The sequence below is a fragment of the Pristiophorus japonicus genome, chromosome 21 (assembly GCF_044704955.1).
Source record: "Pristiophorus japonicus isolate sPriJap1 chromosome 21, sPriJap1.hap1, whole genome shotgun sequence".
Classification (NCBI taxonomy): Eukaryota; Metazoa; Chordata; class Chondrichthyes; family Pristiophoridae; genus Pristiophorus; species Pristiophorus japonicus.
Window position 1 is genome coordinate 87,437,739 of NC_091997.1, and position 72,089 is coordinate 87,509,827.

A 72,089-nucleotide genomic window follows, 5' to 3' on the forward strand; every position below is an offset into this window, starting at 1 on the left:
AGAAATAGCAGCGAACCTGGGGACTGGGAGAAATTTAGAACTCAGCAGAGGAGGACAAAGGGTTTGATTAGGGCAGGGAAAATGGAGTATGAGAAGAAGCTTGCAGGGAACATTAAGACGGATTGCAAAAGTTTCTATAGATATGTAAAGAGAAAAAGGTTAGTAAAGACAAATGTAGGTCCCCTGCAGTCAGAATCAGGGGAAGTCATAACGGGGAACAAAGAAATGGCGGACCAATTGAACAAGTACTTTGGTTCGGTATTCACGAAGGAGGACACGAACAACCTTCCGGTTATAAAAGGGGTCGGGGGGTCTAGTAAGGAGGAGGAACTGAGGGAAATCCTTATTAGTCGGGAAATTGTGTTGGGGAAATTGATGGGATTGAAGGCCGATAAATCCCCAGGGCCTGATGGACTGCATCCCAGAGTACTTAAGGAGGTGGCCTTGGAAATAGTGGATGCGTTGACAGTCATTTTCCAACATTCCATTGACTCTGGATCAGTTCCTATGGAGTGGAGGGTAGCCAATGTAACCCCACTTTTTAAAAAAGGAGGGAGAGAGAAAACAGGGAATTATAGACCGGTCAGCCTGACATCGGTAGTGGGTAAAATGATGGAATCAATTATTAAGGATGTCATAGCAGTGCATTTGGAAAGAGGTGACATGATAGGTCCAAGTCAGCATGGATTTGTGAAAGGGAAATCATGCTTGACAAATCTTCTGGAATTTTTTGAGGATGTTTCCAGTAGAGTGGATAAGGGAGAACCAGTTGATGTGGTATATTTGGACTTTCAGAAGGCGTTCGACAAGGTCCCACACAAGAGATTGATGTGCAAAGTTAGAGCACATGGGATTGGGGGTAGTGTACTGACATGGATTGAGAACTGCTTGTCAGACAGGAAGCAAAGAGTAGGAGTAAATGGGTACTTTTCAGAATGGCAGGCAGTGACTAGTGGGGTACCGCAAGGTTCTGTGCTGGGGCCCCAGCTGTTTACACTGTACATTAATGATTTAGATGAGGGGATTAAATGTAGTATCTCCAAATTTGCGGATGACACTAAGTTGGGTGGCAGTGTGAGCTGCGAGGAGGATGCTGTGAGGCTGCAGAGCGACTTGGATAGGTTAGGTGAGTGGGCAAATGCATGGCAGATGAAGTATAATGTGGATAAATGTGAGGTTATCCACTTTGGTGGTAAAAACAGAGAGACAGACTATTATCTGAATGGTGACAGATTAGGAAAAGGGGAGGTGCAAAGAGACCTGGGTGTCATGGTACATCAGTCATTGAAGGTTGGCATGCAGGTGCAGCAGGCGGTTAAGAAAGCAAATGGCATGTTGGCCTTCATAGCAAGGGGATTTGAGTACAGGGGCAGGGAGGTGTTGCTACAGTTGTACAGGGCATTGGTGAGGCCACACCTGGAGTATTGTGTACAGTTTTGGTCTCCTAACCTGAGGAAGGACATTCTTGCTATTGAGGGAGTGCAGCGAAGGTTCACCAGACTGATTCCCGGGATGGCGGGACTGACCTATCAAGAAAGACTGGATCAACTGGGCTTGTATTCACTGGAGTTCAGAAGAATGAGAGGGGACCTCATAGAAACATATAAAATTCTGACGGGGTTAGACAGGTTAGATGCAGGAAGAATGTTCCCAATGTTGGGGAAGTCCAGAACCCAGGGGTCACAGTCTAAGGATAAGGGGTAAGCCATTTAGGACCGAGATGCGGAGGAACTTCTTCACCCAGAGAGTGGTGAACCTGTGGAATTCTCTACCACAGAAAGTTGTTGAGGCCAATTCACTAAATATATTCAAAAAGGAGTTAGATGAGGTCCTTACTGCTAGGGGGATCAAGGGGTATGGCGAGAAAGCAGGAATGGGGTACTGAAGTTGAATGTTCAGCCATGAACTCATTGAATGGCGGTGCAGGCTAGAAGGGCCGAATGGCCTACTCCTGCACCTATTTTCTATGTTTCTATGTTTCTATGCTTTCTGCAAATTTGTCCATTGTCTAGTTTGACTACAAACACCCGACTCCCTTCTTTAGCGATCACCGTGCCCGCGATCCACTTGGGACCATGTCCATAGTTTAGCACATACACAGGGTCATTCAGATCAATTTCCCGTGACACAGTGGCGCGACCATCGTTTACATTTTGTTGCTGCCGCCTGCTCTCTACCTGATCATGCAGGTTGGGGCGAACCAGCAAGAGTCTGGTTTTAAGTGTCCTTTTCATGAGTAGCTCAGCCGGGAGCACCCCTGTGAGCGAGTGGGGTCTCGTGCGGTAGCTGAGCAGTACTCGGGACAGGCGGGTTTGGAGTGAGCCTTCTGTGACTCGTTTAAGGCTCTGTTTGATGGTTTCTACTGCCCGCTCTGCCTGCCCATTGGAGGCTGGTTTAAACGGGGCCGAGGTGACATGTTTGATCCCATTGCGGGTCATGAATTCTTTAAATTCGGCACTGGTGAAACATGGCCCGTTGTCACTGACCAGTATGTCAGGCAGGCCATGGGTGGCAAACATGGCCCTCAGGCTTTCAATGGTGGTGGTGGCAGTGCTTCGCGACATTATTTCACGTTCAATCCATTTTGAAAAAGCATCCACCACCACCAGGAACATTTTACCGAGAAACGGGCCTGCATAGTCGACATGGATCCTCGACCATGGTCTGGAGGGCCAGGACCACAAACTTGATGGTGCCTCTCTGGGCGCGTTGCTCAACTGAGCACATAAGCTGCATTGCCGTACACAGGGCTCTAAGTCAGAGTCGATACCGGGCCACCACACGTGGGATCTGGCTATCGCTTTCATCATTACTATACCCAGGTGTGTGCTGTGGCGATCCGAGATGAACGTCTCCCTGTCCTTTTTTGGTAGCACTACGCGGTTACCCCACAACAGGCAGTCTGCCTGAATGGACAGCTCATCCTTTTGCCGCTGGAATGGCTTGATTAGCTCTTGCATTTCAACGGGAATGCTGGCCCAGCTCCCATGCAGTACACAGTTTTTTACTAGGGACAGCAGAGGATCTTGGCTGGTCCAAGTCCTAATCTGGCGGGCCGTGACAGGTGATTTATCATTTTCAAATGCTTCCATGACCATCAACAAGTCTGTGGGCTGCGCCACTATCAACAAGTTTGCAGGCTGCGCCATTTCCACTCCCGTGGTGGGCAATGGTAGCCGACTGAGAGCATCCGCACAGTTCTCGGTGCCTGGCGGATGGTGTACTTATACGCTGATAGCACGAGTGCCCACCTTTGTATGCGGGCTGAAGCATTAGTATTTATCCCCTTGTTTTCAGCGAACAGGGATGTGAGGGGCTTGTGATCGGTTTCCAGCTCAAATTTGAGGCCAAACAGGTACTGATGCAATTTCTTTACCCCGAACACAAACACTAATGCCTCTTTCTCAATCATGCTGTAGGGCCTCTCGGCCTTAGACAAGCTCCTGGAAGCATAGGGGACAGGTTGCAACTTCCCCGCAACGTTGGCTTGTTGTAACACACACCCGACTCCGTACGACAACGTGTCACATGCTAGCACAAGTTTTTTACACGGGTTATACAATACAAGTAGCTTGTTGGAGCATAAAATGTTTCTAGCTTTCTCAAAAGCAATTATTTGTTTTTTCCCCATACCCAGTTCTCACCTTAGCGCAATAACACATGTAGGGGCTCTAAGAGGGTGCTTAACCCCCGTAGGAAGTTACGAAAATAGTTGAGGAGTCCCAGGAACGACCGCAGCTCCGTGACGTTCTGTGGCCTGGTGCGTTGCTGATAGCCTCTGTCTTGGCGTCTGTGGGCCAAATGCCGCGATCTTTCTCCCCAAAAACTCCACTACTGTTGCCATGAAGATGCATTTCGACCTCTTCAGCCACAGCCCAACGCGATCCAATCGCTGGAGGACCTCCTCCAGGTTTTACAGGTGTTCGGCGGTGTCCCGACCCGTGACCAATATGTCATCCTGAAAGACCACCGTGTGTGGTACCGACTTGAGTAGGCTCTCCATGTTTTTCTGGAAGATCGCTGCAGCCGACCGAATTCCAAACGGGTATCTGTTGTAGATGAACAGTCCCTTGTGCGTGTTGATGCAGGTGAGGCCCTTTGAAGACTCCTCCAGCTCCTGCATCATGTAGGCCGAAGTCAGGTCAAACTTGGTGAACGTCTTGTCTCCTGCCAGCGTCGCAAATACGTCGTCTGCCTTAGCTAGCGGGTATTGGTCCTGTAGCGAGAAATGATTCATAGTTACTTTATAATCGCCGCAAATCCTGACCGTGCCATCACTTTTGAGTACTGGAACAATCGGGCTGACCCACTTGCTGAATTCCACTGGGGAGATGATGCCCTCACGTTGCAGCCTGTCCAGCTCGATTTCCACTCTCTCCCTCATCATGTGAGGTACCGCTCGCGCCTTGTGGTGAATGGGTCATGCCTCTGGGACCAAGTGGATCTGCACCTTCGCCCGGGAAAAGTTTCCAATGCCTGGCTCAAAAAGGGAAGGAAATTTGTTAAGAATCTGGGTACATGAGGCCTCATCGACATGTGATAGCGCTCGGATGTCATCCCAGTTCCAGTGGATTTTGCCCAGCCAGCTCCTTCCAAGCAGTGTGGGGCCATCACCCGGGACAATCCAGAATGGCAATTCGTGCACCGTGCCCTCGTAGGTGACCTTGACCATGGCGCTGCCCAGGACAGTGATAAGCTCTTTGGTGTACGTTCTCAGTTTCGTGTGCATGGGGCTCAGGGCTGGTCTGAGTGCCTTGTTGCACCACAGTCTCTCAAACATTTTTTACTCATGATGGATTGGCTAGCGTCAATGTCCAGTTCCATGGCTACGGGTAAGCCATTCAATTTTATGTTTAGCTTTATAGGTGGACATTTCGTCGAAAATGTATGTCAGCATCTGCCTCCTCTCTCTGAGGCTCAAAATTGCTTTGATCCACCATGGACCGATCTTCCTCTGCCACATGCTGGTTAGCAGGTTTGGCAGAGCTTGCAGCTCGTTTGCAAGCTCGTTGGAGGTGCACCATTGTTCCACAACTCTTGCAAACATACCCTTTGAAGCGGCATGAATAGGCTGAATGGAAGCATCCACAATGCCAACAAGGTGTGAATTGCCTTACATTCATCCTTTGTTGGGGACTCTGAGTCATCTGGGTCACCTGAGGCCTGCTGGCAGTTGCAGACTCATGGGTTCTGTCCTGTACATTTCTGCTCGCAAACACAGTTGCAGTTAATTTATGAACATTGCTAGCATTTGTGTGCTCAGAGATTTATTTGGTATTATCACTGGTGGACATAAATGCCTGTGCTATCGCAATGGCCTTACTGAGGGTCAGTATCTCTACAGTCAAAAGTTTTCGTAGGATGGTCTCGTGGCCAATGCCCAGTACAAAAAAGTCTCTGAGCATTTGTTCCAGGTAGCCATCAAACTCACATTGTCCTGCAAGTCACCTTAGCTCGACGATGTAGCTCACCACTTCCTGATCTTCAGATCACTGACATGTGTAGAACCAATACCTCGCCATCAGCACGCTCTCCCTCGGGTTAAGATGCTCCCGATCCAGTGTACACAGCTCCTCATATGACTTATCTGTGGGTTTCACCGGGACCAGAAGATTCTTCATGAGGCTGTAGGTCGATGCCCCGCAGACTGTGAGGAGGACCGCTCTCCTTTTTGCAGTGCTTCCTTCTCCGTCCAGCTCGTTGGCTACAAAGTACTGGTCTAGCCATTCGACATAGGCTTCCCAGTCTCCACCCTCCGAGAACTTCTCCAGGATGCCCACAGTTTGCTGCATCTTTGTGTTGGATTCATATTCTCGTCGCCAGTTATTGTGTTCCTAACACAGATGAGACTGCACACAGGGAGGTTAAAGTAACAGTGACCTCAGTCATTAATAAGGCACTCCAGAGTGAGGAACAGGCCTTAGTGGCCGGCTTATATACAGTGCTCCCAAGGGATGCTGGGATCCCTTGGGACTTCAGGGATGAGCTTCCTGGTGGCGGAACATGGGAGTGCATGCTTTACAGATACACAACAGTGGGCAGAGCCACAGGAGTGTGTGGCCTCCCTGTCCTCCTTTGAGGGCTGCGGTGTCTCCCTGCTGCCCTTCAGCGATAGTAGGAGCCTGGTCATCCCTCGTCCCGTTGGGAAAACTGGAGGGTGCTAGCCTCTTGCTCCCGGTACTGGCCCTGGTGGCCAGAGAGGTAGAGCCAATCATGGGCAGGGTACCGGTCGTGGTGTCTTTGCCGTCCTCTGATCGGTGGCCCTGCAGCTGGTCTGCTCCCTCTGAGTGTGACCACGCTCCCTGGGGCATCACATTGGTCCCGGAGGCACAGGCTACTTGGTCGGGTAGCCCGTTGGACCTGGATGCTTCTGACGGGAGGTTGCCCTTGGTTTTGTAGGCGTACATGTAGAACCCGGCATCGCACATCATTCCTTCATTTACTTTCACAATACATTGGTTTCAACCGTAATCGCCCAACTTAACATAGTTAGTTGCATTTACATACTTGAATTTGTCAATTACATCGCTTACATATGTATTTTTACAAATGTATATTTATACATGGCATCGCTGTATAAAGAGTGGAACTGTCCCTTTAATTGTGATGGGTTGCCGGTCTCCTTTAAAGGGCCTTGCAATCTTTACCCCAATCTGGTTCGCTGCTCGGCATCACATGTTGCTTCCTCGTGGTCCGGCCGCCGCCATCTTTACATCAGGCGCTTCACCTCGTGGTGCGGGCGCCATCTTCTTTCTCTCCACGAGGTAGGCTGCGGTGATCCTTTTCTCCCCAGGTTCTGCCACTGAAGCCGGGAAATTACCACCTGTGCCAATTTTCTTCCCCCGGAGTCCTGCCGCTGGAGCCTGGGAGGTGAGGTCGGGTCGTTATGGCTGGATCATCTCGCCGTTGGGTTGAGCGGTCTGAGTCATCTCCACGCAGTCGATTTGAGTGGCTGGTTTCTCAGGCGCTGTGCTGGATCTAAATTCGGGGCCGCGGAGGACACCGGAGGCTGGATGTTTTCGCAGCTCCAACGGATCTTTTTCATCCATCTTCTTCCTAGCAGCGTTGGACCATCAGAGCAATGATCCACAAAGGTAACTTGTGCATCGCGCCGCCATGGGACACCTGGACATCCACGCTGCCAACGACTGGGATGGTGTCGATTGTGTAGTTGAGCAGCTTCACTTGGATCGGGATCATTTTAGGTCATGTGACTGGATTCTCCCAGAGTTTCTCAAAGGCCGCCCGATTCATCAGTGATTGGCTCGTCCTTGTGTCCACCTCCATCGTGATTGGAACATCGTTGATTTCGACTTCCATTTTTAACGGGGAACTCTCGGTGGTGCAGGTAAACACTCCGTACACCTCATCGTGGGGCTGAGCTGCCTCATGGACTCTCCCTTCATCGATTCGGTGAGTACAATTTTTCTTGCATATTCGCTGGAGGTGGCCCTTCGTGTTACAGCCTTTATAGCGGCACTGGTGGGCCCTGTGATTTCCTCCATAGCGCCAGCATGGGGTTAGCTGGTTGGCCCCATGTGGCGGACTCAGGGTTGAGTCATCTGCTTAGGTTTGAGTTGTTCCTGTATCAGCGTTGCGAGCTCCTCATATATTTTGGTTGTTGTCTTTGTTGGGGTCAGCAAGTCCCTGACCAGGCCATAGATGGTGGGCCCACAACTGGTGAGCAGGATAGCTCTGTTTATCAGCCAGCGAGGTCAGGTTGTTTCCCGCTAGGTCGCTCGCAGTGAAGAAGTGTTCAAGCATTTCCACAAAGGTCTCCCAATCTTCCCCATCGGCTAATTGTTGAAACGTACCAAGGTTAGCCATTTTCGCGTGGAAATTCGTAATCTCGTCACCAGTTATTGTGTCTGTAAGCACTCTAGTAATGACTCCACGAGGTAAGGTATTGTACCTGAACTGTTGTGACCTTCGTCCATTTATTGCAGCTCCTGAGTGAGGGTACAGCATGGTGCGCTCCCTGGTTACCTGTCGTGTACCGGTGACCCCTCGGTCTCCACCAGTTGCACCCTCTGGTGGTACAAACATAGTGTATACAGTGTGAAGGTACATCCCCCAGTCGTCTTATGTAACTGTACATTGAGTGCACAGGGAGTATACTTATATTATACATACACAACACTTTCTACTTCCAGATGACCAGCCACAGGTGCAACATCCCTCAAGGGACCACTGCACGTCAGGCCTTAGTCTGGAGGGGGAGGAAGAGGAGGATACGGTTGAGCTGACTCCGGTACAGCACCAATCTACCCCTGTTCCACCATCAGCACTCAGCTCCTCTGAGGTCGACGACTCCGCTGCTCCTGGGACTAGTGGCATGCAGCAACGCAGTGCTGGGGTCGAATCCCGTATGCCATCTCTCTGGAGGGAGAGTCGGCAAAGTCAGTCTGCTGACAGACAGGCAGACATGGAACTGGACCTGGTGGAAATGTCCAGGGAGAGCATCCAGGTCAGCCGTCAGCTCCTAGATGTCTTGGGTGGGATTCCCGCAAGCATTGACAGTCTGAAAGCATAGAAACATAGAAACATAGAAAATAGGTGCAGGAGCAGGCCATTCAGCCCTTCTAGCCTGCACCACCATTCAATGAGTTCATGGCTGAACATGAAACTTCAGTACCCCCTTCCTGCTTTCTCGCCATAACCCTTGATCCCCCGAGTAGTAAGGACTTCATCTAACTCCCTTTTGGATATATTTAGTGAATTGGCCTCAACTACTTTCTGTGGTAGAGAATTCCACAGGTTCACCACTCTCTGGGTGAAGAGGTTTCTCCTCATCTCGGTCCTAAATGGCTTACCCCTTATCCTCAGACTGTGACCCCTGGTTCTGGACTTCCCCAACATTGGGAACATTCTTCCTGCATCTAACCTGTCTAAACCCGTCAGAATTTTAAACGTTTAAGCGACCATTATGGAGGTAGGGTCGCAGATTGTTGGTGCGAGCTGCGATACCTGCGAGGCAATCAGTGCCCACACGAGGCTGGTGGCCTGCAGCAGTGACAGTGGAGTCCGGGAGAGTGTGACGTAAACCCTTGCCGAATACGGCGCATCACGGGCACAGGCTCTTGCTTCAGCTTGGGCAGGTGACGCAGTCCATGCCTGCCACCATACTCTCTGCGTTCCCCACTGTCACACCCAAACCACCTGTGACTGGCGATGCGGATGCAGAGGCTTGCCAGTCCGAAGCCGGGCCTTCCACGCCACGAGCTGGTCCAGTGCGTCCCCAGACAGCAGCTCCATTGTCTCTCCCCTCGACACAGCAGGCACTCTGGCAGCCTTGCTGCACGCCATCTTGGTGTCACTTTGAGTAGGAGCAGCAGGCAAGGGAAGGAGATAAGGGGAAAGGAGGCAAAAGACGGTGGAAAAAAATAGTGGGGCAGGATATGATGTTGCTGCATTATGTTGGTGATGCTGGATACATGATATGTTTTATGTTACAGTATTATTATGTTACAGATTACGTTAAAGTTTCACACTGGATTATGTTGTTGATAATGTTGAATACTCACACTGCTGGATGCAGCTCATTTTATTTTATTAGTCTCACAATAAATGTTACAAAGTTTTCAATGTTACAACGTTTGATCATTCTTTTGTTCACCTTAACCATTCCTGCGTAGTAACTCATTTGCAGAATAAGAGTGGGAATAGTCAACATGGTAGGATAGAGTGGCCAGGCAACAGTCAAACCTGCCGTTCACGCTTCAAGCAAAGAATTGAATTGTGTGCTGCCGACGTAAGGCTTTTGCAGTGGCGGAATTTCCATGATGTCTCCCCTGTGGTGGTGGTGAGGGTGGTGGTGTCATGGGTTCCTCACCAGGTTCTTCATTCTCGTCGTCCTCATGCTCCTCCTCCCCTCTCTCCTCAGGTGGTCCTGCAGTCCCCAGTGGCAAATCCTGTCCCCTCATGATGGCTAAGCTGTGTAGCATGCAGCACAGCACAATGAACTCAGAGACCTGCTGAGGGGTGTATTGCAGGCAGCCTCCAGAGTGATCCAGGCATCGGAAGCACTGCTTGAGCATTCCAATTGTCTGTTCGACGATGTCGCGTGTGGCTATATGGCTCTCATTATAGCGATGCTTGGCTTGTGTCTGAGGGTTCCGGAGGGGGGGTCATGAGCCAGGTGGCAAGGCCGTAACCTTTGTCACCCAGCATCCAGCTTTGGCCTTGTAGTTGACGCTCGAACAGGCCTGAGACAGTGCATGATGGATGCTCCCTGGATATTGGGCATTCACTGCCATGATGCGCCGAGTATGGTCGCAAACCATCTGTACGTTTATGGAGTGGAATCCCTTTCAGTTTCAGAAAACCTCTGGGTTCTGTAAAGGTGCTCGCAGGGCGATCTGCATACAGTCAATGGCACCCTGAACCTTGGGGAAGCCAGCAATTTGTCCAAAACCTACAGCTCTCTCATTCTGTGCCTCCTTGGTTATTGGGAAGTTTATAAAGTCCATTCTGTGTGCGTACAGTGCAGTAGACACCTGGCGAATGCAGCAATGTGGAGCGTGCCGCAAGATGGAGCATATGTCCCCCGCTGATGCCTGAAAGGAGCCGGAGGCATAGAAGGCAAGTGCCACAGTCACCTTCACCTCGACAGGCAGTGCAGTCCTTTTGCCGCTGGTAGGCTGGAGGTCTGCTTGTAGGAGCTGGCATATCTCTGTTATCACCTCCTTTCGGAAGCACAACCTTCGAACGCACTGTGCCTCAGAGAGCAGAAGCTCTCTGAGCGATGTTCCCTGTAAATTCGTGGTGGGTAAGGCCTCGTCCCCATATGTCTGCAACCTCTTCGATTACGTTGAAAATGATCAACAATAAGCCTCCTTCCAGCTCGAAGTTGAATGAATGTAGCAGCTAGGATTACTGGCTCCCGACCTAACATGGCCCCCATCTTTTAAAATGTCCTTAAATGTCTTTTATAAAACAAACTAGAAACTCACATAAACTTCACAATCAAAAGTATGCAGTAACACAGCGCTCTTCTCCCAATGTTTTAAATCACTCACAACTCTGACTTTCTCCTCTGTTTCCAACATGGCGCTGTTAGTGCCCGGTGTGCCCTGGGTCCGTCTGGTTTTTCTGGGCGGCTTCTCGGGCGGACGCTAAATAGGGCGAAATGCTCAAACGTTCCACCCGGGACACTAGCGCAGTGATGCACGATGATGTACGTCATCCAAACGGTCAAAACAGTGGCGGGGCGCTAATTTTAATGCTGCCGCAAAACCATTGGCGAAAGTTCCGCCCGGGCAAAAATCTTGTGCGCCTCGTTTCAAACCCAAAAAATCATTTTTGCACCCCACCGAGGCGCTAAATGGGGCGCAAATCTGCCAAAAATCCAGCCCAATGGCTTTGGTCTTTTCAATATTTAATTGGAGAAAGTTTCTGCTCATCCAGTACTGGATGTCGGACAAGCAGTCTGACAATTTAGAGACCACAGAGGGGTCGAGAGAAGTGGTGGCGAGGTAGAGCTGGGTGTCGTCAGCGTACATGTGGAAACTGACGCTGTGTTTTCGGATGATGTCACCAAGGGGCAGCATATAGATGAGAAATAGGAGGGGGCCAAGGATAGATCTTTGGGGGACACCAGAGGTAACGATGCGGGAGTGGGAAGAGAAGCCATTGCAGTAGATTTTCTGGCTACGATTAGATAGATAAGAATGGAACCAGGCGAGTGTAGTCCCACCCAGCTGGACGATGGTGGAGAGGCGTTGGAGGAGGATAGAGTGGCCAACTGTGTCAAAGGCTACAGACACAGGAGGACAAGGAGGGATAGTTTCACTCAGTCACAAAGGATGTAATTTGTGACTTTGATGAGAGCTGTTTTGGTACTGTGGGAGGTGTGGAAACCAGATCGAAGGGATTCAAACATGGAGTTCCGGGAAAGATGGGGCACGGATTTTGGAGGCAACAACACGATCAAGGACTTTGGAGAGGAAAGGGAGGTTGGAGATGGGGCGATAGTTTGCAAAGACGGAAGGGGTCGAGGGATGCAGGAAAAGCGGGAAATTACAAAGGGGCATTGATGGATGAATTGAATGGGGCAGATAGAGCTCAACGTGGGGAAAGGTTAGTTCAGCTACTTTGGACATAAGCAAGATAAATCAGAAGATTTTCGACATGCTGAAGACTTGGGGACTCTGGAGGAACAAAGGGATCTGGAGGTCGAAGAACAAACAGGATTGATAGCTAGTAGATACAGAAAGCAACAATAAAGGCCGATGGAATGTTGGCATTTATCCCAAGGGGGCTGAGCGGCAAAGGGTCGGGTCGGGTCGGGGGTCGGGGGTCAAATTGGAGTCGGGCCAGGAGTGCGGGCTCGAGGCAGGGTTGGGGGGACAGGCTGGGATCAAACGGGTCAGAGAAGGGTAGGGGCAGGAGTGTGGGATTTAACTCCCAGGCCTGTTGCCACACTGACTCAAGGCTGAAACAGGCGTCCCTGGATGATGCAGCTGTGAACCCAAGTTAAAATCATCTCGGGGCCCGAATGATGTCATCAGACTCCAGCACTGACATATTAGTAAGTGGCGCAGTGGGTATTATTTTGCAATTGATACAGGGTTGTGGGGAGAGAGGGGGCAGTGGTATTAGTAGCAATTGATACAAAGCTATGAGAGAGTGGGGCAGTGGGAATAATTTGATACTGGGATATGGGGAGAGGGTAGGGCATTGGGAATATTTTGGGATTTATGGAGGGGTCAGGGAGAATGCGGAACAGTGGGAATAGTCTTGGATTGAAACAGTGCTATGGTGACAGGGGGTAGTGGGATTAGTTTGGGATTGATACAGGGCTATGCAGAGAGAGCGGGGCAATGAGATTAATTTGGAATTGATACAGGGCTATGCAGAGAGTGCGGGGCAGTGAGATTAATTTGGAATTGATACAGGGCTATGCAGAGAGAGTGGGGCAGTGAGATTAATTTGGAATTGATACAGGGCTATGCAGAGAGAGTGGGGCAGTGAGATTAATTTGGAATTGATACAGGGCTATGCAGAGAGAGTGGGGCAGTGAGATTAATTTGGAATTGATACAGGGCTATGCAGAGAGAGCGGGGCAGTGAGATTAGTTTGGGGTTGATATAGGGCTATGCAGAGAGAGCAGGGCAGTGGGATTAGTTTGGGATTGATACAGGGCTGTGGGGTGGGAGCGGGGCAGTGGGATTAGTTTGGGATTGATACAGGGCTGTGGGGAGCGAGCGGGGCAGTGGGATTAGTTTGGGGTTGATACAGGGCTGTGGGGTGGGAGCGGGGCAGTGGGATTAGTTTGGGATTGATACAGGGCTGTGGGGTGGGAGCAGGGCAGTGGGATTGGTTTGAGGTTGATGCAGGGCTGTGGGGTGGGAGCGGGGCAGTGGGATTAGTTTGGGGTTGATACAGGGCTGTGGGGAGCGAGCGGGGCAGTGGGATTTATTTGGTTGGGGTGTCGCAGTGGTTCAGGCACTGGACAAGCAACCAGAGGTTAAATCCCAGCAGGCATGTGTTCTGAAACTGAAGTCAACAAATCTTCGAATGTGGGCTTGGCTGGGAGACTGAAGCCTCCCTGGGTTGTTGTAAATACCCAAATGGGTGACTTCTGTCCTGCAGTGAGGGACCTGTCACCCCACCCATCCTGGTATTCCATGTGACTCCAGTCGCACACTGTGTGGGTGACTCTTGAATGCTCTGAGAGTGATGGGTGATTACAGCAATGTACTGCCTTCCAGCACCACCCATATTAACAAATAACATCAGTCTGAAGGGCTGATTCTTGACAAACAGGCTCCGGCCAATTTGTAAAGAAGGTCTGTGTACTGAAGCTGCATTGAAAGGGAAGACAGAATTTTAAAATCCAGACATAATTACTTTTGTTTTGGTGGGCAATTTACCAGATACGAATGACTTGAATTAGGTCCTGTTCTAAAGAGCAGTTTAGCAGCTTCTGAATCTGGCTGTCGATGTGTAGAAGCAAAGTTCTGTTTCTCCCTAATTTATTCCCCACTTCAGACAATCCACGGTGACAGGGTCTAAATGAAGTTTTATAATCTCATCGAAGTCTTACTTAGGAATGAAAAATGGCATTATTCAGAGTAATTTGACAATTTTAATCAGTTCATATATTATCCAAATGCTGGCTCTCTGTGAAGTGTGGCCGCACTAATCACCAGCAATTGGTGAAATGAGAGATGAAGCCTCCCATTGAATGTGTGTGGTAGCTAATTGAATGTGAACATGTGCCGAGCCAGGGTTAGAGGCACTGCCTGCGTTCAGCCTCAGCGTCTCTACAGGGTGTGATGCGGTCACAGTGAGTCACAGACCAGGTGTCAGCAGCGTTTGTGTATAAATCGAACACGGACAGAGTCAAAAACATGAAATAAAGAGAATATGCTCAGGTACTGCGTGTCTGTGCAGCTCCATCTGTGGATCCCACATGGATCACACTGACACTGACAATCCCAGGGAGGACCTGCACAGTCCGGTGATAGCCATCCGTCTCACAGTCAATCAATGGCTCATTTAAAGGTTACATGACAGGGGCATGAGTCAGTGAGGCATTAGTGGGGGATCAGTGGGGAGGGGTCAGGAGAGGTCAGTGGGGCTCAGGCTGGGGTCAGTGGGGGAGTCAGGCTGGGGTCAGTGGGGGTCAGACTGGGGTCAGGCTGGGGTCAGTGTGGGTCAGTGGGAGGTCAGTGGCAGGTCAGTGGGAGGTCAATGGGGGGGTCAGTGGGAGGTTCAGTGGAGGTCATTGGCAGGTCAGTGGGAGGTCACTGGGGGTCAGTGGGAGGTCATTGGGAGGTCAGTAGGAGGTCAGTGGGAGGTCAGTGGATGCAGAAACCCTCACCACTTTTAAAAGGTGGTTGGATGGGTTACAGACCTAGAGCTGTTAAGTGGGATTAGATTGGATAACATCTTGTTGACTGGTGCAGATATAATGGTAAGTACTGCAGGGAATCGAACGGCCAGGGTGATCTCCTGGACTAGTTTCAATGGGTCGGAAAGGAATTTTCCCAGATTTTTTTTCCCAATTGGCCTGGGATTTTATCTGTTTTTTGTCTCTCCCAGGAGATCACATGGCTCCAGTTGGGATGGAGTGTAGAATGTTTCAGTATAAGGGGTGTCGCAGTTGTGTGGGGCAGACTGGTTGGGCTGGGTGCTCTTTGCCTTTCCGTCATTGTTCATAGGTTTATATGTAACCTTCAGGGCTGCTGTCTGAGGGCCGTGAGGCTCTTTGTCGGCCGGCGCAGACACGATGGGCCGAAATGGCCTCCTTCTGCGCTGTAAATTTCTATGTTTCTTCTATATCAGTGGTGCATCAGTGGGGAGGTAGTGGGAGGTCAGTGGGAGGTCAGTGGGAGGTCAGTTGGAGGTCAGTGGGAGGTCAGTGGGAGGTCAGTGGGAGGCCAGTTGGAGGTCAGTGGGAGGTCAGTAGGGGTTCAGTGGGAGGTCAGTGGAGGGTCAGTGGAGGTCAGTGGGATATCAGTGGGGTTTCATGGGAGGTCAGTAAGTTGGTCAGTTGGGAGGCGGTGGGGAGGTCAAGGGAGATATGTGGGGAGTCAGTGCAGGCTCAGTTGTGGTCAGAGGGTTGTCAGTGAGTGGTCAGCGGGGTGTCAGCTGATGTTACTGGAGGTGTCAGTGGGGAGGGGGGAGGTGTTAGTTATTTTTTTTATTTATTCATACATTGGATGCGGGCATTGCTGGCAAGGCCAGCATTTATTTCCTCTTCCCTAATTGCCCTTGAGAATGTGATGGTGAGCCGCCTTCTTGAACCGCTGTAGTCTGTGTGGTGAAGGTGCTCCCACAATGCTGTTAGGGAGGGAGTTCCAGGATTTTTAACCAGTGACGATGAAGGAACGGCCAATATATTTCCAAGTCAGGATGGTGTGTGACTTGGAGGGGAACGTGGAGGTGGTGGTGTTCCCATGCGCCTGCTGCCCTTGTCCTTCTAGGTGGTAGAGGTCACGGGCTTGGGAGGTGCTGCCAAAGAAGCCTTGGCGAGTTGCTGCAGTGCATCTTGTAGATGGTGCACACTGCAGCCACGTGCGCCGGTGGTGGAGGGAGTGAATGTTTAAGGTGGTGGATGGGGTGCTGATCAAGCAGGTTGCTTTGTGCTGGATGGTGTCGAGCTTTTTCAGTATTGTTGGAGCTGCACTCATCCAGGCAAGTGGAGAGTATTCTATCACACTCCAGATTTGTGCCTTGTGGAAAGGATTTGAGAAGTCAGGAGGTGAGTCACTTGCCTCAGAATACCCAGAATCTGACCTGCTCTTGTTGCCATAGTATTTATGTGCCTGGTCCAGTTAAGTTTCTGATCAATGGTGAACCCCAGAATGTTGATAATGTCGTTGAATATCAAGGGGCGGTGGTTAGACTCTCGCTTGTTGGAGATAGTCATTGCCCGGCACTTGTGTGGTGAATGTTACTTGCCACTTATCAGCCCAAGCCTGAATGTCGTCCAGGTCTTGCTGCATGTGGGCATGGACTGCTTCATTTTCTGAGGAGTTGCAAATGTAACTGAGCACTGTGCAATCACCAGCGAACATCCCCACTTCTGACCTTATGATGGAGGGAAGATCATTGATGAAGCAGCTGAAGATGGTTGGGCATAGGACACTGCCCTGAGGAACTCCTGCAGCGATGTCCTGGGGCTGAGATGATTGGCCTCCAACAACCATCTTCCTTTGAGCTTGGTATGACTCCAGCCAGTGGAGAGTTTTCCCCCTGATTTCCATTGACTTCAATTTTACTAGGGCTCCTTGATGCCACACTCGGTCAAATGCTACCTTGATGTCAAGGGCAATCACTCTCACCTCACCTTTGAATTCAGCTCTTTTGTCCATGTTTGGACCAAGGCTGCAATGAGGTCTGGAGCCAAGTGGTCCTGGCGGAACCCAATAGAGTTCAGTGGCGAGTCAGTGGGAGATCAGTGGGGGGGATGGGTGGGGTCAGTAGGGGCTCAGCAGGGATCAGCGGGATACATTGGAGGGTAAGGCGAGGTCAGTCAGGAGTCAGTGAATGGTCAGAGGGAGTCTGCAGTGTGGTCATGAGAGTCATTGAGGGGAAAGCAGCAGAAAGTGGGGGGACTTTAATATGCATATAGATTGGGCTAACCAAACTGGAAGCAATACGGTGGAGGAGGATTTCCTGGAGTGCATAAGGGATGGTTTTCTAGACCAATATGTCGAGGAACCAACTAGGGGGGAGGCCATCTTAGACTGGGTGTTGTGTAATGAGAGAGGATTAATTAGCAATCTCGTTGTGCGAGGCCCCTTGGGGAAGAGTGACCATAATATGGTGGAATTCTGCATTAGGATGGAGAATGAAACAGTTAATTCAGAGACCATGGTCCAGAACTTAAAGAAAGGTAACTTTGAAGGTATGAGGCGTGAATTGGCTAGGATAGATTGGCAAATGATACTTAAGGGTTGACTGTGGATGGGCAATGGCAGACATTTAGAGACCGCATGGATGAACTACAACAATTGTACATTCCTGTCTGGCATAAAAATAAAAAAGGGAAGGTGGCTCAACCGTGGCTATCAAGGGAAATCAGGGATAGTATTCAAGCCAAGGAAGTGGCATAAAATTGGCCAGAAATAGCAGCAAACCCGGGGACTGGGAGGAATTTAGAACTCAGCAGAGGAGGACAAAGGGTTTGATTAGGGCAGGGAAAATGGAGTTCGAGAAGAAGCTTGCAGGGAACATTAAGACGGATTGCAAAAGTTTCTATCGATCTGTAAAGAGAAAAAGATTAGTAAAGACAAACGTAGGTCCCCTGCAGTCAGAATCAGGGGAAGTCATAACGAGGAACAAAGAAATGGCAGACCAATTGAACAAGTACTTTGGTTCGGTATTCACTAAGGAGGACACAAACAACCTTCCGGATATAAAAGGGGTCAGAGGGTCTAGTAAGGAGGAGGAACTGAGGGAAATCCTTATTAGTCGGGAAATTGTGTTGGGGAAATTGATGGGATTGAAGGCCGATAAATCCCCAGGGCCTGATGGACTGCATCCCAGAGTACTTAAGGAGGTGGCCTTGGAAATAGCGGATGCATTGACAGTCATTTTCCAACATTCCATAGACTCTGGATCAGTTCCTATCGAGTGGAAGGTAGCCAACGTAACCCCACTTTTTAAAAAAGGAGGGAGAGAGAAAACAGGGAATTATCGACCGGTCAGCCTGACCTCAGTAATGGGTAAAATGATGGAATCAATTGTTAAGGATGTCATAGCAGCGCATTTGGAAAGAGGTGACATGATAGGTCCAAGTCAGCATGGATTTGTGAAAGGGAAATCATGCTTGACAAATCTTCTGGAATTTTTTGAGGATGTTTCCAGCAGAGTGGATAAGGGAGAACCAGTTGATGTGGTATATTTGGACTTTCAGAAGGCTTTCGACAAAGTCCCACACAAGAGATTAATGTGCAAAGTTAAAGCACATGGGATTGGGGGTAGTGTGCTGACATGGATTGAGAACTGGTTGTCAGACAGGAAGCAAAGAGTAGGAGTAAATGGGGACTTTTCAGAATGGCAGGCAGTGACTAGTGGAGTACCGCAAGGTTCTGTGCTGGGATGCCAGCTGTTTACACTGTACATTAATGATTTAAACGAGGGGATTAAATGTAGTATCTCCAAATTTGCGGATGACACTAAGTTGGGTGGCAGTGTGAGCTGCGAGGAGGATGCTATGAGGCTGCAGAGCGACTTGGATAGGTTAGGTGAGTGGGCAAATGCATGGCAGATGAAATATAATGTGGATAAATGTGAGGTTATCCACTTTGGTGGTAAAAACAGAGAGACAGACTATTATCTGAATGGTAACAGATTAGGAAAAGGGGAGGTGCAACGAGACCTGGGTGTCATGGTACATCAGTCATTGAAGGTTGGCATGCAGGTACAGCAGGCGGTTAAGAAAGCAAATGGCATGTTGGCCTTCATAGCGAGGGGATTTGAGTACAGGGGCAGGGAGGTGTTGCTACAGTTGTACAGGGCCTTGGTGAGGCCACACCTGGAGTATTGTGTACAGTTTTGGTCTCCTAACCTGAGGAAGGACATTCTTGCTATTGAGGGAGTGCAGCGAAGGTTCACCAGACTGATTCCCGGGATGGCGGGACTGACCTATCAAGAAAGACTGGATCAACTGGGCTTGTATTCACTGGAGTTCAGAAGAATGAGAGGGGACCTCATAGAAACATTTAAAATTCTGACGGGTTTAGACAGGTTAGATGCAGGAAGAATGTTCCCAATGTTGGGGAAGTCCAGAACCAGGGGTCACAGTCTAAGGATAAGGGGTAAGCCATTTAGAACCGAGATGAGGAGAAACTTCTTCACCCAGAGAGTGGTGAACCTGTGGAATTCTCTACCCCAGAAAGTTATTGAGGCCAATTCACTAAATATATTCAAAAAGGAGTTGGATGAAGTCCTTACTACTAGAGGGATCAAGGGATATGGCGAGAAAGCAGGAATGGGGTGCTGAAGTTACATGTTCAGCCATGAACTCATTGAATGGCGGTGCAGGCTAGAAGGGCCGAATGGCCTACTCCTGCACCTATTTTCTATGTTTCTATGTTTCTATGAGTCAACAGTCGTATGGGTAAGTGAGGGGTTCAGTGAAAGGTCAGTGGGGGTCAGTGTGAGGTCAGTGGGGGAATGAGTGGGAGATCAGTGTGAGGTCATTGGGAGGTCATTGGGAGGTCAGTGGGCGTCAATGGGGGTCAGTGGGTGTCAATGGGGGGGGTCAGTGGGCTTCAGTGGGGTGAGATCACCGGGAGTGGAGAGTGATCACCAGGGCAGAGAGATAGCAGGGGAAGAGATCGTGGGAGAAGTGCTGGAGATCATGGCAGATTTGCTATAGGAGCAGGGGGGCAGCACTCCATCTCCACCTGGCCCACAAGCAGTGCCGGTAATGCACTTGCCTGCTGGATCTGGCCGTTCCTGCCTACCTTTAGCTGTTCTGCTTTCCGAGCCCTGGGAAACCCAGCCTGCGGACGTTAATCCCTATTGATGATAAAAATGGGGGCAGTCAACCTTATTTCAATAATATAACCACTAGCCCGTATCTCTCTCTCTCGGGAGTAAGTTAAGTATCCGACCACAAACGCATCATGGTTCCCGAGGGTGGTGGTTGCTCTCCCATTGTTAACAATTTAACCTCCCCCTCCACCCCCCCCCCCTCCCGACTCTGTGCCACCTGGACTGGGGGCATTAAAATTACCCCAATGTGTCTCTTCCAGGTACAATGTCCCAAATAAAACTACTGCACTGGTGGCTGAATACCCTCAATTGCAGAAGTTGAGTGTTTCTGAGCACAATTTGAACGAAGTTATACTGAACGTGATTTAAATAGTTTGTTATAAACTGGTTTAGTGACACTGTCACACTTTGTGATGTCTGGAACATTCAAATAATATCTCTTGAGCTTCCTATTCGCTGAGCTGGCAGACACAACTCTGTTTACCAAACAACAGTTACACTTGAATAGTTTTGCAAATTGATTTAATTAGATTAATTAAACCGGTGATTAACCAAATGAAGGCTGTTAGAGGAATGCGTGTGTTCGTTGTGTAAATCCGCTAATTGCTGCCGTGATTAGAACCAGCGCTCTGCAAACTGCTCAGCACTGGAGTTAATGCTGTGCGGCATTTGTCCTGATGCCGTTGTTCTGTCCTCTGTGCAGTAAGCGGGAGCGGGGGGGGGCGGGACAAGTGACTTGACAACCACGAGCAGCGCCACTAACGACACCCACTAAATTTAGTTACGGTGCTACGGCGTTGTGCCCCCAATCTCGTGCGCCCGGTGATCGTGATGTCATCGCCCGGTAATGCCCCGGACCCCAAATTGAGTTTCTCCCCCTGAAGCTGCGCCGGGCGATGAGAGCGACAGGTTCGAGGGGGCGCGTGCCAGGCGGGCTCCTGGGGCAGAAGTTAAAGGGGAGGGGGCCGGCTGCTGCTGCTGGAAAAAAAATCTCCGCTTTGACTTCCCGCTTTGGTCGCGGGGTCGATGCCGCGATCACTCGGCCCGGCACCCCTGCACTCCAGGGGTCCGGGTGGATGGGTTCGTCGTATGCAGCTTGGGCCCTCGCCCTTTAATTCAGGGAAGAGCCCCTCATACGCGGCAGCGTTTCGCAGCTCAGTGCGTAGCGCTGCCGAGACGTGCGCCCCACTCCCGCCCCAGGAAAGGCAGGGACCGCTTGATTTAGCGCTGCACCTCCATTCGGGAACGGCATCCCCGATTTGTCGCGAGTGTTACTGCCTCCACGGGGGTGGGATCCCATTTCTCGGCCATTGTGTCCCACGGAGCTCAGATCACTGCTCCCCAGCAGACATGGTGTAGATGGTGCCCTACGACCTCTCGGCTCATCTGCGCCCGATATTCAGCATTCTGATTGTTTGTGCTGGCTGTTCCCGTGAGGTTCCCGTGAGATTCCCAGTGACACTGGATTAAAGGACTCCAGTCACTGGTCTGCGGTCCAACAGGGGAGGGCTCTTGGACAATAAAAACATAAAAATTGAAGCCGGAGAAGGCCCTTTGAGCCTGCTCCACCCTTCAACAAAATCATGGCTGATGTAAGAAATCATAAATTGGAAGAAATAACGAGACCAAAGGTCTCCTCAGACTGGTGTTAGAATTGAAATATTCATTCCATGGTACAATAACTAAAGCGACTTGAGCATAAATCACAGGCAGCTCCAAACATCTGAAGGCCAAGAACGGCCTGTCTGACTCCAACCTCAGGAGGATGTGAAGAGGAGGATTTCACCCAAGAGTTGAGACAAAGGACCCGACATATCACAGGTTAAATGGTCCTGTCTATATCCTACACCAGGCCCACCCCTAAAAGGAGAATAAAAGAGAGACCGAGAAGGAATTTCAGGGCAGACGGTGAAGATAAGAAGAGTTCGTACCATCAGCCAGAAGTCCGATCAGGACTAGTACCAGCTACTTGTCATGGTCGTATGTCTACTATGCCTATCCTGATTGTGTGCTATGTTTGACGATATTTGAACTATTGCTCCTTTAATAAAATGCCTTAACTCCTAAGACACTTTGGGTATCCGTGTGTGACCTGTGATCCTAATCTTACACTGATCTTCTACCTCAACTCCATCTTCCCTATATCCTTTAATTCCCTTAGTTCCCAAAAATGTACCGACCTCTGTCTTAAATATACTCAACGGCTGAGCATCAACAGCCCTCTGGGGTAGAGAATTCCAAAGATTCACCAGCCTTTGTGAACAAATTTCTCCTCATCTCAATCCTAAATGACCAACCCCTGATTCTGAGACTGTGACCCCATGTTCTAAACTCCCCAGCCGCGGAAAACATTTTCTCAGCAGCTTCTCATTGGCTGAGCGACAGGTGCGGAGCAGGAAGTGATGGCATCCTGTGTCTCTGACACTGACGGGCTTTGTGGAGAGAGTCTTTGAGGGAGCAGAGGGAATGCTCAATGTAACATTCAAAGCGCCCAGCTCCAAAGTAAGCGCACTTGGAAGAGTCTGCCCAAGGAAATCGATGCCAGCAACTGCCTTATTATCTCTACCACAAATTGTTACCTCCTAACCTGTGACTCTTTTACACATTGTGTGGAAAATTTGAAGTAAACTTAGTTTTCATTCCCAACTATTACATTCAGAAAACCGAACCGCCCTTTGAACACTTATCGTGCAGCATCATACTCCAGCAGGGTACTATTTGCAACTGAAAACACAGTCCCATTAAAACCTTAAAGAGGCACCATGCATCAAATCCTTCGTGACACAGCCTCGCGATACATACCGATGCAGAAAGGAGACACGTTGCTGCTCCTAAAATTGCAACTCCTTCAAAATGGCTGTGTGCGCAGAGCTGGGAGTATCTGCTAAACAGCGTGGCGTGTAAACAGGAATGAAAACAGAAAATGCTGGAAATACTCAGCGGGTCAGGCAGCATCTGTGAAGAGAGAAACAGAGTTAGCGTTTCAGGTCTGTGACCCTTCGTCAGAACTGGGAAACGTTAGCGATGTAATGGGTTTTAAGCAGAGTGGCAGTGGGCATTCGGTGAGAGTGAGAAAGAGTGGGTAAATAGTGCAAATCATGGGCCGGATTTTCGATTGTCTAACGCCTCAGTTAGCAGCCAGAGGGGGAGTTAATAGGAGCGTAAGAGGTTACTGACCAGGAGCGCAGCTTTTAGCGCCCTGACGGGAAATTCATTAGCGGCTCACCGAGGGCGCAAACCATTAGCGCCCGGCTGCTGACGATCGCTTCAATCCTGACCTATTCCTGGTACAACGCCCACTTTTCCCCGGTCGGTAAATTCGGTGCAGCCACCTCATTGAGCGCCCGCCAAGAACAACGTCTGGAAAAACAGTGGGTCCAGGCTTGCAGAGTCATTAACTGGCGGCTACTTAAAGGGACGAGGAAGCGCTTCCCTCGGCGGTCACAGTCAGTGCAACGTTTACACACAGCACAGTGCAGGAGCCTCCCAGTTTGCAACGGCAGACAGACATACCAGTTGAGCTTGAGAAACGTTATTTGTAAAATTTTAATAGGGCATTACTAGTTTGCCAGCATTGCATTCTACATGCTCTAGCAAGGCGTCGTGAAGAGAGAAGGGCTGCTGGCCATGTCGGCGGCCGAAGGAGGAGAGCCCCTTGACGTCGGGGTAGGGGGCTTTACCCCCACAGCTTTACCAGTGGCAATGCTCATACCTGGACCTGTGCGAGGAGCAGTGTGTCAGAAGGCTGAGCTTCTGAAAGGAGGTCATTACAGATATATGCCATCTCCTGCAGGAAGACCTGCAGCCTCACATCGACACCAGGACTGCACTGCCTGTCTTAGTGAAGGTCACGGTGGCACTCACCTTCTTTGCCTCCGGCTCCTTCCAGGCTGCATCAGGGTACATATGCAGTGTCTCACACTTTGCAGCACATCGCTGAATCCGCAACGTCACACAGGCTCTCTACACCCGTCGAGTGGACTTCATTACCTTCCCGATGACCAGTGAGAAACAGGATGAGCGCACATGTGGATTTGCCAGAATAGCTGGTGATACGTCCTTTCTATACAGTATAAATGCACACGAGGCCCATACTTGAGAGAAGGTCGCTCTATGACCAGTTACCTTTATTACCAAGACCTCAAGTGACGAAGGTGGGTGGAGCTTCCCCTTTTATATCTAAAAGTCCAGGTTAGGAGTGTCTCCCACAAGTTCACCCCCTTGTGGTCAATGTTCTCAAGGTGTACAACTTAGGTCAGCTGAAACATGGGTTACACTAATAGTTGAATATATGACATCACCTCGCCCCCCCCCAAATTCTTATTGGGATCACAGGTTAAGTCTCTCTGGTGGTTTACGCTCCCTTGTAGAGCCCCTGAGTTGGGGCTCTGGTTGTTGGGCGCTGGCCTGAGTGTCTGCTGTTTGCGGTGCCTCAGGCCTGTCCGGACTGCCCACAGTGACTGGGCTCTCCTCCACTTGGTTCCGGTGTTCGGTCACCTGTGGTGGAGTGAACTCTATGTCGTGTTCTTCCTCTGCTTCTTCTATGGGGTTGCTGAACCGCCTTTTAGTTTGAACCACGTGTTTGCAGCAGATTTGTCCATTGGTAAGTTTAAGTACCAAAACCCTATTCCCCTCTTTGGCAATCACAGTGCCTGTAAGCCATTTGGACCCTGCAGCGTAATTAAGGACAAAAACAGGGTCATTGACATCAATACATCGTGCCCTCGCATTCCTGTTATGGTAGTCACATTGTGACTGACGCCTGCTCTCAACAATTTCTTTCATAGTAGGGTGTATAAGGGATAACCTAGTTTTGAAGCTCTGCGGGTGGAACCTCTGTGAGTGAGTGTGGTCGGGATCTATTGGCCAACAGGAGGCGTGATAAGCGGCTTTGTAGGGAACCCCCTTGGATTCTAAGCATCCCCTGTTTGATTATCTGCACTGCTCGTTCCGCCTGGCCGTTTGAGGCCGGCTTGAACGGTGCCGTTCTGACATGGCTGACTCCATTGCTGCCTGCCATGAAGTCCTGGAATTGAGTGCTTGTAAAGCACGGGCCATTGTCGCTGACCAAGACATCCGGTAGACCATGGACGGCGAACATTGCCCGTAGACTTTCTACCGTGGCAGAGGATGTGCTTGAATTTAAAATGGCATACTCAATCCATTTGGAGTAGGCGTCTACTACAACCAAAAACATTTTTCCCATGAAAGGACCTGCGAAGTCCACTTGGATGCGTGACCATGGTTTGGCGGGCCAGGACCAGGGGCTAAGGGGGGCTTCCCTGGGTGCATTGCCCAGCTGAGCACACATGTTGCACCTGCGAACACAAAGTTCCAGGTCTGCATCTATCCCTGGCCACCAAACGTGTGACCTGGCAATTGCCTTCATCATGACAATGCCTGTGTGCTCATTGTGAAGTTCTCTGCTAAACACCTCTCTGCCCATCTGGGGCATGACTACTCGGTTTCCCCACAGTAGGCAATCGGCCTGAATTGAGAGTTCATCCTTGCGCCTATGGAACGGTTTAAATTCCTCAGGGCATGGCCCTTACGTGGCTGCCCAGTCCCCATTCAGGACACATTTCTTAACTAAAGACAGTAGCGGGTCTTTATTTGTCCAGACTTTAATCTGACGGGCTGTCACAGGTGAGTCTTTGCTTTTGAAAGCTTCAACAGCCATGACCATCTCAGCATCATGCTCAGTTGCCCCCTCAGTGGTGGCTAGTGGGAGCCTGCTGAGTGCATCGGTGCATTTTCCGTGCCCGGTCTGTGCCGAATTGTGTAGTCATAGGCGGCTAACGTAAGTGCCCACCTCTGTATGCGGGCCAATGCATTCGCATTTATGACCTTGTTGTCGGCTAAAAAGGACGTTAGGGGTTTGTGATCTGTCTCCAGCTCAAATTTCCTGCCAAACAGGTACTGGTGCATTTTTCTAATGCAAATACACATGCTAGCGCTTCCTTTTCAACCATCCTGTAGCCTCTTTCTGCCTGGGACAGACTTCTGGAGGCATAAGCTACCGGCTGTAACTGACCATTGGCATTCACATGCTGCAACACACACCCGATCCCACAGGATGACACATCGCATGTTAAAACAAGTTTCTTACACGGGTCAGATAATGTTAACAGTTTTTTGGAGCAAAACAAATTGCGTGCTCTATCAAAAGCCCTTTCTTGGCTGTCTCCCCAGAACAATCGCGACCTTTGCGTAGGAGCACATGTAGCGGCTCTAACAGCGTGCTCAATTTGGGAAGAAAGTTCCAAAATAGTTCAGGAGCCCCAGAAACGAACACAGCTCCGTCGTGTTACGGGGTCTGGGTGCTCTCTGGATTGCTTCTGTTTTGGACGCAGTAGGTCTGATCCCATCTGCTGCTACCCTCCTCCCCAGGAATTCTACCTCTGGAGCTAAGAAGTCGCACTTCACCTTTTTCAGTCACAGCCCTACCCGGTCCAGTCTGCGTAACACCTCCTCCAGGTTGTGGAGGTATTCTTCAGTATCACGACACATGATGAGAATGTCGTCTTCAAAAACCACCGTCCTTGGAATCGACTTGAGGAGGCTTTCCATATTTCGCTGAAAGATCGCGGCGGCCCAACGAATCCCGAACGCACATCTCTTATACTCAAACAACCCCTTGTGTGTCGTGATGGTGGTCAGCTTCTTCGACTCACTCGCCAGCTCCTGGGTCATGTAAGCTGAGGTCAGGTCCAATTTTGAAAAAAGTTTGCCTCCGGGTAGCGTCGCAAAGAGGTCCTCTGCTCTTGGTAGCGGGTACTGGTCTTGAAGTGACACCCAATTGATGGTGGCCTTGTAATCGCCACATATCCTGACCGACCCATCCGCCTTGAGCACTGGCACGATCGGGCTCGCCCAGTAACTGAATTCGACTGGCGAGATGATGCCTTCCCTCAGCAGGCGGTCCAATTCGCATTCTATCTTTTCCCATATCACGTACGGCACCGCTCTGGCCTTGTGGTGTACTGGCCTGGTGTCCGGGTTTATGTGAATCACTACCTTGGCCCCCATGAAAGTGCCAATGCCGGGTTGAAATAATGAGTCAAATTTGTCCAGGACCTGTGAGCATGATACTCCCTCCACAGAAGGAATTGCATTGACATCGCCCCATTTCCAGTTCATGACAGCAAGCCAACCTCTCCCCAGTAGTGCAGGACCGTCCCCCGGGACAATCCAGAGTGGCAACCTGTTCTCCGAACCTTTGTGAGTCACAACTATCGTGGCGCTGCCTAGCACCGGAATGATTTCCTTTGTGTATGTCTGTAGCTGTGCGTCAATCAGCAATAATTTTGGCCTCCTGGTCTTGGACACCTACAACCTTTCGAACTGTTTGATACTCATCAGGGATTGGCTGGCCCCCGTGTCTAGCTCCATTAATACTGGTATGCCATTGAAGAGCACTTTCATCATTATCGGTGGCGTCCTAGTATATGAACTGTATATGTGCTCCACATGAACCGCTGAACTTCAGCTTCCAGCGATTTCCCCCAGTATTCATTTAGCCTCGTAGGGCTTACATCGGGCCCGTCCTCCTCGTACATCAACTTGGCTGCAGGCTTCCTGCACATACGCGCCAAGTGACCACTGACGTTGCAGTTTCTGCAGGTATATTGCTGATACCTGCAAGCTCTGGCTGGGTGTTTGCCTCCACACCTCCAGCATGAGCTGGAGGCCCCGTTGTTGGAAACAAAAGGTCCATTACCAGTCGATCATCTCTGACTGTGTCTGTAACTGTCCTTAAGCGCACCATGAACAGGTGTTGATGGCCCCATTACTGGCCGCATTGTCCATTGCGATGGCATGAATCGGCGTTCAGCTAGCCATTGTCTCTGTTGAATTCCCCCTTTGGGTTCGACTACATGCTCGGGCATGTCCGATTGCCCTTGTCTGCCTAGAGAATTGTGTGCCGCGTTAACAATGTTGACTCCCTGGTCGTTTGCCGCATTTGAGCCAAGATTTTTGTCGTACATCATTCTGGTCTCTTCCTCCCCTGTGATAAATGTCTGGGCTATCAGAGCCGCCACTTCCAAGGTAAAGTCTTTGGTCTCAATCAGTTTCCTGAAAACCCCAGCGTGCCCGATGCTCTCAATAAAAAAGTCTCGCAGCATCTCCGCCCTGCATGCATCTGTGAACTTACATAGGCTCGCCAGTCGCTGGAGATCTGCCACGAAGTCTGGAACGCTTTGCCCTTCTCGCCGCCGGTGCGTGTAAAATCGGTGCCTCACCATGTGCATGCTGCTAGCTGGTTTAAGTTGTTCCCCGATCAACTTACTGAGCTCTTCGAACGTCTTGTCCGCCGGCTTCTCTGGCGCTAGAAGATCTTTCATCAGGGAGTACGTTCTGGATCCATAAACCATCAGGAGATGAGCCCTGCGTTTGTCGGCCGAATCCTGTCCCAACCATTCCTTCATGACAAACCTTTGCTGTAGTCTCTCAATAAAGTCGTCCCAATCGTCACCAACACAGTACCTCTCTTCTGTGCTTCTAGTGGCCATGCTCGCGTGGTTTAAATCCCAGTTTCTCATTGCCAATGATTCTTCCTTACTATACAGTATAAATGCACACGAGGCCCATACTTAAGAGAAGGTCACTCTGTGACCAGTTACCTTTATTATCAAGACCTCAAGTGTTGAAGATGGGTGGAGCTTCCCCTTTTATACCTGAAAGTCTAGGTTAGGAGTGTCTCCCATAAGTTAACCCCGTTGTGGTCAACATTCTCAAGGTGTACAACTTAGGTCAGCTTATACATGGGTTACACTAATAGTTGACTACATGACAGCTGGCTTCCCGAAGGTGCAAGGAGCAATTGACTGCACGCACGTGGCCTTGCGAGCACCATTCCAGAATGCAGAGGTGTTCAGAAGCAGAAAGGGATACCACTCCCTAACTGTGCAGCTTGTGTGAGACCGCACAAAGTGCATCCTTACAATCAATGCTCGTTATCCTGGAAGCGCACATGATGCCTTGATCCTGCCAGAGAGCACTGTGTCTCGACTGTTTCAGTCACCACGGCAAGGCCGAGGCTGGCTGCTTGGGTACAAGGGATACGGCCTGGCCACTTGGCTACTGACCCCACCACAGAGCCGGAGGAACGCTACAATGAGAGCCATGCCGCCATCCGCAACATCATAGAGCAGACAATGGGGCTGCTGCAGCAGTGATTCTGATGCCTGGACTGCTCTGGAGGCAGCCTTCAATACTCCCCTCAAAAGGTTCCACTATTCATTGTGGTACGCTGCACGCTGCACAACTTGGCCACCATGAGGGCCCAGGCGTTGCCAGTGGGGATTGCAGGCCCACCTCAGGAGGATGAGGAGGAGGAGGAGGAGGGACAGGAGCCCGCCAATGCCCCGAATGTCCAGCAAGACGATGAGGACCAGCAGCAACCACGGAGGAGGCAGTGTGCCAGTGTTGGTGGTGGCAGGGCTATTTGGCGGCGGCTCATAAGGGAGCGCTTCGCTTAACTGGAGAGAGCTGAGGGATGCAGCTAATAAAGAGCATGTGTTAAGACACGATAATGCCACCTCTCCATTACAAGTCAACAGTCATATACCACAAGTTGAAGGAATTGTTCAACATTACATTTTATTGGAAACACATCCCTCAAACAACCCCCAAAACCCCAACCTCCCTCAAAGAAAGCATAACGGGGTACCCGCCCCTTCAAATAATACAGCAGATCAATAATATTTACACCTTTTCTACATGGCCATGGCCACACCTTTCATCACCACTCTGCCTCACTCCCTCCCTCGCCTACTGCTCCTCCTCAGTGGGTCCTCAGTGCCTGCAGCAAGGCTGCTTGAGGGCTGCTTTGTGTCTGAGGGACACAGGACAGATGGCGTAGCACCACACCCTGGACTAGTTCTGGGCTTGGAAGACCCTGCTGTGTTAGCACTGCATGAGAATAGGCGGCAGCAATGTCGGATGGCTGGCATGCAGACCATGGCAGGTGCAAAGACGGAGTGGCAGTGTCAGGAGACTGAATGATGTTGTCCTGAGAGAGTACATCACGTTGCATCTCGACCGATGGCCTGCCACTACCCCGGGGAAGAGCCTCAGCATCCGGAGCAATGGTGGAGCGCCTACTTTGGCGCCGTTAGAAACATAGAAACATAGAAAATAGGTGCAGGAGTAGGCCATTCGGCCCTTCGAGCCTGCACCGCCATTTAATATGATCATGGCTGATCGTTCAACCTCAGTACCCCACTCTTGCCTTCTCTCCATACCCCCTGATCTCTTTAGCCGTAAGGGCCACATCTAACTCCCTTTTGAATATGACAAACGAACTGGACTCAACAACTTTCTGTGGCAGAGAATTCCACAGGTTCACAATTCTCTCTGGGTGAAAATGTTTCTCCTCATCTCGGTCCTATATGGCTTACCCCTTATCTTTAGACTGTGACCCCTGGTTCTGGACTTCCCCAACATCAGGAACATTCTACGTGCATCTAACCTGTCCAACCCCGTCAGAATTTTATAAGTTTCTATGAGATCCTCTCTCATTCTTCTAAATTCCAGTGAGTATAAGCCTCGCCGATCCAGTCTTTCCTCATATATCAGTTTGCCATCCCAAGAATCAGTCTGGTGAACCTTTGCTGCACTCCCTCAATAGCAAGCACGTCCTTCCTCAGATTAGGAGACCAAAACTGCACACAATATTCCAGGTGAGGCCTCACCAAGGCCCTGTACAACTGCAGTAAGACCTCCCTGCTCCTATACTCAAATCGCCTTGCTTTGAAGGCCAGCATGTCATTTGCTTTCTTTACTGCCTACTGTACCTGCATGCCTACCTTCAATGACAGATGAACCATGACACACAGGTCTCTTTGCAGCTCCCCTTTTACTAATCTATCACCATTCAGATAATAATCTGCCTTCCTGTTTTTACCATCAAAGTGGATAACCTCACATTTATCTACATTATACTGCATCTGCCATGCATTTGCCCATTCACCTAACTTGTACAAGTCACCCTGGAGTCTCTTAGCATCCTCCTTGCAGCTCGCACTGCCACCCAGCTTTGTGTCATCTGCAAACTTGGAGATATTACCTTCAATTCCTTTGTCTAAATCATTAATGTATATTGTAAATAGCTGGGGGCCCAGCACTGAACCCTGCGGCACCCCACTAGTCACTGCCTGCCATTCTGAAAAGGACCCGTTTATTCCCACTCTTTGCTTCCTGTCTGCCAACCAGTTCTCTATCCACATCAATACATTACCCCCAATACCATGTGCCTTAATTTTGCACACTAATCTCTTGTGTGGGACTTTGTCAAAAGCCTTTTGAAAGTCCAAATACACCACATCCACTGGTTCTCCCTTATCCACTCTACTAGTTACATCCTCAAAAAACTCTAGAAGATTTGTCAAGCATGATTTCCCTTTCATAAATCCATGCTGACTTGGACCGATCCTGTCACTGCTTTCCAGATGCACTGCTATTACATCTTTAATAATTGATTCCAGCATTTTCCCCACCACCGATGTCAGGCTAACTGGTGTTTCTCTTTCCCTCCTTTTTTAAAAAGTGGGGTTACATTAGTTACCCTTCAATCCATAGGAACTGATCCGCAGTCCATGGAATGTTGGAAATTGTCACCAATGCATCTACTATTTCTAGGGCCACTTCCTTAAGTACTCTGGGATGCAGGCTATCAGGCTCTGGGGATTTATCGGCCTTCAGTCCCTTCAATTTCCCTAACACCATTTCCTGACTGATAAGGATTATCCTCAGTTCCCCCTTCTCACTAGACCCTCAGTCCCCTAGTATTTTCTGGAGGTTATTTGTGTCTTCCTTAGTGAAGGCAGAACCAAATTATTTGTTTAATTGGTCTGCCATTTCCTTGTTCCCCATTATGAATTCACCTGATTCTGACTATAAGGGACCTACTTTAATCTTTACTAATCTTTTTCTCTTCACATATCTGTGGAAGCTTTTGCAATCAGTTTTTATGTTCCCTGCAAGCTTACTCTCATAGTCTATTTTACCCCTCCGCATTAAACCCTTAGTCCTCCTCTGCTGAATTCTAAATTCTCCCAGTCCTCAGGTTTGCTGCTTTTTCTGGGAAATGTATATGCCTCTTCCTTGGATTTAACACTTTCCCTAATTTCCCTTGTTAGCCACGGTTGAACCACCTTCCCTTTTTTATTCTTACACAGGGATGTGCAATAGTTGTAGTTCATCCATGTGACCTTTAAATGTTTGCCATTGTCTATCCACCGTCAACCCTTTAAGTATCATTCGCCAGTCTATTCTAGCCAATTCACGTCTCATACCATCAAAGTTTCCTTTCTTTAAGTTCAGGACCCTAGTCTCTGAATTAATTGTGTCACTCTCTATCTTAATGAAGAATTCTACCATATTATGATCACTCTTCCCGAAGGGGCCCCGCACGACCAGATTGCTAATTAATCCTCTCTCGTTACACAAGACTCAGTCTAGGATGGCCTGCTCTCTAGTTGGTTCCTCAACATATTGATCTTATACACTCCAGGAAATCCCATTGGACTGATGGGGCCCCAGACATGATGGCAGCAGTCAGTGCTTGCGTGGCATCAATTTGGCCCTACATCAGCGCAGACAGTGCAATTGGACAGAGGAAATCTACAAAAAGGGGCAAAGAGAGAATGTGAGAATAGATTAGCAGCTACCATGAAGGGAACCCAGATGCCTTATATAAACACGGAAATAATAAAAGTATAGTCAAAGGAAGGATGGGGCTGATTAGGGACCAAAAGGGAGATGTTCTTATGGAGGAAGAGGGCATGACTGAGGTACTTAAGAACATAAGAATTAGGAGCAGGAGTAGGCCCTACGGCCCCTCGAGCCTGCTCCGTCATTCAATAAGATCACGGTTGATCTTCGACCTCAACTCCACTTTCCCACCCGATCTCCATTTCCCTTGATTCCCCTAGAGTCCAATATTCTATTGATCTCAGTCTTGAATATACTCAATGACTGAGCATCCACAACTCTCTGGGGTAGAGAATGCCAAAGTTTCACAACACTTTGAGTGAAGAAATTTCTCCTCATTTCAGTCTTGATGTTTAAGGTGGTGGATGGGTTGAATGGCCTCCTTCTGTGCAGAATCAGTCAATGCTTCTTTGAGTCTAAAATGGTTTTCGCTGTTTGGAGGACAAGATGGCAACAGGAAAGATGCCTGAACTGGAGGAGGGCCCAGAAATGATTGATTTCCAGATCACCAAGAGAATCGGGGAGGCTGACAGCACAGATCATGGACATCAATTCTCATCATGTCGCTCCACTCTCACCCATTCACCTACTCAGTCACTCAGTCCTCCCTCCTACCTCACACACTCTCTCATTCTCCCCTCCTCACTCACTCACTCAATCAAACACTCTCTCAATTGTTCAAGCGCTCACGTGCTCGCTTAATAACCAACTTTCTCACTCACGCACCTATTTTATAACTCACTTTCTCACTCACTCACTCACCCACTTTATAACTCACTTTCTCACTCACACCTACAATTTAACTCACTTTCTCACTTACTCCCTCACTATATAACTCACTCACGTGCTCACTTTATAACTCACTCACTCACTCATGCACCCACTTTATAACTCACTTTCTCACTCACTTACACACTCACCCACTTTATAACTCACACATCACACACTCATGCACTCATACAATCATGTACCCAGTTCGTAACTCACTTGCTCACTCACCCAACTACACACTTATAATATAGAGTGCTACCTAGTGGACGACTGCTCCACCTAGTGGACTACTGTGCTGTAAATATAATATAAGGGTCATGTGATAAGGCACATGATGAGCCATCTTCTGTGTAGTGTGTGTTATGTCATAAAGAATAGTTCACATTGGCAATGAAGATAGGTGGAGCATCCAACCAAACAACAGAGAGACTTTGAGAGCGTTCTTTGTTTGGCAGCAAAGCTAAAAATCCAAGGTAAAGGTCAAGCATTCTGTTGACATTGCCTGAGTCCAAATGGCCATGCCTATGGGAATAGTAGAGTGCTGGGGTGAGTTCCATCACAATTGGGAGACTGTTGGAACATATGTGGGGTGACTCGAAAAGGTTATCACTGCGAATGGTATTGTTTAAGTCCCCAATGATGAAAACCATAACTGGGTGGTGTTAGGAAAAAAACGGGCTATTTTCCTGACTGAAGTAGGCCCTTAGTTGTTTGAAACTCTGCAAAATGTGTTTGTTTCCTTCAAGCCCAAGAACACACCACTGACGGAGATTCTAACCAAGTTAGAACTGTACTACAGTTCTGAGCCCTTGGAAATTGCTAAAAGTTTTGGAATACAAGATCAGTTAACTGATGAGAGTACCAGTGAGTACAAACTGGGCTGGATTTTCCGGTACCTTGCACTCCAGATCTCATCCCGGAGCGGTGTGAAATGGGGCGGCGAGGTCTCCTGCGTCCCGCCGCGATCCTCGGGTCGGGTTTGGCGTCGGCGCGGAGCAGCACCACTTCTGGCTGTGACAGCGCCTGAGTGTTGAGTCGAACCCGACCCGTACGCCTGGAATTGTGTCTCTCAACGTCCGTCTGGGAAAGCAGAGCGGTCCCGCCATGCCAGTGGCGATGAGGACGGTGAAGTGCGGTAACGGTAAGGGTGAGTGTTTGTTCTTGTAATCTTTTTAGCGATTTGTGTTGTGGTGGCATGGGCGATGTTTGGGAATGTTTTTGAGGTTCCTCCTCCCCCCCACCCCCACACCACCCCAGGCCTCTCTCGGAGCGCACACGGCCCAGCACTTTAGTTCGCGAGTTTCCCATGTTTGTGCCTCGAAAGTTGTATAACGCCTCCCTTCACGCTGCGCTCCCTGACACAGGGCCCAGCTGGCCAAAATTCCTTATAAATGTGCAACCTATTCCTGGCCGGTAACTTTCCCGCCCCACCTCCGTTTTCATCCTAAAAACAGAAAAGCCTAAAATCCAGCCCTGAAGCTTTAAAAAAGCTATCCATCATCTTGGAAACTTTCAGGACCGAACATTGCGTGACAACTTTGTTTCTGGGATGAAAAATGAAGCAACCAGAGGAAAGTTTTTGACAACTCCTAACTTGACTTTTGATTTCGCTTGTCAGACAGCTATGTCGTTGGACATGGCCGACCAATACTCCCGAGAATTTCGCCCATTTCCAGTCGTCAGACAACCGAGGTGCATCGCCTGCAGGTTAGAAGTAAAAGGCTGTTGGGGCCCAAGGCCTCAGCAAATGGCCAGGGTAACAGTGAAGTGAAGTCCTGCTATTGTTGCCTGGGACAACAAATTGCTCAAAGCTGTCCATATGTGAAGGAAGAGTGTTTCTACTGCAAGAATACGGGCATCTTGCGAAGGCATGCTGACTGAAGAGTAAACCAATGTTCAATGCTATAAGTAGAAATCACCAGAGACTATATAATATTGAAGAGAAGCAACAGGATTGAGGAGATTTTGTAGACACATGTCATCAGGAGCACGAGGATATCTAACAGCGATTTACAAAGTATCATCATCCAAGTAGACATTGAAGGAACCAGGATACCCATGGAAACCGACACTGGTGCATCCGTGAGCCTAGTACCAGAATAGCTATATCTCAACAAGTTGAGCGATTGTCCACTGGAGAAGTCGAAGATAGAGCTGCGAGGCTATTCAGGAGAGCAAATCCCTGTGGTAGGACGTACCACCATACAAGGATCAGTTTCAGAGCTTGCCTCTCTTAGTAAAGGCAGGAGACAAGCCTGCCTTAATAGATAGAAATTGGTTGGGATCACTGAAGCTGCACTGGAATTAAATTTTTCATGTGGAAATGAAATTTGCATCAAAAGAGGACATCATCAAGCAGTATCCAAAACTGTTCTACAAAACAGGCAGTCTGATCCAAAACTTCAAGGTAAGTGTCAGTCCAGAAGGACACTAGACCAGTTTACTGCAAGACACGTCCCGTACCATTAACACTCAAGGAGATAGTTGAGCAAGAACTCAAAAAAGACTGAGAACATTGGGCTCAATTTTGTCCGAGCCCGTTTTTCAGTGCATTTACCAGAGTTGCGCCGCTTATGTATGTTCGGAGATGCGCCGGAAAAAAATGTTGCAACTTTGGCCGCTGTCTGGTCTCTTCACTGCAGTCGCGCAGCGTGGCCAGTTGATTCGGGGAGGGTGGAGCCTGCGTTCTGCGCTGGAAAATATGCCAGGACATCTGCGCATGTGCACTGGAGAATAGTGATGGCCCCGCGCATGCGCAGTAGCGCTGCGAGTTGGTAATCGGCCATTTTTGAAGAACTAGCTGCTTGTGCTTTCATGCCAGAAGGAGTGCTGTGATAGGAAAATCACTGCTGGATACAAGAAGCAGTGCTCTGTTTGGTAAAATCAGTACTGCATGCCAGCAGAAGTGTCAGAAGGAGTGCTGTATTTGGAAAAATCACTGCTGCATGCAAGATAAGTACTGTGTGTTTGGAAAAATCACTGTGTGTCTAAGAGCATTGGAAAAGTGCTGTGAGTGCCTCAGAGCAGCTGCAGCAATACAGCAATGCAGCAATACAGCAATGCAGCAACATGCATCAAGAACAAAGAATTTCTTGCCAGAAGAAGTGGAGACACTAATTAATGTCATTGAGGACAGATGACAGGAGCTGGATACCAGCAGAGGTCACATAAAAGTGCCACCCAAAGAAATGAAGAAACACTGGAACCAAATTGCAGAAGATTTCTGGGTATTGGTGAACACCAAGAGATCTGGAAGCCAATGTAAAAAGAAATGGCAAGACCTTGGTCAAGTAGTTAGTGTAAGTAATATTTTCATTTATTGAATGCAATTGTAATTGTAAATGTGACCAACTGTATGTGTCCCACCCAGTGGAAAGACACCCTCTCTAAAAAGTTGCATTTTCATCTTTGCAGAAGAAATTGTCCCACAACAAAAGAGAAAGAACTCGAACAGGAGGAGACCCGCCAAATCTGCAGCCACTGACACCCATGGAAGAGAGGGTCACTGCTTTGATGGGTCCTGCCCAGAGAAAAACAATCAGTACAGCACAAGCTGGGCCCATGCGCAAGGGAGAGGGTAAGTCCTGAAAATTCATCGTGGCCCTTCAAATCCACCTGCTGCCTGGCCTGCGATGTGTGAGCCTACTCATGCCACCCATCCTGCCCCGTCCTCTGCTGCTAACCATTTGACTGTTCTGTTATATTTTGCAGAACCTGAGGCCAATCCTGAAGATGCAGAAGAAGATTCAGACACGGACAAGCCTGAAGAGGGGAACATCTTCCAATCCCACCTTCCAGACCAACGTGGGGGTGAGGGGGAGTTGAGTCAGCTGGATGAAGCTGCCATTTATATACTGAATATGGAGCTGGTGCAGTTATCGGAGTGGCCAGCCCCTTCCATGACTAGTGGTTTTAGTTCTGGTGGGACATTCCATGGTTTCACACCTTCCGAAGTTGCAGGTCCCAGTAGTGGGCTACAGCAAGTCACACCCAGGGCCCCACCGTCCTAGAATGCAGGTCCTGCTCGGATGCCACGAGGCACAACCAGGGCCCCACCGTTCGAACCTGCGCCTCCCGCTGGGATTACGCGAGGTAGACCCAGGGTGAGGGGAAGGAGAGATCGACCTCACTCTCCTGAGATGCAGGATGCAACGGATGTGGTTCAGATGATGGCATTGAGTGGGGACAGCATTGACCTTACCCGATCACTCCTGGACACTATCTGTGAGTGATGAGGTAGTGGGACTGTCGGGAGAAGTAACAGCAATGGCACGGGAAATGGGAACCATGTCCGGGATCATCAGTGAGGGAATAGTATCCATGAGGGAGGGAATGTCAGAGGTAGTGGAAAGGACGACACTGGCAATGACACAGGCCATCAGGGAGGGAGTATTTGTGTCCGCTGAGACACTGTCAGGGTGCATGAGGGAGGGCATGTGTGAGTTAGCTGCTGAAATAAGGGAACACACCCAGACCATGCGCCCATTGACAGAATCAACTGCCACTCCCACTGCAATCCCCACACCAGCCTCTGAAGTGACCAAGCCGGGCCCTCCACATTAACACCTGACCTCCCTCCCCCTCCCCCCGTCCCCCCCCCGCATTCCCCGCCCCCCCCCGCACTCCCCGCCCGCCCCCCGCACTCCCCCCCCGCCCCCCGCACTCCCCCTCCCCCCCCGCCCCCTGCACTCCCCCCCGCACTCCCCTCCCCCACGCCCCACGCACTCCCCCTCCCCCTGCTCTCCCCCTCTCCCCCGCCCCCCTCCCCCACGCACTCCCCTCCCCCCGCCCCCTCCGCACACCCCCCGCCCCCCCGCACTCCCCCTCTCCCCCGCCCCCCCTCCCCCCCGCACTCCCCTCCCCCCCGCCCCCCCGCGCTTCCCCTCTCCCCCGCCCCCCGTGCCCCGCCCCCCCGCACTCCCCCTCCCTCCCGCCGCCCCCCCGCACCCCCCGCACTCCCTCTCCCTCGCGCTCCCCCTCTCCCCCCCTCCCCCCGCACTCCCCTCCGCCCGCTCCCCCCTGCACTCCCCCCCGACCCCCGCACTCCCCCTCCCCCCCGCCCCCCCCGCACTCCCCCTCCCCCAGCCCCCCCTCTCCCCCGCCCCCCTCCCGCCCGCACTCCCCTCCCCCTGACCCCCGCACTCCCCCTCTAACCCGCCCCCCCCGCACTCCCCTCCCCCCGCCCCCCCCGCACTCCCCCCAGCCCCCCCTGCGCTCCCCCTCTCCCCCGCCCCCCTCCCCCACGCACTCCCCTCCCCCCGCCCCCTCCGCACACCCCCCGCCCCCCCGCACTCCCCCTCTCCCCCGCTCCCCCTCCCCCCGCACTCCCCTCCCCCCCGCCCCCCCCCCGCACTCCCCCCAGCCCCCCCGCGCTTCCCCTCTCCCCCGTCCCCGTGCCCCGCCCCCCTGCACTCCCCCTCCCTCCCGCCGCCCCCCCGCACCCCCCGCACTCCCCCTCCCTCGTGCTCCCCTTCTCCCCCCTCCCCCCGCACTCCCCTCCGCCCACTTCCCCCGCACTCCCCTCCTCCCCGCACTCCCCCCCGCCCCCCCTGCCCTCCCCCCGCCCCCTCGCACTCCCCCTCCCCCCCCGCCCCCCCACACTCCCCCTCCCCCCTGCACTCCCCCCCGCCCCCCCCCGCACTCCCCCTCCCCCCCCCCACAGCCCCCACCACCCATCAAGAAGTGCGCATTAAACAAGATGTTAGAAGGAATAAACTTGGTACCAAGCCCAAAATCACTCCGCCACCGCCTGCTGGAGAGTCCAAGACCAAGTGCAGCGGGCGGGGGGTGTTAGTCTCAGGGGGATGAGAGATGGGTGCGGCCTTTCTTTGCTGCTGCTGTTGTTGATAGTACTGTTGTAACTGTTTTCAAATTGAAAGTTTTTTGTAATTTATGTAAAGTTACAACTTTATAAATGATCTTAAAGTTTTAAGTGATCTTAAAGAGTCATATTAAAGTAAAGTTTTATATAAGAATAATTTTATTACAGTACATTGTGAATAAAATATATTTTACATTAAAACTGAATCATGGTCCATTAACACAACACAACATTTAGGAACAGCTCCAACAAATAAACATGTCCATGTGGAATAGTTGTCGCTGAGCCCTCAGGCATCAGTAAAGCGTTCGCGGATGAGCTGCTGGCGCAAGGCTCGAGCAATCGTTAAAGAGCACGATGGCCCGCCCTCCTCCACCGGCTAGCTCCGGCCTCAGGCACTTGCATGGTTTCCTCATCCTCGTCATCATCATTCTCCTCCTCCTCTTCCTGCTCGTCACCTGCATTTTCCACATCATTATCATCAGCCACTCTCACCGCAGGTGGGTCTTCCACTACCAGCTGCTGCTGCCTCATGATGGCTAAGTTATGCCGCATGCAGCACACAACAGTGAACTGACCGACAATCTCAGGGGAGTATTGCAAGTAGCCTCCAGAATGGTCCAGGCATCGGAAACGCTGTTTCAAGATGCCAATGGTCCTCTCTATGATGCTGGGTGTCGTAATGTGCGACATGTTGTATTGACAGTCAGCTTCTGTCCGGGTTACGCGTAGGGGCGTCATGAGCTAGGTGGCGAGGCCGTACCCTTTGTCTCCCAGTAGCCAGCTCTTCCCTTCTGGCTGCTGCTCAAACATGGCAGATAGAACGCTGTCACGTAGGATGAACGCATCATGGGTGATGCCAGGGAATCTCGCATCGACTGACATGATGCGCTGCTTGTCGTCACACACAAGCTGCACATTGATGGAGTGGAAGCCTTTTTTGTTCCTATACATCTCGGAATCCTCCACAGGTGCTTGCAAGGCAATATGGATACAATCAATGCAGCCCTGTACCTTTGGGAAGCCAGCAATCCTTGAGAGCCCCACAGCCCTGTCATGGATTGCTTGGGCGGTCATTGGGAACTTGATGAAGTCATTCCTCTGTGCATATAGTGCAGTCATGACCTGCCGAATGGAAACATGTATTGCATGTTGAGAGATGGTGCACACATCCCCAGTTGTAGCTTGAAACAATCCAGAGGCATAGAAGGAAAGTGCAGCTGTAACCTTCACTTCAACCTGCCGCTTCTCGGCTGTAAATCTGGTCTCAAAAACTCACAGATCTCACGGACAACTTCTCTGCGGAAACACAGCCTTCTGACACAATCTGCATCACTCAGGTCCAGGTACGAACGCCTGACTCGATATTGCCGAGATGGATAAGGCCTCCTGCCCAGCAGCCTAAGCGCTCTGGTGTTCCTGATGTGCTGAGCTCTAATCAATTGTCTCCTACATTGCACAATGAAGCAGAACGCTTGCAAAAGGTATGGCATTGTCAGTATTGCCCCCATACTTAAAGTTAAACTTTGAAAGAAGGTCAAAACGGCAAGAAAGCAGGCAGAACAGGTTCACAGTTTTCTCTCTCTCTCCCCCCCAAGGTCTGTATGGATGGACCACACCCAAAGGTCTTTTGTCCTCTCCTCTCTCCCTCCCCCCCTTGAGTCTTGTAACCTCTCTCCTTCCGTCTCCCCCCCCTCCCCCGCCAGACCCCCCCCCCCCTCCCCCAGCCTCTCCGTTGAATTTCAGCCTCCTCTCTGTGGCCCCCGATGCTTGCCAGCTCCCTACCCCCCCGCCCCACCCCCGTCACCCCTTCAGCCCCACCATTGATTTGCTTGCAGCCTCTCCATTGAATCCCAATGCCGGCCAGTTCCCGCCCCTAGCCCAGGGAGTGGCCTCCTGCACTGGCCTGCTGCATTCCCGGACCGAGTGCACAAAGGTGAATTGCAGTTTAAAGATGAAGGTAGGACTTTCATTTTTTATTTCTTTTAGAATTGTTAGTAGTTTTTGTTTGCAAACATTGCTAATGGTAAGGCTTGGTTGGTTTAGGTCCAGGTCCTCTCCGCTTCCCGCCCCTATCCCTGGCCGAATGGCCTCCGATGTACCTACCTGCGCCGATTTCTTTATCTCTCTGCAAGGGTTTTCTGAAGTGACCAAATGGAGTAACTATTAGCTGGTCAAAGTTACCTAAATGGCCAGAGCTGGCATAGGTGGTTGGTAACGCCCCCTTTTGAGAAAAAAAAACTTAACGAAAAAAAACAGAACTAAGTGCAAATTGATTGGGGAGACTGGAGATTTTTAAGTTACGCCAGAAAAAGCAGCCTACTCCAAAAAAAACGGAGCAACTCCTGGTCAAAATTGAGCCCATTATCTCTAAGGTAGATCTAAGTAATTGGGCTACACCCATTATTGTTGTACTTAAGTCAAATGGTAATGCTGATGCTAAGTCCAGGTTGCCATCCCCAGCACAAGTTACACCCAATAGGGAAGAAGTATTCTATTTTTCATACATTGATGAACTGCCAGTCACAGCTGAAGAGATTGGTAGAGCAACCAAATGTGACCCAGTTATGTCAAAGGTGTATGATTATATTGCAAATGGATGGCCAAACCAGGTATCAGAGAAAGATATTCTTCCATACTTGGTTCATAGGAATGAATTGTCAGTGGATAAAGATTGTATCATGTGGGGTGCAAAAGTAGTTATTCCAAATCAGTTCAGGTCCAAATTGCTAGGAGATTTTCATGACCAGCACCTGGGAATGTGCTTGACCAAGAGTTTTGCACGCAGTCACTTATGGTGGCCAGGTTTAGATAAAGATTATAGGGCTAAATATAGGTTCCCTTGTGCTCCTGATGACGTGTTTCTTCAGAACCTCCTTGTCCTGTTGCTTTGCTTCAATGCTATGTAGTCCCTGGCGATTTCTACTTCTAGCATTGAAAGATGGTTTACTCTTCAGTTGGCATGCCTTCGCAATATGCCCGTTTTCTTGCAGTGGTGTGTTGTTCCAGGCACCAAAAGCATTGAATAAGGTGCCAAACATAGAGAATAGCACACAAAATTAGGCCTCATGGGATTGGGGGTAATATATTAGCATGGATTGCGGATTGGTTAATGAACAAAAAACAGAGAGTAGGAATAAACGGAATTTTTGGGGGTTCGCAGGCTGTAACTAGCAAGGTTCAGCAAGGATCAATCATGGGGCCCCAGCTATTTACAATCTATATTAATGACATAGATGAAGGGACTAAGTGTAACATATCCATATTTAATGATGATACAAAGTTAGGTGGGAAAATAAGCTGTGAGGAGAACGCAAAGAGGCTGCAGAGAGATATAGACAGGTTGACTGAGTGGGCAAGACCATGGCAAATGGAATAGAATGCGGTGAAGTGTGAAGTTATCCACTTTGGTAGGAAAAACAAAAAAGCAGAATATCTTTTGAATGGTGAGAGACTGGGAAATGTTTGCACTCAGAGGGACATGGGTGTCCTTGTAAATGAATCACAGAAAGTTAACAGGCAGGTACAGCAAGCAATTAAGAAAGCAAATGGTATGTTAGCTTTTGTTGCAAAGGGATTAGAGTATAAGAGTAAAGGTGGGGCAAAATTGCCCCTTGCCCCGATTGGGGACGGTAACCTTCCAGGCCCGGGATTGTTATCGTATGGCCTGGTAGTCCCGCCCCCGACACGGAATTGGGCACGTGCGTCCCTCAAAGGAAGCGGACTGTGGTCTACGGTTCTCCCTTCCCTTGGAGGAGCAGACCCGGGGCAGGAGCACACGCTGAGCCCATCACCATACTCAGGGGCCCAGTACCACACTCAGGGGCCCAGTGCCAGGCTCAGGGGCCCAGTGCCACACTCAGGGGTCCAGTGCCAGGCTCAGGGGCCCAGTGCCACATTCAGGGGCCCAGGGCCACACTCAGGGGCCTGGTGCGACACTCAGGGGCACAGTGCCATGCTCAGGGGCCCAGTGCCACGCTCAGGGGCCCAGTGCCACACTCAGGGGCCCAGTGCCACACTCAGGGGCCCAGTTCCACACTCAAGGGCCCAGTGCCACACTCAGGGGCCCAGTGCCACACTCAGGGGCTCAGTGCCACACTCAGGGGCCCAGTGCCACACTCAGAGGCCCAGTGCCAAGCTCAGGGGCCCAGTGCCACACTCAGAGACCCAGTGCCATGCTCAGGGGCCCAGTGCCACACTCAGGGGCCCAGTGCCACACTCAGAGGCCCAGTGCCACACTCAGGGACCCAGTGCCACACTCAGAGGCACAGTGCCACGCTCAGGGGCCCAGTGCCACACTCAGGGACCCAGTGCCACACTCAGGGGCCCAGTGCCACACTAAGGGGCGCAGAGCCACACTCAGGGACCCAGTGCCACACTAAAGGGCACAGTGCCACGCTCAGGGGCCCAGTGCCACACTCAGGGACCCAGTGCCACACTCAGGGGCCCAGTGCCACACTCAGGGACACAGTGCCACACTCAGAGGCCCAGTGCCACACTCAGGGGCCTGGTGCGACACTCAGGGGCACAGTGCCACACTCAGAGGCCCAGTGCCACACTCAGGGGCCTAGTGCCACACTCAGGGGCCCAGTGCCACACTCAGAGGCCCAGTGCCACACTAAGGGGCGCAGTGCCACTCTCAGGGACCCAGTGCCACACTAAGGGGCGCAGAGCCACACTCAGGGACCCAGTGCCACACTAAAGGGCGCAGTGCCACACTCAGGGGCCCAGTGCCACACTCAGGGACCCAGTGCCACACTCAGGGGCCCAGTGCCACACTCAGGGACACAGTGCCACACTCAGAGGCCCAGTGCCACACTCAGGGGCCTAGTGCCACACTCAGAGGCACAGTGCCACACTCAGGGATCCAGTGCCACACTAAGGGGCCCAGTGCCACACTCAGGGGCGCAGTGCCACACTCAGAGGCCCAGTGCCACACTCAAGGGGGCAGTGCCACACTCAGAGGCCCAGTGCCACACTCAGGGGCCCAGTGCCACCCTCAGGGGCGCAGTGCCACACTCAGAGGCCCAGTGCCACACTCAGAGGCCCAGTGCCACACTCAGGGGCCCAGTACCACACTCAGGGGCCCAGTGCCACACTCAGAGGCCCAGTGCCACACTCAGGGGCCTAGTGCCACACTCAGGGGCCCAGTGCCACACTCAGGGGCACAGTGCCACACTCAGAGGCCCAGTGCCACACTAAGGGGCGCAGTGCCACACTCAGGGACCCAGTGCCACACTAAAGGGCGCAGTGCCACACTCAGGGGCCCAGTGCCACACTCAGGGACCCAGTGCCACACTCAGGGGCCCAGTGCCACACTCAGGGACCCAGTGCCACACTCAGAGGCCCAGTGCCACACTCAGGGGCCTAGTGCCACACTCAGAGGCACAGTGCCACACTCAGGGACCCAGTGCCACACTAAGGGGCCCAGTGCCACACTCAGGGGTGCAGTGCCACACTCAGAGGTCCAGTGCCACACTCAGGGGCGCAGTGCCACACTCAGAGGCCCAGTGCCATACTCAGGGGCGCAGTGCCACACTCAGTGGTGCAGTGCCACACTCAGGGACCCAGTGCCACACTAAGGGGCGCAGAGCCACACTCAGGGACCCAGTGCCACACTAAAGGGCACAGTGCCACGCTCAGGGGCCCAGTGCCACACTCAGGGACCCAGTGCCACACTCAGGGGCCCAGTGCCACACTCAGGGACACAGTGCCACACTCAAAGGCCCAGTGCCACACTCAGGGGCCTGGTGCGACACTCAGGGGCACAGTGCCACACTCAGAGGCCCAGTGCCACACTCAGGGGCCTAGTGCCACACTCAGGGGCCCAGTGCCACACTCAGAGGCCCAGTGCCACACTAAGGGGCGCAGTGCCACTCTCAGGGACCCAGTGCCACACTAAGGGGCGCAGAGCCACACTCAGGGACCCAGTGCCACACTAAAGGGCGCAGTGCCACACTCAGGGGCCCAGTGCCACACTCAGGGACCCAGTGCCACACTCAGGGGCCCAGTGCCACACTCAGGGACACAGTGCCACACTCAGAGGCCCAGTGCCACACTCAGGGGCCTAGTGCCACACTCAGAGGCACAGTGCCACACTCAGGGATCCAGTGCCACACTAAGGGGCCCAGTGCCACACTCAGGGGCGCAGTGCCACACTCAGAGGCCCAGTGCCACACTCAAGGGGGCAGTGCCACACTCAGAGGCCCAGTGCCACACTCAGGGGCCCAGTGCCACCCTCAGGGGCGCAGTGCCACACTCAGAGGCCCAGTGCCACACTCAGAGGCCCAGTGCCACACTCAGGGGCCCAGTACCACACTCAGGGGCCCAGTGCCACACTCAGAGGCCCAGTGCCACACTCAGGGGCCTAGTGCCACACTCAGGGGCCCAGTGCCACACTCAGGGGCACAGTGCCACACTCAGAGGCCCAGTGCCACACTAAGGGGCGCAGTGCCACACTCAGGGACCCAGTGCCACACTAAAGGGCGCAGTGCCACACTCAGGGGCCCAGTGCCACACTCAGGGACCCAGTGCCACACTCAGGGGCCCAGTGCCACACTCAGGGACCCAGTGCCACACTCAGAGGCCCAGTGCCACACTCAGGGGCCTAGTGCCACACTCAGAGGCACAGTGCCACACTCAGGGACCCAGTGCCACACTAAGGGGCCCAGTGCCACACTCAGGGGTGTAGTGCCACACTCAGAGGTCCAGTGCCACACTCAGGGGCGCAGTGCCACACTCAGAGGCCCAGTGCCATACTCAGGGGCGCAGTGCCACACTCAGTGGTGCAGTGCCACACTCAGAGGCCCAGTGCCACACTCAGGGGCCCAGTGCCACACTCAGGGGCCTAGTGCCACATTCAGGGGCCCAGTACCACACTCAGGGGCCTAGTGCCACACTCAGAGGCCTAGTGCCACACTCAGGGGCCCAGTGCCACACTCAGGGGTCAAGTGCCACACTCAGGGGCCTAGTGCCACACTCAGGGGCCCAGTGCCACACTCAGGGGCCCAGTGCCACACTCAGGGGCCCAGTGCCACACTCAGGGGCCCAGTGCCACACTCAGGGGCCTAGTGCCACACTCAGAGGCCTAGTGCCACACTCAGGGGCCCAGTGCCACACTCAGGGGCCCAGTGCCACACTCAGGGGCCCAGTGCCACACTCAGAGGCCCAGTGCCACACTAAGGGGCGCAGTGCCACACTCAGGGACCCAGTGCCACATTAAGGGGCGCAGAGCCACACTCAGGGACCCAGTGCCACACTAAAGGGCGCAGTGCCACGCTCAGGTGCCCAGTGCCACACTCAGGGACCCAGTGCCACACTCAGGGGCCCAGTGCCACACTCAGGGACACAGTGCCACACTCAGAGGCCCAGTGCCACACTCAGGGGCCTAGTGCCACACTCAGAGGCACAGTGCCACACTCAGGGATCCAGTGCCACACTAAGGGGCCCAGTGCCACACTCAGGGGCGCAGTGCCACACTCAGAGGCCCAGTGCCACACTCAAGGGGGCAGTGCCACACTCAGAGGCCCAGTGCCACACTCAGGGGCGCAGTGCCACACTCAGGGGCGCAGTGCCACACTCAGAGGCCCAGTGCCACACTCAGAGGCCCAGTGCCACACTCAGGGGCCCAGTACCACACTCAGGGGCCCAGTGCCACACTCAGAGGCCCAGTGCCACACTCAGGGGCCTAGTGCCACACTCAGGGGCCCAGTGCCACACTCAGGGGCACAGTGCCACACTCAGAGGCCCAGTGCCACACTAAAGAGCACAGTGCCACACTCAGGGGCCCAGTGCCACACTCAGGGACCCAGTGCCACACTCAGGGGCCCAGTGCCACACTCAGGGACCCAGTGCCACACTCAGAGGCCCAGTGCCACACTCAGGGGCCTAGTGCCACACTCAGAGGCACAGTGCCACACTCAGGGACCCAGTGCCACACTAAGGGGCCCAGTGCCACACTCAGGGGTGCAGTGCCACACTCAGAGGTCCAGTGCCACACTCAGGGGCGCAGTGCCACACTCAGAGGCCCAGTGCCACACTCAGGGGCGCAGTGCCACACTCAGTGGTGCAGTGCCACACTCAGAGGCCCAGTTCCACACTCAGGGGCCCAGTGCCACACTCAGGGGCCTAGTGCCACATTCAGGGGCCCAGTGCCACACTCAGGGGCCTAGTGCCACACTCAGAGGCCTAGTGCCACACTTAGGGGCCCAGTGCCACACTCAGGGGTCAAGTGCCACACTCAGGGGCCTAGTGCCACACTCAGGGGCCCAGTGCCACACTCAGGGGCCCAGTGCCACACTCAGGGGCCCAGTGCCACACTCAGGGGCCCAGTGCCACACTCAGGGGCCTAGTGCCACACTCAGAGGCCTAGTGCCACACTCAGGGGCCCAGTGCCACACTCAGGGGCCCAGTGCCACACTCAGGGGCCCAGTGCCACACTCAGGGCCTAGTGCCACACTCAGGGGCCTAGTGCCACACTCAGGGGCCCAGTGCCACACTCAGAGGCCCAGTGCCACACTAAGGGGCGCAGTGCCACACTCAGGGACCCAGTGCCACACTAAGGGGCGCAGAGCCACACTCAGGGACCCAGTGCCACACTAAAGGGCGCAGTGCCACGCTCAGGGGCCCAGTGCCACACTCAGGGACCCAGTGCCACACTCAGGGGCCCAGTGCCACACTCAGGGACACAGTGCCACACTCAGAGGCCCAGTGCCACACTCAGGGGCCTAGTGCCACACTCAGAGGCACAGTGCCACACTCAGGGATCCAGTGCCACACTAAGGGGCCCAGTGCCACACTCAGGGGCGCAGTGCCACACTCAGAGGCCCAGTGCCACACTCAGGGGTGCAGTGCCACACTCAGAGGCCCAGTGCCACACTCAGGGGCGCAGTGCCACACTCAGGGGCGCAGTGCCACACTCAGAGGCCCAGTGCCACACTCAGAGGCCCAGTGCCACACTCAGGGGCCCAGTACCACACTCAGGGGCCCAGTGCCACACTCAGAGGCCCAGTGCCACACTCAGGGGCCTAGTGCCACACTCAGGGGCCCAGTGCCACACTCAGGGGCACAGTGCCACACTCAGAGGTCCAGTGCCACACTAAGGGGCGCAGTGCCACACTCAGGGACCCAGTGCCACACTAAAGGGCGCAGTGCCACACTCAGGGGCCCAGTGCCACACTCAGGGACCCAGTGCCACACTCAGGGGCCCAGTGCCACACTCAGGGACCCAGTGCCACACTCAGAGGCCCAGTGCCACACTAAGGGGCCTAGTGCCACAATCAGAGGCACAGTGCCACACTCAGGGACCCAGTGCCACACTAAGGGGCCCAGTGCCACACTCAGGGGCGCAGTGCCACACTCAAGAGGTCCAGTGCCACACTCAGGGGCGCAGTGCCACACTCAGAGGCCCAGTGCCACACTCAGGGGCGCAGTGCCACACTCAGTGGTGCAGTGTCACACTCAGAGGCCCAGTGCCACACTCAGGGGCCCGGTGCCACACTCAGGGGCCTAGTGCCACATTCAGGGGCCCAGTGCCACACTCAGGGGCCCAGTGCCACACTCAGGGGCCTAGTGCCACACTCAGAGGCCTAGTGCCACACTCAGGGGCCCAGTGCCACACTCAGGGGCCCAGTGCCACACTCAGGGGCCTAGTGCCACACTCAGGAGCCCAGTGCCACACTCAGAGGCCCAGTGTCACACTCAGGGGCCTAGTGCCACACTCAGGGGCCTAGTGCCACACTCAGGGGCCGAGTGCCACACTCAGGGACACAGTGCCACACTAAGGGGCCCAGTGCCACACTCAGGGGCGCAGTGCCACACTCAGGGGCCCAGTGCCACACTCAGGGGCACAGTGCCACACTCAGGGGCACAGTGCCACACTCAGGGGCCCAGTGCCACACTCAGGGGCCCAGTGCCACACTCAGAGGCCCAGTGCCACACTCAGAGGCCCAGTGCCACACTCAGAGGTCCAGTGCCACACTAAGGGGCACAGTGCCACACTCAGGGGCCCAGTGCCACACTCAGGGGCCCAGTGCCACACTCAGAGGCCCAGTGCCACACTCAGGGGCACAGTGCCACACTCAGGGGCCTAGTGCCACAATCATGGGCACAGTGCCACACTCAGGGGCACAGCGCCACACTCAGGGGCGCAGTGCCACACTCAGGGGCCCAGTGCCACACTCAGGGGCACAGTGCCACACTCAGGGGCACAGTGCCACACTCAGAGGCACAGTGCCACACTCAGGGGCCTAGTGCCACACTCAGGGGCCCAGTGCCACACTCAGGGGCACAGTGCCACACTCAGGGGCCCAGTGCCACACTCAGGGGCCTAGTGCCACACTCAGAGGCCCAGTTCCACACTCAGGGGCGCAGTGCCATACTCAGGGGCCTAGTGCCACACTCAGGGGCCCAGTTCCACATTCACGGGCCTAGTGCCACACTCGGGGCTCAGTGCCACGCTCAGGGGCCCAGTGCCACACTCAGAGGCCCAGTGCCACACTCAGGGGCCCAGTGCCACACTCAGGGGCCTAGTGCCACACTCAGGGGCCGAGTGCCACACTCAGGGGCACAGTGCCACACTCAGAGGCCCAGTGTCACACTCAGGGGCCTAGTGCCACACTCAGGGGCCCAGTGCCACACTCAGGGGCACGGTGCCACACTCAGAGGTCCAGTGCCACACTAAGGGGCCCAGTGCCACACTCAGGGGCGCAGTGCCACACTCAGGGGCCCAGTGCCACACTCAGGGGCACAGTGCCACACTCAGTGGCCCAGTGCCACACTCAGGGGCCCAGTGCCACACTCAGGGGCCTAGTGCCACACTCAGAGGCCTAGTGCCACACTCAGGGGCCCAGTGCCACACTCAGGGGCCCAGTGCCACACTCAGGGGCCCAGTGCCACACTCAGGGCCTAGTGCCACACTCAGGGGCCTAGTGCCACACTCAGGGGTCCAGTGCCACACTCAGAAGCCCAGTGCCACACTAAGGGGCGCAGTGCCACACTCAGGGACCCAGTGCCACACTAAGGGGCGCAGACCCACACTCAGGGACCCAGTGCCACACTAAAGGGCGCAGTGCCACGCTCAGGGGCCCAGTGCCACACTCAGGGACCCAGTGCCACACTCAGAGGCCCAGTGCCACACTCAGGGGCCTAGTGCCACACTCAGAGGCACAGTGCCACACTCAGGGATCCAGTGCCACACTAAGGGGCCCAGTGCCACACTCAGGGGCGCAGTGCCACACTCAGAGGCCCAGTGCCACACTCAGGGGCCTAGTGCCACACTCAGAGGCCCAGTGCCACACTCAGGGATCCAGTGCCACACGAAGGGGCCCAGTGCCACACTCAGGGGCGCAGTGCCACACTCAGAGGCCCAGTGCCACACTCAAGGGGGCAGTGCCACACTCAGAGGCCCAGTGCCACACTCAGGGGCGCAGTGCCACACTCAGGGGCGCAGTGCCACACTCAGAGGCCCAGTGCCACACTCAGAGGCCCAGTGCCACACTCAGAGGCCCAGTGCCACACTCAGGGACCTAGTACCACACTCAGGGGCCCAGTGCCACACTCAGAGGCCCAGTGCCACACTCAGGGGCCTAGTGCCACACTCAGGGGCCCAGTGCCACACACAGGGGCACAGTGCCACACTCAGAGGCCCAGTGCCACACTAAGGGGCGCAGTGCCACACTCAGGGACCCAGTGCCACACTAAAGGGCACAGTGCCACACTCAGGGGCCCAGTGCCACACTCAGGGACCCAGTGCCACACTCAGGGGCCCAGTGCCACACTCAGGGACCCAGTGCCACACTCAGAGGCCCAGTGCCACACTCAGGGGCCTAGTGCCACACTCAGAGGCACAGTGCCACACTCAGGGACCCAGTGCCACACTAAGGTGCCCAGTGCCACACTCAGGGGTGCAGTGCCACACTCAGAGGTCCAGTGCCACACTCAGGGGCGCAGTGCCACACTCAGAGGCCCAGTGCCACACTCAGGGGCGCAGTGCCACACTCAGTGGTGCAATGCCACACTCAGAGGCCCAGTGCCACACTCAGGGGCCCAGTGCCACACTCAGGGGCCTAGTGCCACATTCAGGGGCCCAGTGCCACACTCAGGGGCCTAGTGCCACACTCAGAGGCCTAGTGCCACACTCAGGGGCCCAGTGCCACACTCAGGGGTCAAGTGCCACACTCAGGGGCCTAGTGCCACACTCAGGGGCCCAGTGCCACACTCAGGGGCCCAGTGCCACACTCAGGGGCCCAGTGCCACACTAAGGGGCCTAGTGCCACACTCAGAGGCCTAGTGCCACACTCAGGGGCCCAGTGCCACACTCAGGGGCCCAGTGCCACACTCAGGGCCTAGTGCCACACTCAGGGGCCTAGTGCCACACTCAGGGGCCCAGTGCCACACTCAGAGGCCCAGTGCCAATCTAAGGGCCGCAGTGCCACACTCAGGGACCCAGTGCCACACTAAAGGGCGCAGAGCCACACTCAGGGACCCAGTGCCACACTAAAGGGCGCAGTGCCACGCTCAGGGGCCCAGTGCCACACTCAGGGACCCAGTGCCACACTCAGGGGCCCAGTGCCACACTCAGGGGCCCAGAGCCACACTCAGGGGCCCAGTGCCACACTCAGGGGCCCAGTGCCACACTCAGGGCCTAGTGCCACACTCAGGGGCCTAGTGCCACACTCAGGGGCCCAGTGCCACACTCAGAGGCCCAGTGCCACACTAAGGGGCGCAGTGCCACACTCAGGGACCCAGTGCCACACTAAGGGGCGCAGAGCCACACTCAGGGACCCAGTGCCACACTAAAGGGCGCAGTGCCACGCTCAGGGGCCCAGTGCCACACTCAGGGACCCAGTGCCACACTCAGGGGCCCAGTGCCACACTCAGGGACACAGTGCCACACTCAGAGGCCCAGTGCCACACTCAGGGGCCTAGTGCCACACTCAGAGGCACAGTGCCACACTCAGGGATCCAGTGCCACACTAAGGGGCCCAGTGCCACACTCAGGGGCGCAGTGCCACACTCAGAGGCCCAGTGCCACACTCAGGGGTGCAGTGCCACACTCAGAGGCCCAGTGCCACACTCAGGGGCGCAGTGCCACACTCAGGGGCGCAGTGCCACACTCAGAGGCCCAGTGCCACACTCAGAGGCCCAGTGCCACACTCAGGGGCCCAGTACCACACTCAGGGGCCTAGTGCCACACTCAGAGGCCTAGTGCCACACTCAGGGGCCCAGTGCCACACTCAGGGGTCAAGTGCCACACTCAGGGGCCTAGTGCCACACTCAGGGGCCCAGTGCCACACTCAGGGGCCCAGTGCCACACTCAGGGGCCCAGTGCCACACTAAGGGGCCCAGTGCCACACTCAGGGGCCTAGTGCCACACTCAGAGGCCTAGTGCCACACTCAGGGGCCCAGTGCCACACTCAGGGGCCCAGTGCCACACTCAGGGGCCCAGTGCCACACTCAGGGCCTAGTGCCGCACTCAGGGGCCTAGTGCCACACTCAGGGGCCCAGTGCCACACTCAGAGGCCCAGTGCCACACTAAGGGGCGCAGTGCCACACTCAGGGACCCAGTGCCACACTAAGGGGCGCAGAGCCACACTCAGGGACCCAGTGCCACACTAAAGGGCGCAGTGCCACGCTCAGGGGCCCAGTGCCACACTCAGGGACACAGTGCCACACTCAGAGGCCTAGTGCCACACTCAGGGGCCCAGTGCCACACTCAGGGGCACAGTGCCACACTCAGAGGCCCAGTGCCACACTAAGGGGCGCAGTGCCACACTCAGGGACGCAGTGCCACACTAAAGGGCACAGTGCCACACTCAGGGGCCCAGTGCCACACTCAGGGACCCAGTGCCACACTCAGGGGCCCAGTGCCACACTCAGGGACCCAGTGCCACACTCAGAGGCCCAGTGCCACACTCAGGGGCCTAGTGCCACACTCAGAGGCACAGTGCCACACTCAGGGACCCAGTGCCACACTAAGGGGCCCAGTGCCACACTCAGGGGTGCAGTGCCACACTCAGAGGTCCAGTGCCACACTCAGGGGCGCAGTGCCACACTCAGAGGCCCAGTGCCACACTCAGGGGCGCAGTGCCACACTCAGTGGTGCAATGCCACACTCAGGGGCCTAGTGCCACACTCAGAGGCCTAGTGCCACACTCAGGGGCCCAGTGCCACACTCAGGGGCCCAGTGCCACACTCAGGGGCCCAGTGCCACACTCAGGGCCTAGTGCCACACTCAGGGGCCTAGTGCCACACTCAGGGGCCCAGTGCCACACTTAGAGGCCCAGTGCCACACTAAGGGGCGCAGTGCCACACTCAGGGACCCAGTGCCACACTAAGGGGCGCAGAGCCACACTCAGGGACCCAGTGCCACACTAAAGGGCGCAGTGCTACGCTCAGGGGCCCAGTGCCACACTCAGGGACCCAGTGCCACACTCAGGGGCCCAGTGCCACACTCAGGGACACAGTGCCACACTCAGAGGCCCAGTGCCACACTCAGGGGCCTAGTGCCACACTCAGAGGCACAGTGCCACACTCAGGGATCCAGTGCCACACTAAGGGGCCCAGTGCCACACTCAGGGGCGCAGTGCCACACTCAGAGGCCCAGTGCCACACTCAGGGGTGCAGTGCCACACTCAGAGGCCCAGTGCCACACTCAGGGGCGCAGTGCCACACTCAGGGGCGCAGTGCCACACTCAGAGGCCCAGTGCCACACTCAGAGGCCCAGTGCCACACTCAGGGGCCCAGTGCCACACTCAGGGGCCCAGTGCCACACTCAGAGGCCCAGTGCCACACTCAGGGGCCCAGTGCCACACTCAGGGGCCTAGTGCCACACTCAGGGGCCTAGTGCCACACTCAGGGGCCGAGTGCCACACTCAGGGGCACAGTGCCACACTCAGAGGCCCAGTGTCACACTCAGGGGCCTAGTGCCACACTCAGGGGCCCAGTGCCACACTCAGGGGCACGGTGCCACACTCAGAGGTCCAGTGCCACACTAAGGGGCCCAGTGCCACACTCAGGGGCGCAGTGCCACACTCAGGGGCCCAGTGCCACACTCAGGGGCGCAGTGCCACACTCAGTGGCCCAGTGCCACACTCAGGGGCCCAGTGCCACACTCAGGGGCCTAGTGCCACACTCAGAGGCCTAGTGCCACACTCAGGGGCCCAGTGCCACACTCAGGGGCCCAGTGCCACACTCAGGGGCCCAGTGCCACACTCAGGGCCTAGTGCCACACTCAGGGGCCTAGTGCCACACTCAGGGGTCCAGTGCCACACTCAGAAGCCCAGTGCCACACTCAGGGGCGCAGTGCCACACTCAGGGACCCAGTGCCACACTAAGGGGCGCAGACCCACACTCAGGGACCCAGTGCCACACTAAAGGGCGCAGTGCCACGCTCAGGGGCCCAGTGCCACACTCAGGGACCCAGTGCCACACTCAGAGGCCCAGTGCCACACTCAGGGGCCTAGTGCCACACTCAGAGGCACAGTGCCACACTCAGGGATCCAGTGCCACACTAAGGGGCCCAGTGCCACACTCAGGGGCGCAGTGCCACACTCAGAGGCCCAGTGCCACACTCAGGGGCCTAGTGCCACACTCAGAGGCCCAGTGCCACACTCAGGGATCCAGTGCCACACGAAGGGGCCCAGTGCCACACTCAGGGGCGCAGTGCCACACTCAGAGGCCCAGTGCCACACTCAAGGGGGCAGTGCCACACTCAGAGGCCCAGTGCCACACTCAGGGGCGCAGTGCCACACTCAGGGGCGCAGTGCCACACTCAGAGGCCCAGTGCCACACTCAGAGGCCCAGTGCCACACTCAGAGGCCCAGTGCCACACTCAGGGACCTAGTACCACACTCAGGGGCCCAGTGCCACACTCAGAGGCCCAGTGCCACACTCAGGGGCCTAGTGCCACACTCAGGGGCCCAGTGCCACACTCAGGGGCACAGTGCCACACTCAGAGGCCCAGTGCCACACTAAGGGGCGCAGTGCCACACTCAGGGACCCAGTGCCACACTAAAGGGCACAGTGCCACACTCAGGGGCCCAGTGCCACACTCAGGGACCCAGTGCCACACTCAGGGGCCCAGTGCCACACTCAGGGACCCAGTGCCACACTCAGAGGCCCAGTGCCACACTCAGGGGCCTAGTGCCACACTCAGAGGCACAGTGCCACACTCAGGGACCCAGTGCCACACTAAGGGGCCCAGTGCCACACTCAGGGGTGCAGTGCCACACTCAGAGGTCCAGTGCCACACTCAGGGGCGCAGTGCCACACTCAGAGGCCCAGTGCCACACTCAGGGGCGCAGTGCCACACTCAGTGATGCAATGCCACACTCAGAGGCCCAGTGCCACACTCAGGGGCCCAGTGCCACACTCAGGGGCCTAGTGCCACATTCAGGGGCCCAGTGCCACACTCAGGGGCCTAGTGCCACACTCAGAGGCCTAGTGCCACACTCAGGGGCCCAGTGCCACACTCAGGGGTCAAGTGCCACACTCAGGGGCCTAGTGCCACACTCAGGGGCCCAGTGCCACACTCAGGGGCCCAGTGCCACACTCAGGGGCCCAGTGCCACACTAAGGGGCCCAGTGCCACACTCAGGGGCCTAGTGCCACACTCAGAGGCCTAGTGCCACACTCAGGGGCCCAGTGCCACACTCAGGGGCCCAGTGCCACACTCAGGGCCTAGTGCCACACTCAGGGGCCTAGTGCCACACTCAGGGGCCCAGTGCCACACTCAGAGGCCCAGTGCCACTCTAAGGGCCGCAGTGCCACACTCAGGGACCCAGTGCCACACTAAAGGGCGCAGAGCCACACTCAGGGACCCAGTGCCACACTAAAGGGCGCAGTGCCACGCTCAGGGGCCCAGTGCCACACTCAGGGACCCAGTGCCACACTCAGGGGCCCAGTGCCACACTCAGGGGCCCAGAGCCACACTCAGGGGCCCAGTGCCACACTCAGGGGCCCAGTGCCACACTCAGGGCCTAGTGCCACACTCAGGGGCCTAGTGCCACACTCAGGGGCCCAGTGCCACACTCAGAGGCCCAGTGCCACACTAAGGGGCGCAGTGCCACACTCAGGGACCCAGTGCCACACTATGGGGCGCAGAGCCACACTCAGGGACCCAGTGCCACACTAAAGGGCGCAGTGCCACGCTCAGGGGCCCAGTGCCACACTCAGGGACCCAGTGCCACACTCAGGGGCCCAGTGCCACACTCAGGGACACAGTGCCACACTCAGAGGCCCAGTGCCACACTCAGGGGCCTAGTGCCACACTCAGAGGCACAGTGCCACACTCAGGGATCCAGTGCCACACTAAGGGGCCCAGTGCCACACTCAGGGGCGCAGTGCCACACTCAGAGGCCCAGTGCCACACTCAGGGGTGCAGTGCCACACTCAGAGGCCCAGTGCCACACTCAGGGGCGCAGTGCCACACTCAGGGGCGCAGTGCCACACTCAGAGGCCCAGTGCCACACTCAGAGGCCCAGTGCCACACTCAGGGGCCCAGTACCACACTCAGGGGCCTAGTGCCACACTCAGAGGCCTAGTGCCACACTCAGGGGCCCAGTGCCACACTCAGGGGTCAAGTGCCACACTCAGGGGCCTAGTGCCACACTCAGGGGCCCAGTGCCACACTCAGGGGCCCAGTGCCACACTCAGGGGCCCAGTGCCACACTAAGGGGCCCAGTGCCACACTCAGGGGCCTAGTGCCACACTCAGAGGCCTAGTGCCACACTCAGGGGCCCAGTGCCACACTCAGGGGCCCAGTGCCACACTCAGGGGCCCAGTGCCACACTCAGGGCCTAGTGCCACACTCAGGGGCCTAGTGCCACACTCAGGGGCCCAGTGCCACACTCAGAGGCCCAGTGCCACACTAAGGGGCGCAGTGCCACACTCAGGGACCCAGTGCCACACTAAGGGGCGCAGAGCCACACTCAGGGACCCAGTGCCACACTAAAGGGCGCAGTGCCACGCTCAGGGGCCCAGTGCCACACTCAGGGACCCAGTGCCACACTCAGGGGCCCAGTGCCACACTCAGGGACACAGTGCCACACTCAGAGGCCTAGTGCCACACTCAGGGGCCCAGTGCCACACTCAGGGGCACAGTGCCACACTCAGAGGCCCAGTGCCACACTAAGGGGCGCAGTGCCACACTCAGGGACGCAGTGCCACACTAAAGGGCACAGTGCCACACTCAGGGGCCCAGTGCCACACTCAGGGACCCAGTGCCACACTCAGGGGCCCAGTGCCACACTCAGGGACCCAGTGCCACACTCAGAGGCCCAGTGCCACCCTCAGGGGCCTAGTGCCACACTCAGAGGCACGGTGCCACACTCAGGGACCCAGTGCCACACTAAGGGGCCCAGTGCCACACTCAGGGGTGCAGTGCCACACTCAGAGGTCCAGTGCCACACTCAGGGGTGCAGTGCCACACTCAGAGGCCCAGTGCCACACTCAGGGGCGCAGTGCCACACTCAGTGGTGCAATGCCACACTCAGAGGCCCAGTGCCACACTCAGGGGCCCAGTGCCACACTCAGGGGCCTAGTGCCACATTCAGGGGCCCAGTGCCACACTCAGGGGCCTAGTGCCACACTCAGAGGCCTAGTGCCACACTCAGGGGCCCAGTGCCACACTCAGGGGTCAAGTGCCACACTCAGGGGCCTAGTGCCACACTCAGGGGCCCAGTGCCACACTCAGGGGCCCAGTGCCACACTCAGGGGCCCAGTGCCACACTAAGGGGCCCAGTGCCACACTCAGGGGCCTAGTGCCACACTCAGAGGCCTAGTGCCACACTCAGGGGCCCAGTGCCACACTCAGGGGCCCAGTGCCACACTCAGGGCCTAGTGCCACACTCAGGGGCCTAGTGCCACACTCAGGGGCCCAGTGCCACACTCAGAGGCCCAGTGCCACACTAAGGGGCGCAGTGCCACACTCAGGGACCCAGTGCCACACTAAGAGGCGCAGAGCCACACTCAGGGACCCAGTGCCACACTAAAGGGCGCAGTGCCACGCTCAGGGGCCCAGTGCCACACTCAGGGACCCAGTGCCACACTCAGGGGCCCAGTGCCACACTCAGCGGCCCAGTGCCACACTCAGGGGCACAGTGCCACACTCAGGGCCTAGTGCCACACTCAGGGGCCTAGTGCCACACTCAGGGGCCCAGTGCCACACTCAGAGGCCCAGTGCCACACTAAGGGGCGCAGTGCCACACTCAGGGACCCAGTGCCACACTAAGGGGCGCAGAGCCACACTCAGGGACCCAGTGCCACACTAAAGGGCGCAGTGCCACGCTCAGGGGCCCAGTGCCACACTCAGGGACCCAGTGCCACACTCAGGGGCCCAGTGCCACACTCAGGGACACAGTGCCACACTCAGAGGCCCAGTGCCACACTCAGGGGCCTAGTGCCACACTCAGAGGCACAGTGCCACACTCAGGGATCCAGTGCCACACTAAGGGGCCCAGTGCCACACTCAGGGGCGCAGTGCCACACTCAGAGGCCCAGTGCCACACTCAGGGGTGCAGTGCCACACTCAGAGGCCCAGTGCCACACTCAGGGGCGCAGTGCCACACTCAGGGGCGCAGTGCCACACTCAGAGGCCCAGTGCCACACTCAGAGGCCCAGTGCCACACTCAGGGGCCCAGTACCACACTCAGGGGCCTAGTGCCACACTCAGAGGCCTAGTGCCACACTCAGGGGCCCAGTGCCACACTCAGGGGTCAAGTGCCACACTCAGGGGCCTAGTGCCACACTCAGGGGCCCAGTGCCACACTCAGGGGCCCAGTGCCACACTCAGGGGCCCAGTGCCACACTAAGGGGCCCAGTGCCACACTCAGGGGCCTAGTGCCACACTCAGAGGCCTAGTGCCACACTCAGGGGCCCAGTGCCACACTCAGGGGCCCAGTGCCACACTCAGGGGCCCAGTGCCACACTCAGGGCCTAGTGCCACACTCAGGGGCCTAGTGCCACACTCAGGGGCCCAGTGCCACACTCAGAGGCCCAGTGCCACGCTCAGAGGCCCAGTGCCACACTAAGGGGCGCAGTGCCACACTCAGGGACCCAGTGCCACACTAAGGGGCGCAGAGCCACACTCAGGGACCCAGTGCCACACTAAAGGGCGCAGTGCCACGCTCAGGGGCCCAGTGCCACACTCAGGGACCCAGTGCCACACTCAGGGGCCCAGTGCCACACTCAGGGACACAGTGCCACACTCAGAGGCCCAGTGCCACACTCAGGGGCCTAGTGCCACACTCAGAGGCACAGTGCCACACTCAGGGATCCAGTGCCACACTAAGGGGCCCAGTGCCACACTCAGGGGCGCAGTGCCACACTCAGAGGCCCAGTGCCACACTCAGGGGTGCAGTGCCACACTCAGAGGCCCAGTGCCACACTCAGGGGCGCAGTGCCACACTCAGGGGCGCAGTGCCACACTCAGAGGCCCAGTGCCACACTCAGAGGCCCAGTGCCACACTCAGGGGCCCAGTACCACACTCAGGGGCCTAGTGCCACACTCAGAGGCCTAGTGCCACACTCAGGGGCCCAGTGCCACACTCAGGGGTCAAGTGCCACACTCAGGGGCCTAGTGCCACACTCAGGGGCCCAGTGCCACACTCAGGGGCCCAGTGCCACACTCAGGGGCCCAGTGCCACACTAAGGGGCCCAGTGCCACACTCAGGGGCCTAGTGCCACACTCAGAGGCCTAGTGCCACACTCAGGGGCCCAGTGCCACACTCAGGGGCCCAGTGCCACACTCAGGGGCCCAGTGCCACACTCAGGGCCTAGTGCCACACTCAGGGGCCTAGTGCCACACTCAGGGGCCCAGTGCCACACTCAGAGGCCCAGTGCCACACTAAGGGGCGCAGTGCCACACTCAGGGACCCAGTGCCACACTAAGGGGCGCAGAGCCACACTCAGGGACCCAGTGCCACACTAAAGGGCGCAGTGCCACGCTCAGGGGCCCAGTGCCACACTCAGGGACCCAGTGCCACACTCAGGGGCCCAGTGCCACACTCAGGGACACAGTGCCACACTCAGAGGCCCAGTGCCACACTCAGGGGCCTAGTGCCACACTCAGAGGCACAGTGCCACACTCAGGGATCCAGTGCCACACTAAGGGGCCCAGTGCCACACTCAGGGGCGCAGTGCCACACTCAGAGGCCCAGTGCCACACTCAGGGGTGCAGTGCCACACTCAGAGGCCCAGTGCCACACTCAGGGGCGCAGTGCCACACTCAGGGGCGCAGTGCCACACTCAGAGGCCCAGTGCCACACTCAGAGGCCCAGTGCCACACTCAGGGGCCCAGTGCCACACTCAGGGGCCCAGTGCCACACTCAGAGGCCCAGTGCCACACTCAGGGGCCTAGTGCCACACTCAGGGGCCCAGTGCCACACTCAGGGGCACAGTGCCACACTCAGAGGCCCAGTGCCACACTAAGGGGAGCAGTGCCACACTCAGGGACCCAGTGCCACACTAAAGGGCGCAGTGCCACACTCAGGGGCCCAGTGCCACACTCAGGGACCCAGTGCCACACTCAGGGGCCCAGTGCCACACTCAGGGACCCAGTGCCACACTCAGAGGCACAGTGCCACACTCAGGGACCCAGTGCCACACTAAGGGGCCCAGTGCCACACTCAGGGGCGCAGTGCCACACTCAAGAGGTCCAGTGCCACACTCAGAGGCCCAGTGCCACACTCAGGGGTGCAGTGCCACACTCAGAGGCCCAGTGCCACACTCAGGGGCGCAGTGCCACACTCAGGGGCGCAGTGCCACACTCAGAGGACCAGTGCCACACTCAGAGGCCCAGTGCCACACTCATGGGCCCAGTACCACACTCAGGGGCCTAGTGCCACACTCAGAGGCCTAGTGCCACACTCAGGGGCCCAGTGCCACACTCAGGGGTCAAGTGCCACACTCAGGGGCCTAGTGCCACACTCAGGGGCCCAGTGCCACACTCAGGGGCCCAGTGCCACACTCAGGGGCCCAGTGCCACACTAAGGGGCCCGGTGCCACACTCAGGGGCCTAGTGCCACACTCAGAGGCCTAGTGCCACACTCAGGGGCCCAGTGCCACACTCAGGGGCCCAGTGCCACACTCAGGGGCCCAGTGCCACACTCAGGGCCTAGTGCCACACTCAGGGGCCTAGTGCCACACTCAGGGGCCCAGTGCCACACTCAGAGGCCCAGTGCCACACTAAGGGGCGCAGTGCCACACTCAGGGACCCAGTGCCACACTAAGGGGCGCAGAGCCACACTCAGGGACCCAGTGCCACACTAAAGGGCGCAGTGCCACGCTCAGGGGCCCAGTGCCACACTCAGGGACCCAGTGCCACACTCAGGGGCCCAGTGCCACACTCAGGGACACAGTGCCACACTCAGAGGCCCAGTGCCACACTCAGGGGCCTAGTGCCACACTCAGAGGCACAGTGCCACACTCAGGGATCCAGTGCCACACTAAGGGGCCCAGTGCCACACTCAGGGGCGCAGTGCCACACTCAGAGGCCCAGTGCCACACTCAGGGGTGCAGTGCCACACTCAGAGGCCCAGTGCCACACTCAGGGGCGCAGTGCCACACTCAGGGGCGCAGTGCCACACTCAGAGGCCCAGTGCCACACTCAGAGGCCCAGTGCCACACTCAGGGGCCCAGTGCCACACTCAGGGGCCCAGTGCCACACTCAGAGGCCCAGTGCCACACTCAGGGGCCTAGTGCCACACTCAGGGGCCCAGTGCCACACTCAGGGGCACAGTGCCACACTCAGAGGCCCAGTGCCACACTAAGGGGAGCAGTGCCACACTCAGGGACCCAGTGCCACACTAAAGGGCGCAGTGCCACACTCAGGGGCCCAGTGCCACACTCAGGGACCCAGTGCCACACTCAGGGGCCCAGTGCCACACTCAGGGACCCAGTGCCACACTCAGAGGCACAGTGCCACACTCAGGGACCCAGTGCCACACTAAGGGGCCCAGTGCCACACTCAGGGGCGCAGTGCCACACTCAAGAGGTCCAGTGCCACACTCAGAGGCCCAGTGCCACACTCAGGGGTGCAGTGCCACACTCAGAGGCCCAGTGCCACACTCAGGGGCGCAGTGCCACACTCAGGGGCGCAGTGCCACACTCAGAGGACCAGTGCCACACTCAGAGGCCCAGTGCCACACTCATGGGCCCAGTACCACACTCAGGGGCCTAGTGCCACACTCAGAGGCCTAGTGCCACACTCAGGGGCCCAGTGCCACACTCAGGGGTCAAGTGCCACACTCAGGGGCCTAGTGCCACACTCAGGGGCCCAGTGCCACACTCAGGGGCCCAGTGCCACACTCAGGGGCCCAGTGCCACACTAAGGGGCCCGGTGCCACACTCAGGGGCCTAGTGCCACACTCAGAGGCCTAGTGCCACACTCAGGGGCCCAGTGCCACACTCAGGGGCCCAGTGCCACACTCAGGGGCCCAGTGCCACACTCAGGGCCTAGTGCCACACTCAGGGGCCTAGTGCCACACTCAGGGGCCCAGTGCCACACTCAGAGGCCCAGTGCCACACTAAGGGGCGCAGTGCCACACTCAGGGACCCAGTGCCACACTAAGGGGCGCAGAGCCACACTCAGGGACCCAGTGCCACACTAAAGGGCGCAGTGCCACGCTCAGGGGCCCAGTGCCACACTCAGGGACCCAGTGCCACACTCAGGGGCCCAGTGCCACACTCAGGGACACAGTGCCACACTCAGAGGCCCAGTGCCACACTCAGGGGCCTAGTGCCACACTCAGAGGCACAGTGCCACACTCAGGGATCCAGTGCCACACTAAGGGGCCCAGTGCCACACTCAGGGGCGCAGTGCCACACTCAGAGGCCCAGTGCCACACTCAGGGGTGCAGTGCCACACTCAGAGGCCCAGTGCCACACTCAGGGGCGCAGTGCCACACTCAGGGGCGCAGTGCCACACTCAGAGGCCCAGTGCCACACTCAGAGGCCCAGTGCCACACTCAGGGGCCCAGTACCACACTCAGGGGCCCAGTGCCACACTCAGAGGCCCAGTGCCACACTCAGGGGCCCAGTGCCACACTCAGGGGCCCAGTGCCACACTCAGGGGCACAGTGCCACACTCAGAGGCCCAGTGCCACACTAAGGGGTGCAGTGCCACACTCAGGGACCCAGTGCCACACTAAAGGGCGCAGTGCCACACTAAGGGGCCCAGTGCCACACTCAGGGACCCAGTGCCACACTCAGGGGCCCAGTGCCACACTCAGGGACACAGTGCCACACTCAGAGGCCCAGTGCCACACTAAGGGGCCTAGTGCCACACTCAGAGGCACAGTGCCACACTCAGGGACCCAGTGCCACACTAAGGGGCCCAGTGCCACACTCAGGGGCGCAGTGCCACACTCAAGAGGTCCAGTGCCACACTCAGGGGCGCAGTGCCACACTCAGAGGCCCAGTGCCACACTCAGGGCCGCAGTGCCACACTCAGTGGTGCAGTGTCACACTCAGAGGCCCAGTGCCACACTCAGGGGCCCGGTGCCACACTCAGGGGCCTAGTGCCACATTCAGGGGCCCAGTGCCACACTCAGGGGCCCAGTGCCACACTCAGGGGCCTAGTGCCACACTCAGAGGCCTAGTGCCACACTCAGGGGCCCAGTGCCACACTCAGGGGCCCAGTGCCACACTCAGGGGCCTAGTGCCACACTCAGGAGCCCAGTGCCACACTAAGGGGCGCAGAGCCACACTCAGGGACCCAGTGCCACACTAAAGGGCGCAGTGCCACGCTCAGGGGCCCAGTGCCACACTCAGGGACCCAGTGCCACACTCAGGGGCCCAGTGCCACACTCAGGGACACAGTGCCACACTCAGAGGCCCAGTGCCACACTCAGGGGCCTAGTGCCACACTCAGAGGCACAGTGCCACACTCAGGGATCCAGTGCCACACTAAGGGGCCCAGTGCCACACTCAGGGGCGCAGTGCCACACTCAGAGGCCCAGTGCCACACTCAGGGGTGCAGTGCCACACTCAGAGGCCCAGTGCCACACTCAGGGGCGCAGTGCCACACTCAGGGGCGCAGTGCCACACTCAGAGGCCCAGTGCCACACTCAGAGGCCCAGTGCCACACTCAGGGGCCCAGTGCCACACTCAGGGGCCCAGTGCCACACTCAGAGGCCCAGTGCCACACTCAGGGGCCTAGTGCCACACTCAGGGGCCCAGTGCCACACTCAGGGGCACAGTGCCACACTCAGAGGCCCAGTGCCACACTAAGGGGTGCAGTGCCACACTCAGGGACCCAGTGCCACACTAAAGGGCGCAGTGCCACACTCAGGGGCCCAGTGCCACACTCAGGGACCCAGTGCCACACTCAGGGGCCCAGTGCCACACTCAGGGACCCAGTGCCACACTCAGAGGCACAGTGCCACACTCAGGGACCCAGTGCCACACTAAGGGGCCCAGTGCCACACTCAGGGGCGCAGTGCCACACTCAAGAGGTCCAGTGCCACACTCAGAGGCCCAGTGCCACACTCAGGGGTGCAGTGCCACACTCAGAGGCCCAGTGCCACACTCAGGGGCGCAGTGCCACACTCAGGGGCGCAGTGCCACACTCAGAGGCCCAGTGCCACACTCAGAGGCCCAGTGCCACACTCAGGGGCCCAGTACCACACTCAGGGGCCTAGTGCCACACTCAGAGGCCTAGTGCCACACTCAGGGGCCCAGTGCCACACTCAGGGGTCAAGTGCCACACTCAGGGGCCTAGTGCCACACTCAGGGGCCCAGTGCCACACTCAGGGGCCCAGTGCCACACTCAGGGGCCCAGTGCCACACTAAGGGGCCCAGTGCCACACTCAGGGGCCTAGTGCCACACTCAGAGGCCTAGTGCCACACTCAGGGGCCCAGTGCCACACTCAGGGGCCCAGTGCCACACTCAGGGGCCCAGTGCCACACTCAGGGGCCTAGTGCCACACTCAGAGGCACAGTGCCACACTCAGGGATCCAGTGCCACACTAAGGGGCCCAGTGCCACACTCAGGGGCGCAGTGCCACACTCAGAGGCCCAGTGCCACACTCAGGGGTGCAGTGCCACACTCAGAGGCCCAGTGCCACACTCAGGGGCGCAGTGCCACACTCAGGGGCGCAGTGCCACACTCAGAGGCCCAGTGCCACACTCAGAGGCCCAGTGCCACACTCAGGGGCCCAGTACCACACTCAGGGGCCCAGTGCCACACTCAGAGGCCCAGTGCCACACTCAGGGGCCTAGTGCCACACTCAGGGGCCCAGTGCCACACTCAGGGGCACAGTGCCACACTCAGAGGCCCAGTGCCACACTAAGGGGTGCAGTGCCACACTCAGGGACCCAGTGCCACACTAAAGGGCGCAGTGCCACACTCAGGGGCCCAGTGCCACACTCAGGGACCCAGTGCCACACTCAGGGGCCCAGTGCCACACTCAGGGACCCAGTGCCACACTCAGAGGCCCAGTGCCACACTAAGGGGCCTAGTGCCACACTCAGAGGCACAGTGCCACACTCAGGGACCCAGTGCCACACTAAGGGGCCCAGTGCCACACTCAGGGGCGCAGTGCCACACTCAAGAGGTCCAGTGCCACACTCAGGGGCGCAGTGCCACACTCAGAGGCCCAGTGCCACACTCAGGGGCGCAGTGCCACACTCAGTGGTGCAGTGTCACACTCAGAGGCCCAGTGCCACACTCAGGGGCCCGGTGCCACACTCAGGGGCCTAGTGCCACATTCAGGGGCCCAGTGCCACACTCAGAGGCCCAGTGCCACACTCAAGAGGTCCAGTGCCACACTCAGAGGCCCAGTGCCACACTCAGGGGTGCAGTGCCACACTCAGAGGCCCAGTGCCACACTCAGGGGCGCAGTGCCACACTCAGGGGCGCAGTGCCACACTCAGAGGCCCAGTGCCACACTCAGAGGCCCAGTGCCACACTCAGGGGCCCAGTACCACACTCAGGGGCCTAGTGCCACACTCAGAGGCCTAGTGCCACACTCAGGGGCCCAGTGCCACACTCAGGGGTCAAGTGCCACACTCAGGGGCCTAGTGCCACACTCAGGGGCCCAGTGCCACACTCAGGGGCCCAGTGCCACACTCAGGGGCCCAGTGCCACACTAAGGGGCCCAGTGCCACACTCAGGGGCCTAGTGCCACACTCAGAGGCCTAGTGCCACACTCAGGGGCCCAGTGCCACACTCAGGGGCCCAGTGCCACACTCAGGGGCCCAGTGCCACACTCAGGGCCTAGTGCCACACTCAGGGGCCTAGTGCCACACTCAGGGGCCCAGTGCCACACTCAGGGCCTAGTGCCACACTCAGGGGCCTAGTGCCACACTCAGGGGCCCAGTGCCACACTCAGAGGCCCAGTGCCACACTAAGGGGCGCAGAGCCACACTCAGGGACCCAGTGCCACACTAAAGGGCGCAGTGCCACGCTCAGGGGCCCAGTGCCACACTCAGGGACCCAGTGCCACACTCAGGGGCCCAGTGCCACACTCAGGGACACAGTGCCACACTCAGAGGCCCAGTGCCACACTCAGGGGCCTAGTGCCACACTCAGAGGCACAGTGCCACACTCAGGGATCCAGTGCCACACTAAGGGGCCCAGTGCCACACTCAGGGGCGCAGTGCCACACTCAGAGGCCCAGTGCCACACTCAGGGGTGCAGTGCCACACTCAGAGGCCCAGTGCCACACTCAGGGGCGCAGTGCCACACTCAGGGGCGCAGTGCCACACTCAGAGGCCCAGTGCCACACTCAGAGGCCCAGTGCCACACTCAGGGGCCCAGTACCACACTCAGGGGCCCAGTGCCACACTCAGAGGCCCAGTGCCACACTCAGGGGCCTAGTGCCACACTCAGGGGCCCAGTGCCACACTCAGGGGCACAGTGCCACACTCAGAGGCCCAGTGCCACACTAAGGGGTGCAGTGCCACACTCAGGGACCCAGTGCCACACTAAAGGGCGCAGTGCCACACTCAGGGGCCCAGTGCCACACTCAGGGACCCAGTGCCACACTCAGGGGCCCAGTGCCACACTCAGGGATCCAGTGCCACACTCAGAGGCCCAGTGCCACACTAAGGGGCCTAGTGCCACACTCAAGAGGTCCAGTGCCACACTCAGGGGCGCAGTGCCACACTCAGAGGCCCAGTGCCACACTCAGGGGCGCAGTGCCACACTCAGTGGTGCAGTGTCACACTCAGAGGCCCAGTGCCACACTCAGGGGCCCGGTGCCACACTCAGGGGCCTAGTGCCACATTCAGGGGCCCAGTGCCACACTCAGAGGCCCAGTGCCACACTCAGGGGCCTAGTGCCACACTCAGGGGCCCAGTGCCACACTCAGGGGTCTAGTGCCACACTCAGGAGCCCAGTGCCACACTCAGGGCCTAGTGCCACACTCAGGGGCCTAGTGCCACACTCAGGTGCCCAGTGCCACACTCAGAGGCCCAGTGCCACACTCAGGGGCCTAGTGCCACACTCAGGGGCCTAGTGCCACACTCAGGGGCCGAGTGCCACACTCAGGGGCACAGTGCCACACTCAGAGGCCCAGTGTCACACTCAGGGGCCCAGTGCCACACTCAGAGGTCCAGTGCCACACTAAGGGGCACAGTGCCACACTCAGGGGCCCAGTGCCACACTCAGGGGCACAGTGCCACACTCAGAGGCCCAGTGCCACACTCAGAGGCCCAGTGCCACACTCAGAGGTCCAGTGCCACACTAAGGGGCACAGTGCCACACTCAGGGGCCCAGTGCCACACTCAGGGGCCCAGTGCCACACTCAGAGGCCCAGTGCCACACTCCGGGGCACAGTGCCACACTCAGGGGCCTCGTGCCACACTCAAGGATCCAGTGCCACACTAAGGGGCCCAGTGCCACACTCAGGGGCGCAGTGCCACACTCAGGGGCCCAGTGCCACACTCAGGGGCGCAGTGCCACACTCAGGGGCACAGTGCCACACTCAGAGGCACAGTGCCACACTCAGGGGCCTAGTGCCACACTCAGGGGCCCAGTGCCACACTCAGGGGCACAGTGCCACACTCAGGGGCCCTTTGCCACACTCAGGGGCCTAGTGCCACACTCAGAGGCCCAGTTCCACACTCAGGGGCGCAGTGCCATACTCAGGGGCCTAGTGCCACACTCAGGGGCCCAGTTCCACACTCAGGGGCCTAGTGCCACACTCAGGGGCCCAGTGCCACACTCAGGGGCCCAGTGCCACACTCGGGGCTCAGTGCCACGCTCAAGGGCCCAGTGCCACACTCAGGGGCTCAGTGCCACGCTCAGGGGCGCAGTGCCACACTCAGGGGCACAGTGCCACACTCAGGGGCGCAGTGCCACACTCAGGGGCGCAGTGCCACACTCAGGGGCTCAGTGCCACGCTCAGGGGCGCAGTGCCACACTCAGGGGCACAGTGCCACACTCAGGGGCGCAGTGCCACACTCAGGGGCCCAGTGCCACGCTCAGGGGCTCAGTGCCACGCTCAGGGGCTCAGTGCCACGCTCAGGGGCCCAGTGCCACACTCAGGGGCGCAGTGCCATGCTGAGCATTTCGCGCTACACCGCCGCCCCCTTCATTTAAAAAGGAGGGCCGCTGCGCACTCTGCAGGCCCTTTAGTGGTCAGCCACTGGGCCACCAGGGATGCAATCAACCGAGCCAGCGGCCCGGCATCCAAAGCAGCGCGACGGTCTGCATGTTGGTGTCCCAGTCGATGCGAGGGCCTTCGTTGTCAGGTCGATGTAACAGTTAGCCAAGAAAATAAAATGATGCTTAAAGCCTGCCCTTTAAGGGATTCCCTGGTGGTTGATGTCCGGCGGCCTCGCGGCCCGCAGGGCGCAAAGGGGATAACGTGGGGCGGTGACAGGTTGGTGCGCACGTACGCCAACCCGTGGTGCTAATCGCGGAACGCAGCACTACCGGGACAGCGCTGCACTCCATGATTAACATTACCGGGACAGCGGCCCCTCCCCCCCGCCCCACCTCCCAGCCTCGCGGGGCAATTTCCCGAAAGGCGCTATCACACCCCTTGCCTGGGCGAAAGCGCCATTGTGCCCATTAGCTCCCCCCGGAGGCACTAATGGAGGTATAAAAAGGGGGCAATTTCGGCCCCAAGAACTCTTACTACGATTATACAGGGCATTAGTGACGCCATACCTGGAGTACTGTTTACAGTTCTGGTCACCTTGCCTAAGGTAATACACACTTAGAGAACGAGACCAGAGAACTAGTAATGGAGAACATGGAGATGGCAGACACTCTGAACAAATATTTTGTATCAGTCTTTACAGTAGAGGACACTAACAATATTCCAACAGTGGATAGTCAAGGGGATATAGGGGGGGTAACTTAACACAACCACAATCACTAAGGAGGTGGTACTCAGTAAGATAAAGGGACTAAAGGCGGATAAATCCCCTGGACCCGATGGCTTGCATCCTAGGGTCTTAAGAGAAGTAGCGGCAGGAATTGTGGATGCATTGGTTGTAATTTACCAAAATTCCCTGGATTCTGGGGAGGTCCCAGCAGATTGGAAAACTGCAAATGTAACGCCCCTATTTAAAAAAGGAGGCAGACAAAAAGCAGGAAACTAAAGACCAGTTAGCCTAACATCTGTGGTTGGGAAAATTTTGGGAGTCCAGTATTAAAGAAGCAGTAACAGAACATTTGGAAAAGCAAATTTCGATCAGGCAGAGTCAGCATGGATTTATGTTTGACAAATTTGCTAGAATTCTTTGAGGATGTAACGAACAGGGTGGATAAAGGAGAACCAGTGGATGTGGTGTATTTGGACTTCCAGAAGGCATTTGACAAGGTGCCACATAAAAGGTTACTGCACAAGATAAAAGTTCACGGGCTTAGAGATAATATATTAGCATGGATATAGGATTGGCTAACTAACAGAGAACAGAGAGTTGGGATAAATGGTTCATTCTCTGGTTGGCAACCAGTAACTAGTGGGGTGCCGCAGGGATCAGTGCTGGGACCCCAACTATTTACAATCTATATTAACGACTTGGAAGATGGGACTGAGTGTAACGTAGCCAAGTTTGCTGACGATACAAAGATGGGAGGAAAAGCAATGTGTGAGGAGGACACAAAAAATCTGCAAAAGGACATAAACAGGCTAAGTGAGTGGGCAAAAATTTCTCAGATGGAGTATAATGTTGGAAAGTGTGAGGTCATGCACTTTGGCAGAAAAAAATCAAAGAGCAAGTTATTATTTAAATGGAGAAAGATTGCACAGTGCTGCAGTACAGTGGGACCTGGGGGTACTTGTGCATGATACACAAAAGGATAATATGCAGGTACAGCAAGTGATCAGGAAGGCCAATGGAATCTTGGCCTTTCTTGAAGAGGGGATGGAGTATAAAAGCAGGGAAGTCTTGCTACAGCTATACAGGGTATTGGTGAGGCCACATCTGGAATACTGCTTGCAGTTTTGGTTTCCATATTTACAAAACGATATACTTGGTTTGGAGGCAGTTCAGAGAAGGTTCACCAGGTTGATTCCGGAGATGAGGGGGTTGACTTATGAGGACAGGTTGAGTAAGTTGGGCCTCTACTCATTGGAATTCAGAAGAATGAGAGGTGATCTTATCGAAACGTATAAGATTATGAGGGGGCTTGACAAGGTGGATACAGAGAGGATGTTTCCATTGATGGGGGAGACTAGAACTAGAGGGCATGATCTTAGAATAAGGGGCCGCCCATTTAAAACTGAGATGAGGAGAAATTTCTTCTCTCAGAGGGTTGTGGATCTGTGGAATTCGCTGCCTCAGAGAGCTGTGAAAGCTGGGACATTGAATAAATTTAAGACAGAAATAGACAGTTTCTTAAACGATAAGGGAATAAGGGGTTATGGGGAGTTGGCTGGGAAGTGGAGCTGAGTCCGTGATCAGATCAACCAAGATTGTATTGAATGGCAGAGCAGGCTCGAGGGGTCGTATAGCCTACTCCTGTTCCTATTTTTTATGTTCCTGTACTTGCCTTAGAGGGAGTGCAACGAAGGTTCACTAGAGTGGTTCCTGGGATGGCAGGATTGTCCAATGAGGAGAGATTGAAAAGACTATGCCTAGCAGCGTCGGAGCGGCCTATAAAGGCCCAGCGGGAGTTCGAGGGTCAGCGGCAGTTGGCGAGAGGTGGGAGCAGCGTCGGAGCAGCCTATAAAGGCCCAGCGGGAGCTCGAGGGTCAGCGGCAGTTGGCGAGAGGTGGGAGCAGCGTCGGAGCAGCCTATAAAGGCCCAGCGGGAGCTCGAGGGTCAGCGGCAGTTGGCGAGAGGTGGGAGCAGCGTCGGAGCGGCCTACAAAGGCCCAGCGGGAGCTCGAGGGTCAGCGGCAGTTGGCGAGAGGTGGGAGCAGCGTCGGAGCGGCCTATAAAAGCCCAGCGGGAGCTCGAGGGTCAGCGGCAGTTGGCGAGAGGTGGGAGCAGCGTCGGAGCAGCCTATAAAGGCCCAGCGGGAGCTCGAGGGTCAGCGGCAGTTGGCGAGAGGTGGGAGCAGCGTCGGAGCAGCCTATAAAGGCCCAGCGGGAGCTCGAGGGTCAGCGGCAGTTGGCGAGAGGTGGGAGCAGCGTTGGAGCGGCCTATAAAGGCCCAGCGGGAGCTCGAGGGTCAGCGGCAGTTGGCGAGAGGTGGGAGCAGCGTCAGAGCGGCCTATAAAGGCCCAGCGAGAGCTCGAGGGTCAGCGGCAGTCGGTGAGAGGCAGGATCGGCCTATAAAGGCCCAGCGGGAGCTCAAGGGTCAGCGGCAGTCGGTGAGAGGCGGGAGCGGCCTATAAAGGCGTGCTTGTGCAGCTACAGTGGGAGAGAAAACAAAATAGAAGTAGAAAGGAATCAAAAGGTGACGTCACAGCCAATGGGGTAA